Here is a 72,089-nt window from a genome sequence, read left to right on the forward strand (position 1 = left end):
CTCACTTATCTTCCAAGCTTTCCGCTGTTATCGTCACTAGATGGCCTTAAGCCATAGTTATTGTAGTAAGTTCTCTTTTGAGACACTCGATGTAATAAGTGTGTGATTGCTACTCTGCTATAAATCCTCCGAGTATTGTGTGGTGTCAGCATTACTGATCCAGGGATGACACCGGAGCACAGAGATCAGACTGTTTGAGGTCTGGTCGCTACAACCGAGATAAGTGAATCGGTCCAACCGAGTTTGCCTGACCAACTCTGTGTTTGTCTATTACCAAAATTGGTCCCACCGAGTTTGTGTAATCGGTCTCACCGAGATTACGTTATGCCCTAACCCTAACGAAATCGGTCTCACCGAGTTGACATGTCGGTCCCACCGAAAATCCTAACGATCACATTATGAACTAAATCGGTCTGACCGAGTTTCACGATTCGGTCCCACCGAGTTTGGTAAATTGTGTGTAACGGTTAGATTTTGTGTGGAGGCTATATATACCCCTCCACCCACTCTTCATTCGAGGAGAGAGCCATCAGAACATGCCTACACTTCCAACATACATTTTCTGAGAGAGAACCACCTACACTTGTGTTGAGGTCAAGATATTCCATTCCAACCACATAAATCTTGATCTCTAGCCTTCCCCAAGTTGCTTTCCACTCAAATCATCTTTCCACCAATTCCTATCCTATGAGAGAGAGTTGAGTGTTGGGGAGACTATCATTTGAAGCACAAGAGCAAGGAGTTCATCATCAACACACCATTTGTTACCTCTTGGAGAGTGGTGTCTCCTAGATTGGTTAGGTGTCACTTGGGATCCTCCGTCAAGATTGTGGAGTTGAACCAAGGAGTTTGTACGGGCAAGGAGATCGCCTACTTCATGAAGATCTACCCTAGTGAGGCAAGTCCTTCGTGGGCGATGGCCATGGTGGGATAGACAAGGTTGCTTCTTCGTGGACCCTTCGTGGGTGGAGCCCTCCGTGGACTCGCGCAACCGTTACCCTTCGTGGGTTGAAGTCTCTATCAACGTGGATGTACGATAGCACCACCTATCGGAACCACGCCAAAATCTCCATGTCTACATTGCGTTTGCTCCCTCCAAACTCCTCCCTTTACCTTCATATGCAATTGTTTTACTTTCTGTTGCTATACTCTTAGAATTGCATGTGTAGGTTGATTGCTTGACTTGTGCTAAGTTGCTAAAATCTGCCAAGAATTAAAATTGGGAAAAGGCTAGATTTTTATTTGGTCAAGTAGTCTAATCACCCCCCCCCCTCTAGGCATACTTTCGATCCTATAACTCGATGGCGCTAGATAGATCAAACCGGTGGGGCTGAGTTTGACTTTTGGTTTGGGACATATGTGGATATGAGAAAGTGGTTGAGGGCTTTTGGAGCATATCACTAAGCATTTTGAGCAAGCAAGCCATTAAGCAACACCTCATCCCCTTTTAATAGTATTGGCTTTCCTATAGACTCAATGTGATCTTGGATCACTAAAATGAAAATGTAGCGTCTTGAGCTTGAGCCAATGTTTGTCCTTAGCATCTTGAAGGGGTTCCACATCCTCTTGTCCAAGCCACTCCACTGTTGAGCTTATATGATATATTCTAGATAAAAGTATTAGTCCAACAAGAGATATGTTGACATTAATTACCAAAATCACCCAGGGAGCACTTGTGCTTTCAATCTCCCCCCTTTTGGTAATTGATGACAACATACATCAAAGCTTTAGATAAAGATATGAAGAATAACAAGTAAAGCTTTGGAAAGGACATGTAACATGCATAGGCTCCCCCTACATGTATGCAATCATGTAAATATGGAATATAAGAGCATGTGAATGCATGAGCATGGAAGAGCAAGCAATGAGTTACGTGTATCTTGGCTATATGCATCAGAGAAAATGACGTGGATACATGAAATATACCTTCATGTTCATGAGTCCTTCTTGTAAACAATATGTACATCAGCAAGAGATCACCATGCACATGAGTGTGATGCATATACTTACCTTGTGGTCTTGAGTGCCTTTGGAAGAGATGAACCTGAGTAAACAAGGTTAGATAACACAGAAACATTTACTAAACAGAGCAAGAACAGCAAACCACAAGAGTACCAAGATTGGGATGACATGTAGAGAGTGAGTCCTAGGTACTCTATTAGATATAGACATGTCCCCAAAGAATACATATATGCAATGAATTCGATGATTTCCTTCCGTTAGATGCCTTTCTTCCCCTGAATCTGATATTGGATAATGGGAGAAGATAGGGTAAAGGAAAAACAGAGCAAAACAAACATAACATATACATGTCTTTTCCCCTCTTAAAGACATCTGACTTCTCTCCTCTTTGAATACCAAGCATTTGGGGTCTCTCTCCCTTTGATGTGATTAAGTACTCTCCCCCTTTGATGTGACTAAGCTTTGATGTGATCTCTCTCCCCTTTTGACATCAATTTCCAAGAAGGGTCTTTTGGAATGTGAGTCGAAAAGGGTTTGGTCCTTGAGTCACAAAACAGAGCAACATGTAATATAAGATGCTGGTAGAGGACAAGAATCATCAGTGGAGCTGGAACAAATATGCAGGATACAAATGGCAAAGTGTCTCATCAGCATTGAAATTGGTAATACCGAGTTGCTCTCTTCGATGGCACCAAGGTAGTTCGGTTAGACCGAAAAAGACAAACTGGTGAGGCCGAGTTCAATACAGAGAGAAAACAGTTGTCATCTCAGCTCACTAGGCAAGTAAGATCTCACAAAGATTTGCAAGGAATTAACTAAAAAAATTGCAATGAATTGGATGCAGGTAATGCAGAACATAATAGAGAAAACGAAAAGAAATCTAGATGAAGTGAAAGGGAAACATGCTAGGCACAAATGCATGAACTCAAACAAACACTTAGAGAACTTCATCTAGAATTGGTTGGTGAAAAAGTCACCTATGTTAGAGTATATTGACTGAGGATTCAAGTGAGAACACTTGATCGTAGGTCATACTCATCGTTTAGGCTCAAAATGGGGTTGCCATTTTTAATTTAAGCATTTTGATGTATTCACATCTTGTTGATCTGCTTTGACCCATGACTGGGGTAAATCTTCTCTAAGATGGAATAACATACCTTGGGTGGTGGTGTTGATCTTGATCATGTAGTTGAACTTGTGTGGGATGCTCAGGGTTGATGTAGCTCATCAATGAGTTGGGAGCACCACTTGTAGTTTAAGTTCATCTACCTACATGGGTTAGCCTTGCAAGGAAGAGCACTTGTGTATCCAAAGTGACAATCATGAAATTTGATACCAAATGAGATTTGATATATAGAATTTGTCAAAGGATATGTTCAAGGATTTCATGCTTCCTTGTCTTCAACCACCACATTGTAGAGTCTTGGCGATGTAGAGATTGCTCAAGATGTGAGTGTTTTGCAATCTCATAGATTTATATTCATCCAAGTACCTACAAGGATTAGATAGCATGCAAGGGTGCAAGTATATCCAAGACATATGATCATCATTATAAGAGAAATATCAAGGATTAGTCATAGGCTCATGCCTTGCATGTATCCAAATGGAGTTTCTACTCCAAGTTTGAGGCATCAATGATGTTCAATTCACCTCTCAAATGGCAAAATACTTTCTCATCGAGCGGTTTGGTGAAAATATCCGCCAATTGCTTATCGGTACGAACATGCTTAAGATCAATATCTCCTTTAGCAATATGATCTCGAATGAAACAATGACGAACTTCAATATGCTTAATTTGAGAATGTTGCACGGGATTATGAGCAGTCTTAATAGCACTTTCATTGTCGCAAAGCAATGGAACATGTTCCACATAGATCCCATAATCTTTAAGAGTTTGGGTCATCCAAAGTAATTGAGCACAACATGAACCGGCGGCAATGTATTCCGCTTCAGCGGTGGATAAGGATACCGAGTTTTGTTTCTTGGAGGACCAAGACACAAGAGATCTACCAAGAAATTGACACGTACCCGAAGTGGACTTTCTATCAACCTTGTCTCCAGCATAGTCCGAGTCGGAATAGCCAACAAGATCAAAAGAAGACCTCTTAGGATACCAAATGCCAAAATTTGGTGTATGAATTAAGTATCTCACTATCCTTTTCACAGCCTTAAGATGACATTCTTTGGGGGGCACTTGATATCGTGCACACATGCACACACTTAGCATAATATCAGGACGGGAGGCACAGAGATATAACAATGAACCAATCATAGAGCGATAAACCTTTTGGTCAACCGGTTCGCCATCCTTAGTCAAGTCAAGATGTCCACTAGTAGGCATGGGTGTATTCATACCTTTGCATTCTTGCATATTGAACTTATTGAATAAGTCCTTGGTATACTTTGTTTGGGAAACAAAGGTACCTTCCTTAGTTTGCTTGATTTGCAAACCAAGAAAGAACTTGAGTTCACTCATCATAGACATCTCAAACTTCTCCGACACTAGCTTTCCAAACTTTTCACTAAAATGAGGGTTAGTTGAACCAAATATGATATCATCAACATAAATTTGGCACACAAACAATTCACCATTAACCCTTTTAGTAAAAAGAGTAGAATCTATCTTTCCAATCTCAAAGCCTTTTTCAATAAGGAACTTGGTCAAGCATTTGTACCACGCTCTAGGAGCTTGTTTAAGACCATAAAGAGCTTTGTGAAGTTTGTAAACATGGTCAGGTTTCTTAGGATTAACAAAGCCGGAGGTTGTTTAACATAAACTTCCTCCTCAATTTCACCATTTAGAAAAGCACTTTTAATGTCCATTTGGTACAGGGTGATATCATGGTGATTAGCATAGGCAAGTAAGATGCGGATGGACTCAAGTCTAGCAACAGGGGCATATGTCTCACCATAGTCCATACCTTCGACTTGAGTGTAGCCTTGGGCGACGAGATGTGCTTTGTTGCGAATGACTTGTCCATCTTCGTCTTGCTTGTTGAGAAACACCCATTTGGTACCGATGATGTTGTGGTTGTTGTCAGGCTTCTCGACCAATGTCCACACTTGGTTCCTCTCAAAGTTGTGTAGTTCTTCGTGCATGGCATTTATCCAATCCGGCTCTGCCAATGCTTCTTCAACCTTCATAGGTTCAATGCTAGAGATGAATGAATAATTTTCACAAAAAATTGCTAAACAAGTTTTAGAGCGAGTGATTCTCCCAGTTTGGATATGATTGAAGATTTGCTCGATGGGATGGTCTCTTGTGACTATTGCTCTAACTCATGAGAGCTTTTGTTTGGGTCGGGGTGGAACATCTTCTTCATCGTCTTGTTCTTCCTCTTGGCCTTCTTCATTGTTGACGTTGTCATTCTCTTGTCGAGGTGGAGAAGGGGGTTGACGAGGTTCATCTTGGTGTACTTCCTCGTTTTCTTCATCTTGGCGTGTCCCACTTGTGGATGCCTCCGTGTCAACTCTTGGTTCACCTTGTCGTGAGGTAGAAGCTTCCACTTGGACGGACGAGGTACTCTCCTTCACCTCCGTTGGACGAATCTTGCCAATAGACAAGTCTTGGATTGCTTCCTGTAACATCCCAAAATTCTAAATTTTGGAATGTTATATTAAATAAATATTTTTGATTGTCTGTTTGATTATGGTGTGGTTGCTTGTGTGAAACTGAGTGAAATTTGAAACTTTTTGAAAGTTGAATGCGAGGGAATGAAATGACTTTCCCAAACTTTCACTTTGCATTCTGACCTCCATGAATTCAAACTCATTTCATCACAAAACCCTAGAGTGAAGATGATATGACTTCTTCCATTTGAAATGAAAAGGGTTTGAAAAGATTTGAATTCCATCTGAAAATATTTCAAATTCGAAACTCTATACAACTCAATGATTTTCACGAGAGAAGATAAAATGACTTCTTTAATTATATGAAATATGAGTTGGAAGTTACAAAGAATCAAATTGAAAGTCATTTGGAAGTATTTTGAAACTCCCTTTCAATTTTGAATTATTTGGATTTTATTCAAATTATTTTTCTCCTAAAAATAAATAAATGGAAATAAGGGTAAAATGATTCCCTTCAATGGAAAATTAGGATAAAATGAATTTGAAATCATTTTGGTATTTTAAAAATGATTTTTGTTGGGTTTTAATGCAATAATAGCATTGTTTACTTTATTTATATTTTTTTGGATTTTATTTGAACTTTAAAAATAGTTCATGTTTTAGAAATGTTTTTCTAAACATTTTGATATATAATATGCCTATATATCATTTGCATTTAATTAGTTTTTTCTTTTGTTTTCCTGTCTGTCTTTATTTAATTTGAAAGTGTGGTAGACTTTCCTTAGTAGTTTTCTTTGTGGTTTTACTTGAAGTTTCTTTGGAGTTCATTTGAGTTTATTATTGCATTTTCTTTGTTGAATTAGTTGTTATTTTTTAGTGCTAGAACTGTTTGCTTATATGAATGCTATGTATGCTAATATAGATTTTCACCGGAGTGACGAATAATATCAAGTTATTTTTGAGAGCGCTATTATCTTCATCAACTTACTAGGCAAGTTCACTTTGACCATGTTATTCATACCTATGTTTTTTACTTGCATGTAGTGCCACCTTTTTATCATCCCCTCCAGTAGTGTTATTGAATCTTGTAGTTGAGTAGAATGCATGAGGTAGGAACCCATCTCCCTGTTACCAAGCCCGGGACGTTATATAGTTTTAATGCTACGTTGTAGTATACGGGGTTGGTATGAGTGCTCCGGAGTGGTGTGAGTATGAAGAACTCTACATCAATGACGACAACTCCATGATGGCATCTGCAAGGACTGTAACTTCAAGGCCAAGACTTCAAGACTCAAGACAAGAATTCAATATACCTCTGGGTGGAGAATGGTTAAGAAGGGTACATTGGTGCATCCAGTACTCGGTGATTCCGGAGAAGCGCCATGATATCATGCGAAAAGCTCCACCCAGGCTCAAAGAGAGGGAAGAATACTTAATGCCCGGAAGCTTATTTGTGCAACCGCAAGTCATTATGGGCTCTGGCTTGGTTGACCTTAGTTGTGACTTTGGCTGGGACGGTGCTAGAAGATGTAGAACTACGGTAGGATTGGATGAGCACCGGACAGTGGTCATAGGAACTCTTCGGAAGACCATGTTTCGATCGTCCTGTTCTCAAACATCATGAAGTGCGAGGACAAAAAGGGAGGGATCGAATCTTGCGGGTAAAGTGTACAAACCTCTGCAGAGGGTTTAAACCTAATCGATTAGCCGTGTCCCCGGTCATGGACAATTTGAGCCTTTGGACTTGGATCTATCTCGGAACTCTCAACACCAGACTGATAACTTAATTGTGGGAAACTTATGATGATTTGGGCTATGAGACATTGGTTGGCGGAACCATGTCATGATAGAAAACTCCGTAGTACAGACTCCGGTCATTTCCTTTGTTGTAGGGAAAATAAAACCAGCTTTTATGCAAAACAAAACTCAGACACAGAGCCACAAAGCCATATTGCATATAGTATAGTTTTATCATCTATTTTTCTTACAGTGATCTTGCCGGTACATTCAATGTACTGACCTACACGGCTACAACGTATCATGTTGCAGGATTTTTCTCCGACGAGTAAGAGTTACATCATAGGGTTACGGTCTACACTCAACCTGCCGATGGCGTTGATGGGACTCCACACCCGATTGATTGTTTCCGCTGAGACTTATGATGTATATATCAGTTTTACGTTATTTATACATGTGATTGCACTTTGATATATACATTGATGTACTGTGTGTGCCAGCATACCGATCCAGTGATGGCACAGATACACAGAGGCTTGACCATGTAAGGTCGGGTCGCTACACTTCCGAAGGATCTTTGTCTCCTACATCAATTGGCAATTGCTCTACTTGTGAGCCGTTAGATTCATCAAACTTCACATCTACCGTATCTTCAACCTCTCGGGTGAAATTGTTGTAGACACGATAAGTGTGAGAGTTTGAGCCATAACCAAGTAGGAAACCCTCATGAGATTTAGGAGCAAATTTAGAACGACGGTGCTTATCAAGAATGTAACACTTTGAGTCGAGTACTCGAAAGTATCCAACTTAGGGTTTGTTACCGGTGAGAAGCTCGTATGCTATCTTGCTGAGTAGCTTGTGAAGATATAGAAGATTTGTTGCATGACAAGCTGTCTCAACCGCTTCCGCCCAAAAGTGTTTTGGCGTCTTGTACTCATCAAGCATCATTCTTGCCATCTCAATAAGAGTTCGGTTCTTCCTCTCAATGAATCCATTTTGTTGAGGTGTGTACGTAGCAGAGAACTCATGTGAAATCCCTTCTTCGTCAAGAAAGGTATCCACATTTGCGTTCTTGAACTCCGTTCCATTGTCGCTGGGAACCTTCTTAATCTTCACTTCAAATTGATTTTGGGCCTTCCTAGCGAAGTTCTTGAAGATCTTTTGGACCTGCGATTTATCATAAAGAAAGAACACCCACATAAATCTTAAAAAATCGTCGACTATGACTAGACAAATGAGTTTCCACCGAGACTTCTATAGGCATTGGGACCAGAAAAATCCATATGAAGTAGCTCGAGCGGTCCTCTCATGGTCATGATGTTCTTCACGGGGTGACTTCCTCCAACTTGTTTTCCTACTTGACAAGCACTGCACAATCTATCCTTGTCAAATATAACATCTTTTACTCCAAGGATATGGTCACCTTTAATAAGCTTATCAAGATTTTGCATGCCCACATGACCTAACCTTCTATGCCACAAACAACCTTTAGAGGATTTAGCAATTAAGCAAGTTCTAGGTTGAGCCTTTTTAGTGAAATCAATAATGTATAGATCACCTCTATGTATACTGTTAAAGACCATTTTATGATTATCTCTATGAAACACTTGGCAATCTACTTTAGTATATAGGACATTGAAACCAAAGTCAGCAAGTCTAGATACGGAAAGTAGATTATAGCCAAGGGATTCAACAAGCATAACATTTTGTATGGAGCTATCATGTGAGATGGCCCCCTTACCAAGCACAACCACCTTACCCTTTGAGTTGTCACCAAAAGTGACATACTTTCGAGGGCCGTTGTTTTCAGCAAGCTCACAAAACATGTCCTTATCTCCGATCATGTGATCGGTACATCCACTATCAAGAACCCATTCCTTTCCTCCAACCATGTAGCCGCGAAGATTTGCCATAAGACCAAAATGTCTCATAGACTCATCGAGATCAAGGTCACTATCATCATCCTCATCATAGTATCCATGTTCAACATTGTCTTGTTATTGATCAATTCCTAGAGAGAGTGATTCATTAGATATGTGATCATCACAATGTTCATCTTTATGAATTCTAATGGCTTTGGAGATGATATTGCTAATGATTCCAACATCTCCTTTGGCACACATGAGGTATGTAAGCTCCAATAAGCAATCACCAAACTTAGGATCATTGAAATTCATCTTACTCAAAGCAATAGACTTGTGAAGAATCTCATCTAAGTTTTGCAAGGAATAATTTGGAAATCATTCCTCAAGAAATCTCCATATGGTGTAAGCACAATCAAGAGCGGGCAAGCTAGCAATCAAGTTTCTAGGTAACCCTCTAGTGATTAAATTGACGGTTCTAAGATTACGGATCATGTCAATAGACTCATCAAGGGTAGGACGCAAGGGGTCAACAGGGCGCGCACAAGGAGTAGTAATATACTTGTTCAAGTGATATTCATTGAAAATCTCAAGCATCTCAAATTTCCACTCATGAAAGAACTCTCCATCAAGTAAAGGCACTCTTCATCTAAGACTCCCCAACATAGACTCATCCATCTTCCTCCAATGGTGATTAAACCAAAGCAATAGAGACCAATGCTTTGATACCAATTGTAGGATCGAGAAGAGGTGTCTAGAGGGGGGTGATTAGACCCTCAACAAAGAAAAGTAGCACTTTTTAATTTCTTTAAGTTAAGGTGGAGTTTTAGCACAAGTTTAAACATTCACAATACATTTCAAGCAAGCATGGCAAGAGTATATGAGCAGCGGAAAGTAAAGCATGCAACTTGCAAGAAAGTAAGGGATATGATTGGAGTGTGCAAACGCAATTGGAGACACGGAGATTTTTGGCGTGGTTCTGATAGGTGGTGCTATCGTACATCCACATTGATGGAGACTTCAACCCACGAAGGGTAACGGTTGCGCGAGTCCGCGGAGGGCTCCACCCACGAAGGGTCCATGAAGAAGCAACTTTGTCTATCCCACCATGGCCATTGCCCATGAAGGACTTGCCTCACTTGGGTAGATCTTCATGAAGTAGGCGATCTCCTTGCCCTTACAAACTCCTTGGTTCAACTCCACAATCTTGACGGAGGCTCCCAAGTAACACCTAACCAATCTAGGAGACACCACTCTCCACAAGGTAATAGATGGTGTGTTGATGATGAACTCCTTGCTCTTGTGCTTCAAATGATAGTCTCCCCAACACTCAACTCTCTCTCACAGATTTGGATTTGGTGGAAACATGATTTGAGTGGAAATCAACTTGGGGAAGGCTAGAGATCAAGATTCTTGTGGTTGGAATGTAATATCTTGGTCTCAACACATGAGTAGGTGGTTCTCTCTCAGAAAATGAATGTTGGAAGTGTAGGCACGTTCTGATAGTTTCTCTAGGAATGAAGGATGGGTGGAGGGGTATATATAGCCTCCACACAAAATCTAGCCGTTACACACAATTTACCAAACTCGATGGGACCGAATCATGAAACTCGGTCAGACCGATTTAGTTCCAAATGTGAACGTTAGGAATTTCGGTGGGACCGATATGATCAACTCGGTGGGACCGATGTGCTAGGGTTAGGGTAAAACGTCAACTTGGTTTGACCGATTACACAAACTCGGTGAGACCGATTTTGGTAATAAGCAAAACAGGGAGTTGGTCAAGCAAACTCGGTGGGACCGATTTCATATCTCGGTGAGACCGAAATAGTTGCAATAGGCAACAGAGAGTTTGCAAGCCCATCTTGGTGAGACCGAGATCCCATCGGTGAGACCGAACTGATTAGGGTTTCTGGCAGTGGATATGTCAAGTGAACTCGGTGGCGCCGGATAGATCAAATCGGTGGGGCCAAGTTTGACTTTTGGTATGGGACATATATGGATATGAGAAAGTAGTTGAGGGCTTTTGAAGCATGTCGCTAAGCATTTTAAGCAAGCAAGCAAGCCATTAAGCAACACCCCGTCCCCTTTAAATAGTATTGGCTTTCCTATGGACTTAATGTGATCTTGGATCACTAAAATGAAAATGTAGAGTCTTGAGCTTGAGTCAATCTTTGTCCTTAGCATCTTGAAGGGGTTTCACATCCTCTTGTCCAAGCCACCCCACTGTTGAACTCATCTGAAATATTCTAGATAAAAGTATTAGTCCAACAAGAGATATGTTGACATGAATTACCAAAATCACCCAGGGAGCACTTGTGCTTTCATCGGGGCGTCACAACTCTCAACACACAAGTGAATGTATATTCTGCACCCGTAATTCATGCTTTCTTTGGAGCCATGTTTGAAATCAAGACAAACTTTGTTGCTTTTATTTCACTATTGTTCGTTATTTTGTATGGACACATTCAATGGTTTAAATCCTTTAATCTGCTTGTGCTAATTGAAAATAATTATTGAAAAGAGGTCTATGGACAGTACAATATTACATAGTCATGCAGAAGAAAATGGCCAATATGTTAAAATAGCACCATCATTGATCATCAATATGTTAAATTACATTTGGTCTGGCTATTTTTCCATTATTTGGGCGTCAACCGACCATGACACTTGAAGATATGGACGTGCCAAATCTGCGCCGACCTCCTCTACATGATATCTCTAACGTTGATCATCATTCCCAAATGTCTCTAGTGCCAAGTAACTGCACATGATTGCTTATGGTTTATAGCATGGGTCATACATATAGTTGACCTGATTTTTCCATGAAATCGACTACAAAAGTGGTGACCTTGGATGACTTAACGCCATTGTTGGATATGCAATTAGGGACGATGGCAGGCTTGAATTGGGCACGAGATGATATGGGTGAAGGAATAAGAAGACGAGTGATTTGACGAAAAAAATAGTCGACAACGATACTTAATGTGCATGCGAATGCTAAATGGATATTTTTCACAAGAGTAGTGTTGAACCATTAGAGTATTTATGCTCCTATTGCAATGTACATTGCAACTAATGATGTTTGATGTGCATGAGGATGCTAAATGCACATTTTTAACTACATGAGTGTTGAACCATTAGAATGCTTATACTCCATTACAACATACGAGCAATTAACTAGTAATATAAAATTGTCTCGAGGGTAGTTGGTCGACCTAGCAGTCCCTTCGCCCTGTACTCTCATGAAACACACGATTAGATTTGCCCGCCTCCTGCCGCTGCCGCCACAGGTCTACCTCATCTCCTGTGGCCTTAGACCATGGAGATGCGGTGGACCTCAGTCTTTGCCAGTGAGAGGGGTTTTGCTTAGTTTCTAGGTGTCTGCTTGTGTCTATTTTAGGGTTTGTGCCTTACTCAGAAAGACGAGACGACGATGGCTCCCTGAAGATAAAACAAAGGTTCTTCCCGCCCAGCTCCCGTCCCGGCAGTGTGTCTAGCATCGTCGGAAGGGTATGAGGGTGTGTGTTCCGGCGGATCCCACGGGATTCAGTTGGCATTTGTATTCGGTGGATCTACTTGGATCCACTTCTCGTTCTTCTACGTTGGTATGTCGACAGGTTGGATAAATTCGATCTACGCTTCTCTTCATTGACGATGGTTGTTGTTCTGGCACGCTGGTCCTTTGGGTCTTAGCACGATGACTTTTCGACGGTCTACTAAAAAGTTTTGTCTGACTTCATTAAGGGAGGAGCAATGATAGCGGCGTGCCTACGGCTCGCTCCAGTGTTTATAATCGTCGATAGATGGTATATGGACCTAGATGTATCTTTTATTACTTCTTGTGCTTTTTGTATTGTCGTGATAATTGATGAGTACATCGAAAGTTTTTGAAAAAACAGTAATATAAAAACATAGTCCCAAAAATCAGACCGAAAGAAAGAAGACAAAATGCAGCGGGTGAAGGGTGGAACGGCTCAACGCCCAACCGTGATCCCGAGCCCAAACCCATCCAAAACAGCGGCCCACCGCGAGAAAGCATCATCTATATCATCAATATAATAATAATAAATATAAAAAGACCCAAAGAGGCAAATCCAAACCATCTTAACCGTCAAATCATGTTATCTAGCGGTTCAAATCGCTCCAATGTTGAGCACCAAACACGTTTAACGCTCTAATTACCCACTACTGTCATTGATTATAAACACGTTTTGACTCAACGCTATCCCCTAAAATTTGCCATGTAATTGATATCCTATCATTCCCGTAAAAAAGTAATTGATATTTTACCAAACACCAACGTATAACAGATATATCTTATATAATATAACGCGCAACTAATATTCTACCTAATATAAACGTGAATTGCACCTACATTATTACTAGTCCATCAAAGAGAAGAGCCGCTTTCGGATTGGACTCCGTATCGGTTTTCTACACTCTCGTCGCCCCTCGCAAAACCCGTCAATAAATACAAGCAACAGGTTTTTCTGCGAATCAACCACCAGAAAGGGCGACCGAAAGAAAAGAAAAGAGCGAGACGCACACCCGAGAGCTAATTCCCAAATCTGCGAGCTCCAGGTCGCTGCTCGGCTGTCCCGTCGATCCCATCCTCCGCTTCGATCTGCGTGTTGGGGATTGCTTGGTGGCGGCCGCGCCATGATGGATCCGGAGATGATGCGGCTGGCGCAGGAGCAGATGCGACGCATGTCCCCCGACGACCTCGCCAGGATGCAACAGCAGGTCTCCGCACCCGATCCATATACCTACGTTCGGCCATGCCGGTTTGATCTCAATTGATTCCCTGCCCGGTTGTGGTCTCGCTAGCGGTAGATCGAGAGGAGATCACGCTCAATTTGGCAACCGTTTTTTGCTGCTGCCGTTGTTGATGCTGCTGCTGCTGCTGCTGTGGTTGCTTAGATCGAATCGTGTTGTTGTTGACCTATTGCGTACGAGTTGAATTGGTCCCAAGTTAACTCCTCAAGTCAATTGGTAAACAATTGGTAAAGAAAATTGTAGTGTGTGTAGCTGTGGGCTCGAGGTACGTTTGAGTTTGATTTGGACAGGTGACGCCAATGGGATGCTGGTTTCTGCTGTTATAAACAACAACCACGTGCTAGTGTTTAAACGAGGCTGTTGCTGGGTCTTTTCGCACAATACTCTGCATCTATTGCCTAAACTAAATGCAATAGGATTCTGCTGGTAGATATCTGTGTGTGCACTTATGTCTGTTTTTTTCAGCACTGTTTCATACCTCAGTTCCTGCTTTTGTTATTTGCAGTGTCCAGCATCATTGCTTATTAATGTTATTTTTTATGCCCTGAGGAAGCACGAGTATCATGCGATTGACCATGTGCCTGTTGCAATTTTGATAATTGCAGCTCATGTCCAATCCTGACTTGATAAAGCTAGCATCCAAGAGTATGAAAAATATGAGAACTGAGGACTTCAAAAGAGCTGCTCAACAGCTCAATCAAACAAGGCCAGAGGAAATGCTTGATATGACTGAAAAAATTGCCAACGCTAAGCCTGAAGAATTTGCTGCCATGAAGGCCCAAGCTGATGCTCAAATATCATATGCGCTATCTGGTGCCAAGATGTTGAAGCAGCAGGTCTGTACAAAATCCAGCACGACCTTTCGTTTAGCATAGAATGACCTTTTCCTACTCTTGGTTGGCGAGTTGGACAAATAGTCAAATACACTTGATCATTTTTTTATTAAGCTCCAAAATTCTTTGTATAAAATATGCTAATCGGCTCACTTGATCAGAATTTTAGATCACTCTGAATGAATTAATTACAAACTGGAAAAGCGACAGCTTCACATGGCTGTCACTACAAAATATTTTGCAAGAAAAATTCATGGAGAGAATGCTCATATAGTCCAGTCGTGCATGGTTTTCATAATTTGGATACATAATTTCATTTTCTATTCATCTTCCTGTTATCTCTTGTCTAAGAAATTATGTATCTCGTCATCTATTTAATGTATTGGGTGTCGGACTCCATTTTTTTATCCATGTTACGAGTTTCCATAATACCGTTTTCTCTTGTTCCAGGGAAATGAACTTCATAGCCATGGGAAGTATACTGATGCTGCTGCCAAGTACAAGCTTGTGCGTTTCAAATCCCATGCCTTCCATGTTTAAAGAAGTGACATGACTGCCAATTTAATTTATATGCTCTTTTGTTGACCAGGCCAAGGAAAACATGAAGAGCGTACCATCGGCAGCTGGGCGAACTCTGCAGTTGCAGTGCACCCTTAATTTAATGTCGTGTTACCTGAAATCAGGGATGCTTGAGGAATGTGTAAATGAAGGTTCAGAGGTTTGTTTGAGGCTTTCTACCCATTATACCAATATTATATGCGGGCATGGTTACACATCACAGTGCTATCATTATCTTAAATGCGATCTACTTTTGTTGTTTCTGTTTGCCACCTTTGCTGTTAGTAGTATTTATGAGCTGTCTAAATGGAAGTCCATAACTCTGTCAATTCCAGTTTGCTGAACTTTTGTTGTTAGTTTAGTCGTCTTAACGATGGCAGCTCTGCATTTACCTGTTATGCTGATCCAACGATCAACCGTGCCACAGGTTCTAACTTATGATTCGAGCAATGTGAAAGCATACTACCGAAGAGGTCAAGCTTACAAAGAACTAGGAAACCTTCAGGCTGCTGTTGCTGACTTACGTAAAGCCCATGAAATTTCTCCGGAGGATGAAACTATTGCTGAGGTTCTGAGGTATGGTTTGCCTTTTTTTCCTGCACAAACATATGAAATTCTGCTGATCTTGTTGCTGACATGGACAAAAGTGGTTAGTAATTTTAGTTTTCGCCGTGGTCCTACTGATAGATTACATTCATTATGCAGGGACACAGATGCAAAACTTGCAACTGAAGGAGGAGGAACAAACCTGCCAAAAGGTAGCTTCATTGATATTCTTTTTAGAATTTAATTATGCTGCTCTTTTTCATCGCCTGCTATTTTTTAATCTAAACCCATCTTACTGTAGCTCAAGTGCTTCTGGATAAGATCTTTGTGGTTAAATCACTCCATCCTAAGAGTATTTATGATGAATATATTTGTGTGCATATATTTGTGATGAATATTTGGCCAAAATCAACTTAATGGTAGAAGGATATATAAAATAATAGTTAATAAGTAGATGGGCCTTTGACTTGATCCAGCCAAACTATGATATAAGAGTAGAACTGATGTTGTAGTGGAATATATTATTTCTGTATACTGGTTTGATGCTATTTCGACAGTGTTTGTTATAATTCAGTTCGACTCATCAAACTACTCATCTTGGTGTTCTTTTGTTTCTAAGGAGTTGTTATTGAAGAAATTGTGGAAGAAGATAGTTCAGAGCTGTTAAGTACTCAAAGGAGTTCTTCTACTGAGTATACTGTTTCACAACCACATGAAGGAGCAGGAAACTCAAGACAATCTGACTCTTCAGAAAGCCTAATGAATGATCCTGCTACTATCAGGTAACAGTCTCTTTGCTTCTGGTCTATGTTTCTTACATCTTATTAGGCCCATATTCAGAGTTGCCGCACTCTGTTTTGATATGTTTCGATTGTTGCTACTTCAGATACCTTTTTATTCGTCCACTAGCCAACCATTATTTGGCATGCATTAACATGCAATGTTCTTACTGTATCAATTATCTTGTATACAAAAATGATATTTGTTCTTAGCTGCGTTTTTTTTTAATTCTCTTCTCATTCTTGTGATGTGTATCCTGTCTTGTGGTGGATCTGTCTATCTGGCATATTGTTATAGAAATATGATTATATCTTGTTGTGATATCTGACTTGATCATGTTAGGTTCACATTATGCAGGAATTTTATATCTGATTGCAAAAACTTCCAAGTGTTATGTACATTTTACTTGGATTTGATGTTTTGCTTTATTTACTAGTAACATTAGTAAAATGTCTTCACTTCACCTACAGTCTTCTCATTGCGCTTTTTACAAAATATGCATAACGTTCTTGGTGTCCTGGTCAACTGTCAGGTCATTTCAAAATTATGTCTCTAATAGTGATGCTGATGGGTTATCAAAGTTGGGAATGCAAGGAATGTCACCGGAGCTAGTTAAAACTGCCAGCGAAATGATTGGCACCATGAAACCAGAAGAACTACAAAAGATGTTTCAGGCTGCTTCTTCATTAACCGGCACAAACCCTGTTGGTTCAAATCTTGGACCCAATGTGCCCGAAATGTCACCTGACATGGTTAATATGGCATCTGAAATGATTGGGAAGATGTCCCCTGCTGAACTGCAAAATATGATGGATTTTGCTTCTAAAATGGGTGGACCTGGTAGTGCGCCTGTGAGACCAGGGACTGGGAGTAATATCCGACCTTCATCAAGAGCAGAAACGAGTAGCAATAACTTCCAACCTTCATCTTCACAAACTGTTGTGGAGAACCCTGATGAAATAGTAAACAACCAAAGTATGGACCATTCATCATCCAGTTCCCCAGTTTCTACAGCTGATATGCAAGAAACCATGAGAAATTCTATGAAAGACCCTGCTATGCGGCAGGTAAAAATCTTTTAGCCCAAGGAATTTGTTTTTTGTGAAGATTTTTCATCAGGGAAGAAGCTGAGGTTATGGATTTTAACATCTCTTAAAACTTTTCTAAATTAACAGATGTTTGCATCCCTGATGAAGAACATGAGTCCTGATGTGATGGCAAACATGAGTGAGCAGTTTGGCATGAAGCTGTCGAAGGAGGATGCCGCCAAAGCTCAACAAACTATGTCTTCATTATCTCCAGAAGATTTAGACAGAATGGTAAGAAGCTAATTAAAAAAAAAAACCTCCTCTGAGCTGTGTGCAGACAATGGGCATATATTTTACTTCAGATTAGCTGTCAGAGTTCAGTTAAGACTTCTTAGATTATTAACCTCTGCTTGCTTTGCATTCAGATGAAATGGATGGACAGAGCACAGCAGGGAGTAGAAGTAGCAAAGAAGACGAAGAACTGGCTCCTAGGCAGGAAAGGCCTGGTCCTTGCTATTGTCATGCTGATCTTGGCCTTCATCCTACAGCGGCTTGGATTCATCGGTAGGTAGGTGATGGCCTAAACATTCCATATGATGCCCTGTCGAGCAGTGCATCCGGCAACAAATAACTATTCGGCAGTTACATTATGCTCGTTTTCCCTGGCTAGAAGTGATGGTGGGCGGATGACAATGTGGAAGCACCGTGGGAAGAGTCAAGAACTTTCTGTACCATTGTTTATTCTTTCGGCATATGTGTTTATAAATTGTAACAGATTATTAGAAGTAAATGACCCAGTATTGCCATCTGGACAGTAGGCTGACTTGTAATGTTACAAATGTCCTATGTTATTTTGCATCAAAGAATTTCGTGTCCATATTCTATCCAGGCCAGAAGTTGTTAGACGTGGACGCCATTTTGGGGGGCAATTTTAAAAATCGTGTCTCGCACGTTTGCAAAGGTATAACTTTTGACCAAATACATGTCTACCTGTAAGGAGGTTGGTTTTGTATAAGTTCTTTTTTGACCCTAAACCCTATCTATATTTTGGAAATGGGGTGTAGTTCTATTTGCAAATGTTTAACTTTGACCAAATATGTGTCAACCTGTAAGGAGGTTAGTTCATTTTACAAGTTATTTTGACCCTAATATCTATATTTTGCAAATGCTGTGTAGCTCTATTCGAAAATAAAAATGGGATCAGCATTAAAAAATTAATAGGATCGGATTTTATTGTTCTCTACTCTATATCCGGATAAAAAAATAGGGGGATCGACCTGTAAGGAGGTTAGTTCATTTTACAAGTTATTTTGACCCTAATATCTTTATTTTGCAAATGCTGTGTAGTTCTATTCGAAAATAAAAATAGGATCAGCATTAAAAAAAAATAGGATCGGATTTTATTGTTCTCTACTCTATCCGGATTAAAAAAAAGGGAACGACATGATCATGATACGTTTAATAGGATCGGATTTTATTGTTCTCTACTCTATATCCGGATAAAAAAATAGGGGGATCGACCTGTAAGGAGGTTAGTTCATTTTACAAGTTATTTTGACCCTAATATCTTTATTTTGCAAATGCTGTGTAGTTCTATTCGAAAATAAAAATAGGATCAGCATTAAAAAAAAATAGGATCGGATTTTATTGTTCTCTACTCTATCCGGATTAAAAAAAAGGGAACGACATGATCATGATACGTTTGATAACACACGACAGTGATGATAATTGAAAAACAAATAGGGCCCACAACCGGGTTCGAACCGGTGGCCTATTGATCTGCAGTCAATTGCTCTACCACTGAGCTATGGACCCATTGTTGAAATGAAAATTCATAAATTATTAATATTCAGGTATGGCTGAACTTCACGAGTGGTGGCAAATGTCTCATTTATTTAAAGAGTTGGACTGTGCTATAATCCGGTGGACTGGACCCTAGCAACAGATCCGAACGCATCATCCCGTGATCCACTTCTCCCGTCCCGTCGCTATCTTCGATTTTTCTGCCACGCATCGATCCAACTACTACTTCTCCCTCTTTTCTTTTTATACTTTTTGGTGTCGTAAAAAAACGTGGTAAAAATAATACAAATAGGAGTCGAACTCACTACCTCCTGGACCTTCATCACTTGTCCTATCCACCTACCCCTGATTCAAGTTATGGTTATTATTAAAGAATGATTTGATCGAAGTGTCTTATTCCATTAATGATCACACATTTATACAAGGGGAATCGGCGCTTATGAGAAGATGCGCCTGTTCGAGGGGATGCGAGGAGCGGATGCGACGGTTGCCTGGAGAGGTTCCCGCATGAACAAGGCGGCGGTTGCCTCGAGAGGATCCCGTGCATGCTGTTATTTACAACAAGGATTATCTCTAATAATTAAATCCTAACACTCCCCCTAATCCTTGCTTGTCCTTGTGACTGATCATCCTTTGGAATCATTTCCTCCAAAAACCCTGCGGGAAAAATTGAGGAGAAATATACAATATGCCATGAAAAACTCCTTCTAAAACCCAGTGGGAAAATAAGGAGAAAATGACATATATGTCCATGCTTGCATTGATATTGCCTCATTAAAAACCTTACATGAGAAACCATTTGGAAAAACTCATAAAGGAAAAGAGTGCAATATTAATGATCTTATGATCTTAACAGGTTACATCTTAGGAGATTTCTCCCCGTGAATTTTGCAAGTCTCGAAGTCATCGCATACCAATTCCAGTTACATGTTTATGAAACAGAGAACTTGGTAAGGACTTAGTAAACAGATCAGCGAGATTGTCGCATGACTTCGTTTGCAAAATACTTATCTCCCCCTTTTCTTGCTGATCATGGGGATAAAATAATTTAGGAGAAATATGCTTCGTAATATTGCTCTTAATATAACCTGTTTGCATTTGTGCAATACAAGCAGCATTATCTTCATAGATAATGGTGGGTGATTTTAACGAACCAATCCCACTTGAACTTTGGACAAAGTTTATCATTCTGCGAAGCCATACACATTCTCGTGTTGCTTCGAACAAAGCAATTATCTCAGAATGATTGGTGGACGTTGCCACTAAGGTTTGCTTTGTTGACTTCCAAGAGAAGGCCGTACCTCCATGTAAGAAGACAAAACCAGTCTGCGATTTGGCATCATGGGGATCTGATAAGTATCCAGCATCGCAATACCCCACCATGGTTCTCTCTTGATTTTTTTGATAGAATAAACCAAGATCTTTGGTGCCTTGAAGATATCTGAAAATATTCTTCACACCAACCCAATGCCGTTTTGTTGGTGATGCGCTGTATCTAGCCAGTAAATTAACTGCAAATGCTATGTCAGGCCTGGTGCAGTTCACTAGATACATTAGTGCTCCAATAGCACTGAGGTAAGGAAACTCAGGTCCTAATACCTCTTCATCATCACCCTTAGGTCTGAATGGGTCTTTATCTCTTTCAAGAGATCTGACGACCATAGGTGTTTTTGACGGGTATGCTTTATCCATATTAAACTTTTCCAATATCTTTTGGATATAAGCAGACTGATGAACAAGTATTGCTGAAGAAAAATGTTCAAGTTGCAAACTAAGACAAAATTTGGTTTTACCCAAATCTTTCATCTCGAATTCCGTCTTCAAATGATTACACGCCTCATGTATTTCTCGTGTAGTCCCAATGATGTTCAAGTCATCAACATACACGGAAATTATGCAAAATCCATCAGTGGATTTCTTGATAAACACACATGGACAATCATTGTTGTTTGAGTAACCCTTCTTCAGAAGGAACTCACCTAGTCGGTTATACCACATTCTGCCCGACTGTCTCAAGCCGTATAACGACTTCAGTAGCTTTACGCAATACATGTTGCGATTAGCTTTTGGATCCGGAATCTTCAGTCCCTCAGGAACTTTCATATAGATATCCGTCTTAAGTGACCCATATAAGTATGTAGTCACCACATCCATCAATTGGATATACAAATTCATTTGCACTGCCAGTGATATCAAGTATCGGTACATGATTCCACTCATCACAGGAGAATATGTTTCATCATAATCAATGTCGGGTCTCTGTGTAAACCCTTGTGCTACAAGCCTCGCTTTATATCTCACCACCTCATTGTTTTCGTTCCTTTTACGAACAAAAACCCATTTTGCCCCCACGGGGAAAACATTAGGAGGAGTAGGTATTGCTGCAGTAAATACCCCTCTCTTGGCAAGCGAGCGCAATTCGTCCTCTATTGCAACCTTCCAGTTGGACCAGTCTGAGCGTTTCATACACTCTGCCATGGACTTAGGTTCATGATCCAATGCCAGGTCATCTGCAATCTTTGAGGCGAAAAATATGTCGACAATTGTAGTCTTTCTATTGAATGATTCTCCTGATTCAACATAGTTGATGGAAATCTCATCAATACCTTCTGACTCATCGTGATTTCCCACAACAATCGAGTCAAGGTGTACCGATGTCCCATCACCAATATTTGTGTGCACAGTTGTGCTGGGTTCTGGATGCATAAGATCCTTCAGGTGTCTTTCAACACTAGGTTGAATATCAACTCACGGTTGACCTGCATTTACTATTTGAGGGATCCTCATTTCCCGCGGACGCTTCTGAGAAGCATTGTCCTTTTTGTCCAGTTTTCTCCCCCTCTTGGGCGGTTGAGTGGTCTTATGAGATATCTCAACTCTCTCTGGAACATTCATAGCAGGAACATGGGATTTAGTGACACCTTTATAATCAGTAAATGCATCTGGCAGATTATTTGCAATATTTTGCAAATTAATAATCTTCTGAACTTCCAGTTCAGATTCATTTGTACGTGGATCTAACGACTGAATGCCTTTGACATTCCAATCTATTTCCCGGCATTCTTCGTGGTTCTTTTCTCCCCCTAATGCCGGAAAATTGTCCTCATCGAAGATACAATCAGCGTACCGAGCTGTAAATAGATCCCCTGTTAGAGGTTCCAGGTACTTTATAATCGACGGAGAATTGTACCCCACATAGATCCCCATTTTTCTATGTGGACCCATCGATGTACGCTGAGGTGGTGATATCGATACGTACACAATGCAACCGAATCTTCGAAGATGGGAAATACTTGGTTGATTTCCACGTACTAACTGCAACGGGGAGGCCGTATGATATGCAGTTGGTCGAATTTGTATCAACTCTGCGGCATGCAATACCGCATGTCCCCAACAAGATGTTGGAAGATTACAGTTCTGTAGGAGTGGTCTTGCTATCAACTTGATCCTCTTGATAAGTGATTCCGCAAGACCATTTTGTGTGTGTACATATGGTACAGAATGCTCCACAATTATGCCCAAAGCTAGGCAGTAATCATTGAATGCTCGTGAACTAAATTCAGCAGCATTATCCATTCTGATGGATTTTATCCTGTGTTCAGGATGATTTGCCCTCAGTTTAATGATTTGAGCGATCAGCTTTGCAAAAGCATGGTTCCTTGTTGATAATAGACACACATTGGACCATCTTGTTGATGCATCAATGAGCACCATAAAATATCTGAATGGTCCCGATAACGGGTGAATTGGACCACATATATCTCCTTGAATGCGTTCAAGAAAATTAAGTGGTTCATTCTTGATCTTCAGATATGAAGGTCTTGTGATTAATTTCCCAGTTGCACATGCACTACATACGAAATCCGAGGATTTGGGGAAATTAGCAACCGTTATGTTGTGTCCAGTTGAACCATCAATAATTTTTCTCATCATCCCCACACCAGGATGACCCAGGCGATCATGCCATATCTTGAACTTGTCAAGATTCTGAAAAATTATTTTGTATGCCAAATGTTGCTCTGGCTTGATGTATGTGTAATATAGTCCAGAAGATAGAGCAGGCAGTCTCTCAAGGATTTCCTTGTCGGATCCCTTCTGTTGAGTTATGGGTAGGCTTTCAACCGCATTGTCTTCATGAGTTTCAATGTGGTAGCCATTCATGCGGATATCCTTAAGACTCAACAGGGTACGAGTCGAATCCGGATACAATAAAGCCTCCTGGATTTCAAGTTTTGTACCATTCGGGAGTGTAAATGTGGCTTGACCAGAACCAACAATTATTGTGTCATGACCACCAATTGTCATAACACTTCCCTTACTCTTTTTGAGACTTCGGAAGTATTTAACTTCTCGTAGAATTGTGTTAGAGGCACCACTGTCCACTAAACAAATTTCCTCCTCCATTGGATTGTTTCTCAAAGTTTTCTATAGAGTAAAAGAATAAAATTCATTATTTATTCAATCTCATATAGAAATAACACATACATTACACACTATGTATGTCTGCTACATATTATAATACATTATGTTTAAGGACATAATTATTACAATACCATATGTCCGAGGACATAATTATTTTACAACACATAATATAACTAAGGACATATCACAATACTTATGACATTATTGGAAGATCAAAGCATATCCCCATATATGTCATTAGTAGAAGTGAAATCCACCATGTCTTCAACAGTAAGTGGTGGTCCTTCCTTTTGCTGAGCCTGATCTTGGTTCTCCATGTTCTCATGAACTTCGTTCTGATGAACGCCTTGAGAACTTTCAATCATTGGACCAGTGAAGTGAGCTTCGTACTGGTTCCCTTGAGCCTTCTTGCTCTTGCCAATTGATTGCTGATATAGCGTCACCAAATGCTTAGAAGTTGCACACTTCCTTGCATGATGAGTAGTACAACCACATCTGTAGCAAGCTTGAGAGCTGCTACCCTTATCATTTTTCTTAAAATGATTCTTGCCCTTTTGTACTCCATTGCTATTCTGATTTTAATTGCGTCTCCACTTTCCTTTAAACTTCCTATGGTTCCTTTTGGGACCACGAGACTTCTGAGTATTCTGAGAATTGAAATGTGCTTCAGGCAGCGGCGGTGTTCCTGTTGGACGGGACATATTATTCTTATCGAGAATTTCACTGTGCTTTTCTGCCTGAAGAAGTGCATATATCAACTCAGAATGCTTCTTGTATTTCTGCTGACGATGTTGTTCAGCAAGAATCCTCATATTAGGATGGAAAGTAGAAAGTGTCTTTTCAATGAGATCCGCATCAGAAACTGCACTGTTGCAGAATCTCAACTTTGAGTTGATTTGATGCACGGCAGAATTGTATGCTGCAACGGACTTAAAATCCTGGAAACGGATAAGTGCCCATTCTCTTTGCGCTTCAGGCAACATCACCGACCTTTGTTGATCATAACGCTCCTTTAAGGAGTTCCACAATGATAGAGGACTTTCCTCCATCATGTACTCTTCTTTCAGAGCAGGATCAAGGTGGTGTCGAATGAAATGCAAAGAAGCATACTTTGCCGTATCTGCTATAGCAGGAGCACCTTGAGTAGGTGTGATTATAGTGTTGATCAGATTCTTGGCCGCCAAGTTGATCTTGACATCCATGGCCCAGGTCAAATAGTTTCTGCCATCAATGGCAAGCTCAGCAAATTTCTTCTTGGATATGTCAGCCATATCCTGCATGAAAATATCATGCCCATTAATTTACACTTATGTAAATTAATTGTGTGTAAAATAAAATGCTTGAATCAAATATAAAGGTCTAGGAAAAGCCTAAATGCCCCAAAATATGACTTTCTACAAAAGATAATCACCATAAAATGGCGTAGATCTTTGTTTTGTAGAACACATAGAGGTAGTCACCATGAAGTGGCATAGACACTCGTATGGCAATTTTCATGCCATAATATGTGTGCTTTCATTTTTGCTTTGAGGTAATCACTACTAAGTAGCGTAGACCTTATTCTTATGGTACTTTGTACAACCTTGTGTTACTTAAAACACTTTGAAGGTAATCACCAGATGGTGTAGACCTCACAGTTGTGAACAAAGCTATATGTATTGCCATAAGTGCAATCCATAAGATATGCGCAAAAATTGAAAGTAGTCATATAATTTTCAAGCACAATCAACATGTAGCAATTAAAGATTGCATCCATAAACATGTTGACATTACATAAGCAGACATTACATAGTACTATGTTAGAAAATACTAACAAACACATATGTACAAAAACTGAAAAAGCTAGAAGCTAATCAGAAAAGAAAACGAAAAATAATGGTAATAGGCCAAAACAGAACAGCCTACTACCGTGGCAAAGCCACCTTCTTTCTTTTCGTTTTTTATTCTTTTTTTTCTCTGCTGCTCGTACAACATGGATTAGTGACTAGTGTGCTGGCTGTCCAACAGCCATACACACGCACGAGTGGATAAGGGGAGGCGACGGGATACTTCGTTCCCATCGACAAATCATCCCCAATCCAACTCGAGCGGTGGCTGTCTGCACCACTACCACCAATCTCCGCCTCCAGCGACTGCCTCACCGGCAGGAGGTCGACGGCCCCGGCGCAGCATCTTCCTCCTCTGAAGAAGATCCACCAGGAAGCTGCGTCCCAGGTGCGACGCCGTTGGAGTGGCCGTTGGCCATTCCAAGAACCACCGCGCGGCTGCGTTGCAGCTCGGCCCGCGGCACTATGTGCCAGCGGCGGGGCGCCGATGGGCCAGTGGAGCTGCTCGCCCAGTTGTCGAAGACGTCCCCGAGTGCAGCAGCCCGCGCGGGGAGGCGCAGCCCGAGGCTAGCGCTCGACGAAGAAGCCCCAGCGCCGGCCGCCTCGTGCGTCGGCGTCAGAGATGGAAGACGCGGGGAGTTCGGCTGCGCGGGCTCCGCGGGCGGCACAGGCGACGCAGGTTCGGCCTCCTCCTGGACCTCGTAATCTTGTGGCGGGGGTGGTTGCAGGACCATCCAAGGCCCCCAACCATGCACCAGGCACGGGCGTGGTGGTGGAGGAGCCGCAAGTTCCGGCTCAACGTCGACGTCCACTGCGTCGTCTGCGGGCTCTAGTACCTCGTCCGCATACAGGTTTGGAGCGGCCAGTCCGGCAAGAATCCAGGCCGGGAGCGGCGCCGCCGCCGGCATGGCCGGTTCGGGCGGAGCATTAGAAGGCCCAGCACCATCGCGACCTCGGCCGCCATGTCCAAGACGTGGTCCGCGGCGACGGAAACCGTTCCGGTGGCCTCTGAACCGGCGCAGATCACGGGCGTGGCGGTTGTGGCGGCGAAGTCCACCAACACCATGGCGACGACGACGGCCCTGTCAGCGTCTACCGCCGCTACGAACAAGGTGCAGGAAGAAGGACAGGAGACCACGAGGCATCCTCTCACCTTTTCCTTTTTTCCCTTCTGGCTCTCTTTTTCGGCGACTGTCGCCGGCGTGATTTGCCTATGCGTGCTCTGGGCAGAGACAAGTGCTGATAACGTATTAAAGAATGATTTGATGGAAGTGTCTTATTCCATTGATGATCACACATTTATAAAAGGGGAATCAGCGCTTATGAGAAGATGCGCCTGTTCGAGGGGATGCGAGGAGCGGATGCGACGGTTGCCTGGAGAGGTTCCCGCACGAACGAGGCGGCAGTTGCCTCGAGAGGATCCCGTGCATGCTGTTATTTACAACAAGGATTATCTCTAATAATTAAATCCTAACAGTTATAAAGAAATTCGGTAAGTATTTATACTGCTACACACGCAATCAGAAATATTCCTTTTTACCAGTTTCTTCCCTTTGTGTACACGGTAATTCGTCGAGCACAGATCTGATAACTCAAACACCGTTGTAAAAAAAATATTGGTGTAACACATCCCGATAACTTATTTGTAAAAACAACATGGTAATTATATGACATGTAACTCACTCAGAAACATCATGGTAACTTTCGACCAAAAGAAAAAATGTTGTTGTAACACATTCCGACAACTTATTTGTAGAAAAGAGCATGGTAATTTATATGCCATGAATATGATAACTCACACATACACACCGCGGTAACTTTTTTGACCACATGAAAAAAAAGTTGTTATAACACCCCAAATAACATCTCTATAAAAACATGGTAATATATACGCCACAAACCTGGTAACCCACTCACAAATACTGCGGTAACTTTCGGTGCAAAGAAGAAAAGTTGTTGTAACACACACTAATAACTTCTCTACAAAAGGGCATCATAATTTATATGCCACGAATCTGATAACTCACGCACAACAATGTTATTCACACAAAATTTACCAAGGGATATTTCGACAACCCCTACCCCTCCCCCTACCAAAGCTATGAGGAACAGAGTACATAAGTTATCAGGTCTGTGATGTGTGAGTTATCATGTTGTTCATATAAAAATTACCAGGGGGATATTCCATCAACCCCACCCCTCGGGGTACATAAGTTATCAGGGCCGGGGTACATAAGTTATCAGGTCTACAACGTGTGAGTTACCATGCTATTCAGTATTCACACAAAAGTTACCGGAGTACATAGGTTGTATAATTTTCATCAATGGTATTTGTACGTGAGTTATCAGGTCCGATATGAGTGTACAACCATGTTATTTACACCAAAGTTACCCGGGTATACTTTTGAACAACTTTTATCTTCGGGGTGAAAAAGTGTCTGTGGTGTTTGTACATGAGTTATCATCGGTGATGTGCATATATTATCATGCTATTTACAATGAAGTAATCGGGGGGGTATGTTTTTCAACAACTTTTATCTCGGAGTCGAACTTTACCGCGGTGTTTGTACGTGAGTTATCAACTTTTATCCCCTGCCATTTTCCAACCAAAAAAAATCATGGGTCAAAGTTATCGTGTTATTTGTACCTAAGTTTTGAGGCCGGGAAGTCTATATTATCATGCTATTTACATAAAAATTATTGGGGATATATTTTCCCCTCATATCAGAGTTACCGCGGTGTTTGGTGTTTAAATGTCAGTTATTAGGCCACGATGCATGGGCTAGTAGTTACTCCCTCCGTTCAAAAATAGATGACCCAACTTTGTATTAAATGTATACTAAAGTTAATATAAAGTTGGGTCATCTATTTTAAAATGGAGGGAGTAGACTTTTAATAGAGCAAATGTTCGTCAATGTCTAGGTGTTAGTACAAAACAACAGATTAAAACAAGTTTTCACTTTAACTCACAACAAGAAGTAATAGTATCTGGACTGGTTAGCTTGCTAAACTCACGAGTAGATGGTCATAGTTCGATTATTGGCACAAGTACTTTTTGACACTATTTTCTACTTAAAAAGTCAACCTGAAATCACACTAAAAACCTTCCTAAAATGCTCATGGGATCATGATCCGGAAATCACGCCACCTATTTCCTTTCCTACTAATAAAACACTCTAAAATCGAGCCCCAAAAATACTTTCTAAAATTACTGCCGCAATAAGATTCGACAATTACGTCAAACAAATCGCACCAGAGATCGTGATCGAGAAAAATGCGCCCGCACGATCAATCCGGTCCAAAAAACCGCCCTGAAATCACGGCCGCAAGATCTGAAATGAACGACATCCGACGTGTGCAGATCTGTTGCAAAATTACTGCCGTTTGGTAAATAGCTTTTCCGTAAAGAGTTTCATTTATAAAATCAGATCAGGTAATTCTAGCGATATAAGTTTACATTCTCCTTAGTTCGAGAATGCAATCATACTGCCGTTCTTGGACCTTGTGCTAGCCAATGGTATTGCTATGTGGGATTTGCTGGGGCGGGTAAAATTTCTTGGTTCTGGACCTTGGTTTATGGTGGGTGATTTTCATAAGAAATTTCCTAAGCTCATGAATAAATTTTGTGCGGTACTTGCTAATTGGAACTTGTTTGATTTGGGTTTTGTGGGTGTTGCTTGGATGTACAATAATAAACAAAATGAAAGGAGGAATATGAAGGTTTGACTGGATCGTGATGTAGCGTGTCCTATTTGGTTTTCCCACTTCCAAACTGTCAGGTCTCGCACATTATCAGTTTGAGGTTGGACCAACCCGTTATTGATCCAGTTGTTATGTAATCCTCATTTCGAGCATACTGTTAAAAATTTGATATGTGGCTCTTATTGGGAGAGGGAAGGTACGATGTTGGACCGTAAGATTAAAAATTGTTAAACCAATGGTGTGGTTTGTTAGACCAATGGAGTGGTTATTGGTGACTTGGGTGATTTGGTGATGTGGTTATAAATCTTATTAGTATTGATGATGACCTCTCTCCTTTGCCGGAGCCACATGCATATTGGTTTTGTTGCACAAAAATTAAATTAGGCCAGGAAGAGAGTGAATGCCTTATATAAAAGGAAAGCTCAGTCAGTCAACAAAGGAATAAAAGTTTGGGTGAAATGGATGAGTTGATCTTTTTTTACGAGGAAAACTTTCAGTCCATTCATCAACTCAGAGAGTCATGCTAGTGAGTAATTATGGATTGGTAGAAATACTTGTGTTAAAGTTTGTGATTCCCGTAGCATGCACGTATGGTGAACCGTTATGTGATGAAGCTGGATCATGATTTATTCTTTGATTGTCTTTCTTATGAGTGGCGGTTGGGGACGAGCGATGGTCTTTTCCTATCAATCTATCCCCCCTAGGAGCATGCACGTAGTACTTTGTTTCTATGGCTAATAAATTTTTGCAATAAGTATGTGAGTTATTTATGACTAATATTGAGTCCATGGATTATACGCACTCTCACCCTTCCACCATTGCTAACCTCTCTAGTATCACGCAACTTTCGCCGGTGTATTAAACCCACCATATACCTTCCTCAAAACAACCACCATACCTACCTATTATGACATTTCCATAGCCATTCCGAGATATATTGCCATGCAACTTCCACCGTTCCGTTTTATTATGACACATACCATCATTGTCATATTGCCTTGCATGATCATATAGTTGGCATAGTATTTGTGGCAATGCCACCGTTCATATTTTTTATACATATAACTCTTGATCATTGCACATCCCGGTACACCGCCGTAGGCATTCATATAGAGTCATATTTTGTTCAAGTATCGAGTTGTAATTCTTGAGTTGTAAGTAAATAAAAGTGTGATGACCATCATTATTAGAGCATTGTCCCATGTGAGAAAAGGATGATAGAAGCTATGATTCTCTCACAAGTTGGGATGAGTCTACGGACTTTATTAAAAATAAAAGAGGCCAAAGAAGCCCAAACAAAAAAATGAGAGAATTTGAGAGAAGGGACAATGTTACTATCCTTTTCCACAATTGTGCTTCAAAATAGCACCATGTTCTTCATGATAGAGAGTCTCCTATTTTGTCACTTTCATATACTAGTGGGAATTTTTCATTATAGAACTTGGCTTGTATATTCCAATGATGGGCTTCCTCAAATTGCCCTAGGTCTGCATGAGCAAGCAAGTTGGATGCACACCCACTTAGTTTCTTTTTGAGCTTTCATACACTTATAGTTGTAGTGCATCTGTTGCATGGCAATCCCTACTCACTCACATTGATATCTATTGATGGGCATCTCCATAGCCCGTTAATATGTCTAGTTGATGTGAGACTTTCTCCTTCCTTTTGTCTTCTCCACAACCATCATATTCTATTCCATCTATAGTGCTATATCCATGCATGACTCACGCTCATGTATTGCGTGAAAATTGAAAAATTCCGAGAACACCAAAAGTATGAAACAATTGCTTGGCTTGTCATCGGGGTTGTGCATGATAAAATACTTTGTGTGATGAAGATGGAGCATAGCCAGACTATAAGATTTTGTAGGGGTAACTTGCTTTTGCCATGTTATTTTGAGAAGACATGATTGCTTTATTAGTATGCTTGAAGTATTATTATTTTTATGTCAATATTAAACTTTTATTTTGAATCTTATGGATCTGAATATTCATGCCACAATAAAGAAGATTACATGGATAAATATGTTAGATAGCATTCCACATCAAAAATATTGTTTTTATCATTTACCTACTCGAGGACGAGCAGGAATTAAGCTCGGGGATGCTTGATACGTCTCCAACTTATCTATAATTTTTGATTGTTCCATGCTATTATATTATTTGTTTTGAATGTTTTATATGCATTAATATGCCATTCTGTATTATTTTTGGGACTAACCTATTAACCTTGAGCCCAGTGGCAGTTTCTGTTTTTCCTTGTTTTTGAGTTTTGTAGAAAAGGAATATCAAACGGAGTCCAAACGAAATAAAACTTCCGAGATGATTTTTCTTGGACCAGAAGACACCCAGAAGACTTGGGGAGGGGGTGATGCGGAGCACCCTAAGATCATCCCCATGGACGCACCTACACCTCCAACGACACCACTTGGACCAATGACACGAGCCCGAGCCAAAGCTATCGAAGATAAGGTGAACTCACTCCTCTCCGAACTTCCACTTTCTATGCATGAGACATGGCTACTACCTAAGTCCGAGGTGTTGTGCATGATTAGGCACCAAGAGGGCCCTCCCGAAGATGCGCATGAAGATGTACAAGCCCCCAAGTCCACGGATGAGGAGAGCCAACGGAAGGAGCCAAGAGCATCTCCCAGGCCCCGGACATCCGGCCCTTGGAGTGTCTTCCACTACAACAGCACAGCCGCTGGAAGCTAAAGGCCCCGGACATCCGACCCCGGCAGCCCGGACATCCGGCCACCGGCCCGGAAATCCGGCCCCTCCGAACCCGAGAGCAGCAAATGCCACCACTCCAGCCCGAACATCCGCCCCCCAGCCCGGACATCCGGCGTCGCCTGAAAGCCCGGACATCCGGCCCGACCAGCCCGGACATCCGGCCTCCCCTGTCTGCGCACAGTGAAGGGCCGAGGCCCGTGTATCCCTTCTCCCCCTAGACTATGTATACTCCACCCCGTACAACTTTTTAGGGTTAGCAAAGGTTTAGCTCATGTTTGTGTGAGAGCTTTGCTCATCCACTTGGTTACCTTCTCCACGGAGATTCGAGCCTCCACCAGAGAAGATCCCCCCAAGCGGATTCAAGATCCCTTTTTAGGGAAGAACTCAAGACCTCCTCACGGAGAAGACCGGCTACACTTGTATCGTCCTTAGTTGTCCGTGGATCGTGTATCTTCTCTTATGTATTCGAGGATCTAGCACTTGTGTGACTTGTTCTTGTTAGTTTGAGTGTTCCTCTTGTGTCTCCCCTTGTGATTTCCCTCGTTTCCCTCTTTGTGTTCCTCATGTTCTTCACGGGATCCGCTCCTTTCGTGAAAGATCGACCGATTAGGGTTCTACCCTACATCATCTTGGTATCAAGAGCCACGTTGATCACGATTTCGGAGCCTCCCCGTTGTGTTTCTAGCCTTGTTTTGTTGTTTTTTGTCCTTATTCGAAAATTCCCCACCAAAAATAGCCCCAAATTTTTTTTGTGATTTGTTGGTGTGTTGAGATTTTGTTGGTTTGGATCCGTGGATTTGCTTTGTTTTGAGTGGATCTAGCTTCCCATCCTTTTCCCCCAATTTCCATCCACAAATTCCTCCGAATTTCGCCCGGATTTAATCTCTCCACGCGGTGTTCATCCCGTTCGTCCCCGGATCCAGAGCCCGGACATCCGGCCCGTCAAGCCCGGACATCCGGCCTTCCACCCGGACATCCGACCCCTGGCAGCAACATCTCCATCCACCGCCCCGATTTCCGCCCAATTTCCACCAAATTTTGTTTTGGTGCCCACCATATACCATATATACTTCCGCATACCTCCACCACTTCCGCATAACCCAACCATTTTTGGACCGTTTCGCTCTCCGACACATTTGCTACTTCAAGGTTTGAGAATTTGAGTGCGGTACCGTATCCTTTTGTGTTTCGGCTATCTAGGTACGGTTCGACATCGACATCACCGCCGCTCATCTTTGCCACGGGCGTGTCCTACATCATCACCGCCGTCCTACATCGTCATCAACAACGACCACCTCGACTACATCTTGGTATTCGTACCACCATTTTGACACCATACCAGAAGCAAGACCGGTAACCTCATTTTGGTATTGGACATATCACTTTTGCCATTACATTGATAGCCATCATAGCCTTACTCCTTTGCGTTGCTTACCCATCGAGACTAGCCATTGAGTATTGCCGGCAAAGAGACTTGTGCACATTAGTGATCATACTTCCCATAGCATACATACATCATTGTTGCATATATTGGTATCATCTCTTGTGTCACAAAGTTGTCATCCCATACTCATTTGCTATCTTGGTTCGTCAAGCATTGCATGAGAAAAGAGCTCAAACATCAAGGAGCCAAACAAGCTTTTAAGCAAAGAGAAAAGATAAGCAAAGAGCTTTTAAGCAAGAACCATCGCATCTTACAACATTAAGATTGTCATACTCGATCATCTTGGATCATATCATAGCAACACCTTGCATAAAGAAATATTTGGAATAGAAGTCGTTGCATTTTTGCTAAGTAGGTTATGCACAAGTTCTTGTATCCGCCTATTGTGCAATCGTGCTAGCGTCTCTCTAGTGTTGTGCAACAATAGCATTTTTGTGGATTCCACATTTTGGCTCACCCTTGGTTGCACAACCCCACTTATCTTTTTGCGTGTGTGTTTCCGTGTACCTTATATGCTTGGTCTACTTGTTACATTGCATCTTGCGAATCTTTTCCAACATTATTGAAGCTCACTTACAATTGCATCAAATTTTGTGCCACCATCCTAACCAAGCTCCACCAAAAGCTTTTACTTGTGTAGGTGTGAGAAACCGACAAGAACTAGTACCAATTGTGTTATTTCCTTGTCCTACATTGGAGTGATCCTCGATCCACTTTCAACTTTGGTCAAGGTACATTTGGTACTCGTTCTTCTCTTTCTACCACTCACATTTGTCTTGGAATGATGGATAGGCCAAGTACTTCTACCAACCCACTCTTCATGGAGCAAGACGACGACATGAACTCCTTCATCACCAAGAGTCACCTCTTTGGTGCACAACGTGCTTTGCATCAAGAGCAACAAGCTATGAGTGAACGCATCGACAACCTCGCCGCCGACTTGCGACTTTCCGAGCAACATACAAGGGACTACTTCGACCACAAGCTCGACGATTACAAGCAAGAGAATGACGCAAGGATGGACGAAATTCGTGCTTTGTTGCTCAACCGCTCGTCTTCCACTTCAAGAAGGAGCCGTTCCAGCCGCCACTCCGACTTCACCCTCTCCGGCTCAAGTACACCGACATCGAACACCCTTCACCGAGCCGCGCGCACCGACCGTCAAGCAAGCCTCAATCCCCTACGAGACACCGACTCTCAAGAGCGCCGACAACGTCAAACTCAAGAGGCCTTTGCGCTAGAACTAGAATGGCAACGACAACGCCAACATGAAGAGGAAGAGCGAGCGCGTCTACACCAAAATGCTCAAGATGCCGAGGCACAACGTCAAGAACAACAACTCCGTGACGCTCAAGCACTTGCGACACAACAAGCTCTACGCGATTCGAGTCGAGCCGTAGCCGACCGAAGCCGACAAGCCCGTGAACAAGAGGAAGCACTTCGCGAAGAAATTCAAGAACGAAGATTTCAAGCTCGCGTGCATCGTCAAGTTCCTCCTCGAGCTCGACGAGCTCCTCCACAAGCTCGCCAGTCAATCCAGAGCATGAAGACAATGGAGATCCTCCACGGCAAGAACAACATGACGATAACAACTCTGCGCGCCAAGAGCACCACGAGTTGATCAATCATCAACAACATGGGCGTCATCATCCTCGACCCCAACACAATGAAGAGCAACGTTATGGCAAACTCAAGTTCACCATGCCCAAGTTCAACAGAAGCAACGATCCCGAAGAGTACCTTTCATGGGCATTGAAGGTTGACAAGATCTTCCGTTTGCACAATTATGAAGAAGAGAAGAAGATCGTGATGGCATCCCTTGAGTTCCAAGACTATGTCCTCATTTGGTGGGAACAAATCATAGAGCGCCGAGAGGCAATAGGTGAACCACCCATCACTACTTGGGCGCAAATGAAGGATGTCATGAGAGCACGATTCGTACCTACCTACTACAACCGCGACCTCTTCAAGAAACTCCAACAACTCAAGCAAGGAACAAAGAGCGTTGAAGAATATTACAAGGAGATGGAGATTGCAATGATAAGAGCCAATGTCACGGAAGATGATGAGAAAACAATGGCACGTTTCTTGAATGGACTCAATCATCCTATCAAGAAGATCGCTGACTTCCAACCACACTCAAATCTCATCGAGCTAGTGCACCAAGCTACCAAAGCGGAACACCAAGTGCAAGATGATTTCAAGTATGCCAAGTTCTCATACAAGTCCTACGACTTCTCCAACAACCAAGCTTCAACGATTCCGGCACCGACTACAAGACCTTCTACTTCCAACATCGACAAGTCGACTTCCAAGAAAGCTTCGTCAACTACAAGCCATCCTCCTACGAGCAACTTCAAGCCAGGAGATTCATCATCATCAACCCCAACAGATGAGACCGTCAAGACGAGTTCCTTAAAGTGTTTCACTTGCGGAGGCCGAGGCTACAAGTCCTATGAGTGCACCAACAAGCGAACTATGGTCTTCAACGATGATGGCACTTATGACTCCATGAGCGAAGGTGAAATGGAAGCCCTCGAGCACGTCGCCATGCACCGCCAAGTGAAAAATGAAGAAGAACAAGTCTTTTGTGATGAAGAATCAAGTCCCACACTTGTTGTCTCCAAAGTCTTGACTCTCCAACATCACCAATAAGAAGACCAACGATGCCACATATTCCACACCAAGGCCGGCATCAATGGACGATCCGTCAAGGTCATCATCGATGGAGGGAGTTGTCATAATCTCGCAAGTGAAGAACTTTGCTCCAAGCTCCAATTGCCCAAGACGAAGCATCCACATCCATACAAAGTGCAATGGCTTAGTGACTCCGGCACCATCCAAGTCGAGCACCGAGTACAAGTCTCCTTCAAAATCGGCGCCTACGAAGACACCTTGGAGTGCGACGTCGTTCCAATGACCGTTTGTCATCTTCTCCTTGGACGGCCATGGCAATTCGATAGATGAGTCGTCCACAACGGCCGAACGAACCACTACATCTTCAAGATGAAGGGCAAGGAATACGTCCTCCGTCCAATATCGCCAAGTCAAGTGATCACCGACAAGCAAGCCACCCATCGTGGAGATCATAGTGAGAGAGCGAGCCACCAAAAAGAGAGTGAGCGCCACAAGCCAAAATCGAGTGCCTCCATGATGAGCGAAAACAAAAACCTAGTTCTATTTGCCACCAAACGTGAGATAAGAGAAGTGTGTGAGAACCCATCTAGTGTCCTACACTACGTCCTCGTGTGCAAGGACAATGCACCACAAACTAACACTTCTCACACTCTTCCTCTAGTGTTGTCTTCTCTTTTGCAGGAATTTCAAGATGTTTTCCCGATGAGCTACCTCCGGGTCTACCTCCTCTACGAGGCATTGAGCACCGAATCGACCTCATCCCTGGAGCACCTCTTCCGAACAAAGCTCCATACCGTGTCAACCCCGACGAAACAAAAGAAATACAAAGGCAAGTAAAACATCTTATCGACCATGGACATGTGCATGAGAGTTTGAGCCCTTGTGCCGTCCCGGTCATTCTTGTGCCAAAACGTGACGGTATATTTCGCATGTGCTCCGATTGTAGACCTATCAATGCTATCACCGTTCGCTATAGGTACCCCATTCCACGCCTAGATGATATGCTTGATGAGCTTAGTGGTGCCACTATATTTTCCAAAATTGATCTTAAGAGTGGTTACTATCAAATCCGCATACAAGAGGGTGATGAATGGAAAACCACCTTCAAAACCAAGTTTGGTTTGTATGAGTGGTTAGTCATGCCTATGGGTCTTTCGGAAGCACCGGTCACTTTTATGCGCCTTATGAATCCTGTATTTCGCCCTTACATTGGTATATTTGTCGTGGTTTACTTCGATGACATTCTTGTGTTTAGTAAATCTATCAAAGAGCATGTCACCCATGTTCGCACCGTTTTGCAAACTCTTAGAAAAGAGCGCCTCTATGCTAATATGGAGAAATGCCTTTTTGGTGTTGATAAGCTCGTTTTCTTGGGTTTTGTTGTTTCTTCTAAGGGTGTTCATGTTGATGAGTCCAAGATCGATGCTATTAAGACTTGGCCACAACCAACCAACTTGCATCAAGTACGTAGTTTTCTTGGCCTTGCGGGTTTCTATCGTCGCTTTGTGAAGGATTTTAGCACCATTTCTTCGTCTTTGCATGCTTTGAGCAAGAAGAATGCGCCTTTTGTTTGGGGACCATCCCAAGATACCGCTTTCAATGAGCTTAAGAACTTGCTTACTCATGCTCCCGTGCTTGCCTTACCCAACTTTGACAAACCTTTTGAGATTCATTGCGATTCTAGTGGTAATGGCATAGGGGGTGTGTTAACGCAAGAGAAGCGCCCCATAGCTTACTTTAGTGAGAAACTTTCTGGAGTGCAACTCAATTACCCCATCTATGACAAAGAGCTATATGCTTGAGTCCGCGTTTTGCATGAATGGGAACATTACCTTCGTCCCCATGAGTTTATCATTCATACCGATCATGAGACCCTCAAGTATCTTAAGGGTCAAACCAAGTTGAACAAGTGTCATGCTAAATGGAGTGAATTTATTGAGTCTTTTCCTTATGTCTTCAAGTACATCCAGGGTAAAGAAAACATAGTAGCGGATTCTCTTTCCCGCATATGCATGCTTGTCACGCAACTTGAGTTAGATGTCATTGGCTTCGAGCATATCAAAGACTTGTATGAGCATGATGCAACTTTTGCTACTCCTTATGCCAAGTGTTTGTCGAATACATCTTGGGAACGCTATTGCATCAAATATGGCTATCTTATGAGAGCTAACAAACTTTGCATCCCCGAGTCATCTCTTCGTTTGTTGCTTTTGCAGGAATCGCATGGAGGAGGCTTAATGGGACATTTCGGACGCGACAAGACGTTCGCCACGCTCTCGAAGAACTAATTTTGGCCCAAGATGTTTCGGGACGTCAATCGTTTCACCAAACGATGTTCTACATGTCACAAAGCTAAGTCCAAAGCTCAATCTCATGGCCTCTATATGCCTCTACCAATTCCTTACCAACCATGGGAAGACATTAGCATGGACTTTGTACTCGGTTTTCCTAGGACTCGAAATGGGAAAGATTCCATATTTGTCGTTGTGGAACGTTTCTCAAAAATGGCACATTTTATTCCTTGCAACAAGATAGACGATGCTTCACATGTTGCTAATCTCTTTTGTAGGGAAATATTGCGTCTCCATGGTGTGCCAAAGACCATCGTATCGGACCGCGACGTCAAGTTCCTTAGCTACTTTTGGAAGACCCTATGTGCCAAGCTCGGAATCAAGCTACTCTTCTCCTCGGCGTACCATCCTCAAACCGACGGCCAAACGGAGGTGACAAACCGCACACTCTCTGCTCTACTTCGAGTACTCATCAAGAAGAACATCAAGGAGTGGGAGGAGCGTTTACCCATCGCCGAGTTCTCCTACAACCGAGCAAGACACTCAACATCCGGCAAGTCCCCTTTCGAGGTCGTCTACGGATTCAACCCTTTGTCACCATTGGATATTCTCCCTCTACCACTCCAAGAGCGCATCAATTTGGAAGCAAGTGCACGAGCGACCCATCTCAAGAAGGTGCATGAAGATACAAGAAACACCATCGAGCGCCAAGTACAACGCCTTGCGACCAAGCTCAATGTCAACAAGCACCCTATGATATTCAACATTGGAGACCTCATGTGGCTACACCTTTGAAAGGACCGCTTTCCCCAAGAACGCAAGTCCAAACTTCGACCACGCGCAGATGGACCATTCAAGGTGCTTGCATGTTACAACAACAACACATACAAGATCAACATCCCTCGTGATAAGTACTCCGTGAGAGACATCTTCAACATCAAATATCTCTCGCCCTACCATGGTGATGAGGATTTCAATCCGAGGACGGATCTTCCCCAAGGGAGGGGAGATGATGCGGAGCATCCCAAGATCATCCCGATGGACGCACCTACACCTCCAACGACACCACTTGGACCAATGACACGAGCCCGAGCCAAAGCTATCGAAGATAAGGTGAACTCACTCCTCTCCGAACTTCCACTTTATATGCATGAGACATGGCTACTACCTAAGTCCGAGGTGTTGTGCATGATTAGGCACCAAGAGGGCCCTCCCGAAGATGCGCATGAAGATGTACAAGTCCCCAAGTCCACGGATGAGGAGAGCCAACGGAAGGAGCCAAGAGCATCTCCCAGGACCCGGACATCCGGCCACTGGAGCGTCTTCCACTACAGCAGCACAGCCGCCGGAAGCTACAGGCCCCGGACATCCGGCCCCGGCAGCCCGGACATCCGGCCTCTCCCGAGCCCCCGGACATCCGGCCACCGGCCCAGAAATCCGGCCCCTTCGAACCCGAGAGCAGCAAATGCCACCACTCCAGCCCGGACATCCGGTCCCCCAGCCCGGACATCCGGCGTCGCCTGAAAGCACGGACATCCGGCCCGACCAGCCCGGACATCCGGCCTCCCCTGTCTGCGCACAGCGAAGGGCCGAGGCCCGTGTATCCTTTCTAGGGTTAGCAAAGGTTTAGCTCATGTTTGTGTGAGAGCTTTGCTCATCCACTTGGTTACCTTCTCCACGGAGATTCGAGCCTCCACCGGAGAAGACCCCCCCAAGCGGATTCAAGACCCCTCTTTAGGGAAGAACTCAAGACCTCCTCACGGAGAAGACCGGCTACCCTTGTATCGTCCTTAGTTGTCCGTGGATTGTGTATCTTCTCTTATGTATTCGAGGATCTAGCACTTGTGTGACTTGTTCTTGTTAGTTTGAGTGTTCCTCTTGTGTCTCCCCTTGTGATTTCCCTCGTTTCCCTCTTTGTGTTCCTCGTGTTCTTCACGGGATCTACTCCTTTCGTGAAAGATCGACCGATTAGGGTTCTACCCTACATCAGGGGGTCAGAAGACTCATGAGGAGCCCACAATCCCTCAGGGCGCACCCTGGGGGGCCTGGCTTGTGGACCCCTCGGGAGTCCCCCAACCCTAATCTTTGCACTATAAATTCCAAAATATTCCCGCAACATCAGAGGCATCCAATAAAATACTTTTCTGCCGCCGCAAGCCTCTATTCCCGTGAGATACCATCTTGGGGCCTTTTCCAGCAGCCTAGCGGAGGGGGATTCGACCATGGAGGGCCTCTACATCAACCTTGACGCCCTTCCGATGAAGTGTGAGTAGTTTACCACAGACCTACGGGTCCATAGCTAGTAGCTAGATGGCTTCTTCTCTCTCTTTGATCTTCAATACAATGTTCTCCTCGATGTTCTTGGAGTTTTATCCAATGTAATAGTCTTTTGCGGTGTGTTTGTCGAGATCCGATGAATTGTGGATTTATGATTAGATTATCTATGAATATTATTTGAGTCTTCTCTAAACTCTTTTATGCATGATTAAATATCTTTGTATTTCTCTTTGAATTATCCATTTGGTTTGGCCAACTAGATTGGTTTTTCTTGCAATGGGAGAGGTGCTTAGTTTTGCAGTCAATCTTGCGGTGTCCTCATCCAATGACATAGTAGGGCTAGCGAGGCACGTATTGTATTGTTTCCATCAAGGATAAAAAGATGGGGTTTTCATCATATTGCCTGAGTTTACATCATGTCATCTTACTTAAGGCGTTACTCTGTTCTTATGAAGTTAATACTCTAGATGCATGATGGATAGCGGTTGATGTGCGGAGTAATAGTAGTAGATGCAGAATAGTTTTGGTCTACTTGTCACGGACCTGATGCCTATATTCATGATCATTGCCTCAGATATCGTCATATCTATGTACTTTTCTATCAATTGCTCGACAGTAATTTGTTTACCTATGTATGTTTTCTTTCGAGAGATAAGCCTCTAGTGAAACCTATGGCCCCCGGGTCTATTTTCCCTCATATATTTTCAGATCTATTAACCAAAAAACCCCAAAATACCTTGCTGCAATTTATTTATATTTACTTTAGTTTGCTCTTTTATTTATCTTCTATACCTATCTCTATTAGATCTCACTCTTGTTCATGACCCTGAAGGGATTGACAACCCCCTTTTCGCGTTGTGTGCAAGTTTTGTTAGTTTGTGCAGGTGCATAGACTGGAGACTTGCTTGTGCCTCCTACTGGATTGATACCATGGTTCTTAACTAAGGGAAATACTTATCTCTACTTTGCTGCATCACCCTTTCCTCTTCAAGGGAAAAAATCAACGCAAGCTCAAGAAGTAGCAGTATGCCCTTTTGTTCATAACATCGAACAACTATTGTTCTGTCATGGACAACCTCCTTCATAACATCGAACAACTATTGTTCTGTCATGAAGAACCTCCTTGCAACTTCTATGCAATGGGATAGAGTTTATAAAATCTCTAAAATGAATCATGATAATAATTACAAAGGAAATACACTGATTGAAATACTGTAACCATTTACAATCCATCAAAATATTTTAACCTCATTATTTGTTGGTCATTTAGGCCGTTCAAAGTTTCTTGCAACGATTTGCAATAATATGTAATCGAGTCGATATCCTTGCGATTAACCTTTTAACCACAATACTGAAGAATCAGTGATCAACAAATTGATCAATTTTTCCCAAGAACTACACTGTACTTGACCAACCACCTTTGCATCTCATAACTTGTATGACATTCATACATGAGCTGGACATTCCAGTCTTCTTTTCTTTCTGCCTTTTACTTCTTATAGTTTTACTTCAATATTTCTCTTACTCTTAGAAGAAACAACAACTTAATAGAGTGGCGTCAGCCCCGAACTTCCCTAGGTGTTTAATTCTCATTACATCCTTTGGTTTTGTTCTTTCTCTACAAGTTTTCACCGTAAACACATGACTGGCTTTCTTCCGAATCTTACGCATTTCAGTCTTAAACATAGTTGAACACTTCACTAGAATTTGCAAACAAAACACTTCTTTAGATATCGCATATCTTTTAGCCTTTGTTTATTTATGAAAACAATTTTCAGTTCCAAGAATATCACATAACTATCCCAAACATTTTGAAGTTCGGGTTTCTTGGAAGCAAGCATACCGTAATGCTATTCTAGCTTTTGGATCGAAGGACATGAGTCTCCTCATCCATAGCATCAGCAAGAGAGTATTGTAAACATGCAGTAGGACAAAATCCTTCTTGGTAGTTTTAGAGGACGATCCTCTCAAACATAAAGTTTCAACCAGATAAATAATAATCAATCAATTTCAACAATAAAGGTGGAACTGTGACCCATAATTCTACAACTATAATGCAAACTACACATAGACATTGTTCATACTTAATTTGCACTAGTTATTAAACTTAATTAATACATAATTGTGCTCCCACTCAAATAAAGATCTCTCATAATTGACAGTGAGCGATTCAAGATCAAAATCTAGTTCTCAGCCATTGATGTGGACATCACCGATGATGAGACTTTTGACGGGTGGGCAAACTTTTCCCGATCATATCTCCATATGACTCTTGTTCATCTTTTGATGCTTCGTGCTCTGAGCTCAGAAAGATTTTGCTAGAACTTCAAGACAACCGAGTGCTATCTGCAAGCATGGTCTGACCATCCCTGTCTTACACCTCACATCCCGTTTGTGCTCATGTGGACATGACCCACTCCGGAACGCTACGTGTTATAGACGGTTGCAACACTAGTGAGACCACCTTTTAACTTGTTATTTACTATGAGAGATCACCCTAATAATTGACTACAACACAATCAAAGGGTGCAAACGACAAAGCGATAAACATCTTAGGCAATTCATAATAGCATGATATGGTATAGCCCTGGGCGCTGGGAGTTCTCTGTGATCATATTCAATCTCCAGTTGAAGCGACGTGACGACCAATATTTAATTGCTATGGCAACCGTTCCAAAAACGTTGTCGTGGTGACCATTTCAGAAAACGTTGCCATGGCACCAAAATCTGAAATTCCGCCGTGGCACGAAATTATAGCTCCTTGTCCTGCGCCTTGGTACACATTCTCCTCGTCGGGGTCCTCCGTGTATAACTTGCCACCATCACCTATAACCTATCTCTACAACATTTACATTAAGGTGGCAATCTCGTGGGTCCAGCCATCATGTCATGACATGCAAGAAACTTAACATTACAACATATAACCATCTCATACATAAACTCATTATCATGACGAAGGCTATACCACATCATATGAAAACCCTACAAAACCAAGTTAGACGTCCTCTAAGGTTTGGCAAATTTTAATTACGTGGTTTCTAGGGTTTCAAATAAACCTAGAAACCTACATGCACACCATAAAGTGATAATCCTTATTGCTAGATTAACTTTCGGGATGTGTAAAAGAAGAGACTAAATTAAAAATCTTGTTCTCCCACACTAAACTTCGTCTAATACGCGTGACCCCTAGAATATCATCCATCTTCATTGCCCCTTGCGTATGCGATGGTTCACTATTCTTAACTATGGTGAAGCCCAAGGAACTGTTAGCAGATCGTCGACAACCAGAGCCGATCGATTATCAGAACCTTGTGAAAAGCGACACCATGCCATCAATGAACTGAACCGAAGCAACACTCGAGGGAAGCATAGAAAGAACATCACCCTCACACCCACATGTGATCTAGATCGCAACCTGCATCTACTCATAGAACCGCTCCGATACCACTTTTGGGAAACATAGTAGAAAACAAAAAATTGCCCTACGATCGCCCAGGAACAATGTGAAGATGCATAATGGGTTGTGATCAACAATCGTTACCGACTCTCAGAGTGCAGCGGAAGTAGATGAGTCGGTGTAGATCGTACTTGAAGTCCCTCGAACGTTCATGATGATCCCACAAAATGAAGCAAATATGCCCTAGAGGCAATAATAAAGTTGTTATTTATATTTCCTTATATCATGATAAATGTTTATTATTCATTCTAGAATTGTATTAACCGGAAACTTAGCACATGTGTGAATACATAGACAAACAAAGTGTCACTAGTTTGCCTCTACTTGACTAGCTTGTTGAATGAATGATGGTTATGTTTCCTAACCATAGACAAGAGTTGTCATTTGATTAACGGGATCACATCATTAGAGAATGATGTGATTGACTTGACCCATCCGTTAGCTTAGCACGTTGATCGTTTAGTTTGTTGCTATTACTTTCTCCATAACATATACATGTTCCTATGACTATGAGATCATGCAACTCCCGAATACCGGAGGAACACTTTGTGTGCTACCAAACGTCACAATGTAACTGGGTGATTATAAAGGTGCTATACAGGTGTCTCCGATGGTGTTTGTTGAGTTGGCATAGATCGAGATTAGGATTTGTCACTCCGATTGCCGAAGAGGTATCTCTGGGCCCTCTCGGTAATATACATCACTATAAGCCTTGCAAGCAATGTAGCTAATGAGTTAGTTATGGGATGTAGCATTACGGAACAAGTAAAGAGACTTGCCGGTAACGAGATTGAACTAGGTATTGAGATACCGACGATGAAATCTCGGGCAACTAACATACCGATGACAAAAGGAACAACGTATATCGTTATGCGATTTGACCGATAAAGATCTTCGTAGAATATGTAGGAACCAATATGAGCATCCAGGTTCCGCTATTGGTTATTGACCGGAGACGTGTCTCGGTCATGTCTACATAGTTCTCGAACCCGTAGGGTCCGCACGCTTAACGTTCGGTGACAATCGTATTATGAGTTCATGTGTTTTGATGTACCAAAGGTAGTTTGGAGTCCCGGATATGATCACGTACATGATGAGGAGTCTCGAAATAGTCGAGACATAAAGATCGATATATTGGACGACTATATTTGGACATCGGAATGGTTCCGTGTGAGATCGGGCATTTACCGATGTACTGGGAGGTTACTGGAACCCCCCGGGAGGTATATGGGCCTTATTGGGCCATAGTGGGAGAGAGGAGAAGGGAGCAAAGGAGGGGGAGCGCCCCCCCAAGCCCAATCCGAATTGGGAGGGGGGGCGACCCCCCCTTTGCTTCCTCCTTCCTTCCCCTTCCTTCTCTCCTAATCCAACTAGGGAAGGGGGATCCTACTCCCGGTGGGAGTAGGACTCCCCTTGGGGCGCGCCTAGGAGGCCGGCCCCTCCCCTTCCTACACTCCTTTATATACGGGGGAGGGGGGCACCCCATAGACACATAAGTTGAGCATTGATATCTTAGCCGTGTGCGGTGCCCCCCTCCACCATAATCCACCTCGGTCATATCGTAGCGGTGCTTAGGCGAAGCCCTGTTTCGGTAGCATCATCATCACCGTCATCACGCCGTCATGCTGACGAAGCTCTCCCTCGACACTCTACTCGATCGTGAGTTTGTGGGACGTCACCGAGCCGAACATGTGCAGATCGCGGAGGTGCTGTACCTTCGGTGCTAAGGTCGGTCGATTGTGAAGATGTACGACTACATCAACCGCGTTGTCATAACTCTTCCGCTTACTATCTAGACTCTTCCCTCTTGTTGCTATGCATCACCATGATCTTGCGTGTGCGTAGGATTTTTTTTGAAATTACTACGTCCCCAATAGTGGCATCCGAGCCAGGTTTATGCGTAGATGTTATATTCATGAGTAGAACACAAAGGAGTTGTGGGCGTGGGTATATACATATTGCTTGCCGTCACTATTTGATTCTTGATTCAACGACATTGTTGGATGACGCGGCCCAGACCGACATTACGCGTATGCTTACGCGAGACTGGTTCTACCGACGTGCTTTGCACACAGGTGGTTAGTGGGTGTCATGGTTTTGTCACGACAGATGTCCTCGTGAAAGGACTTAGTCGTGGAGCCATCGCTACGGGTTATCTTAAAGGGGTTTAAAGCGGACAAAGGATGCGAGAGTTTATACTGGTTCGACCCCTTACGATGAAGGTAAAAGCCTACTCCAGTTGTGATGGAATTGCTAGGGTTTCGATGACCAGGGAGCGAATCCGCTTTGCCTGGCTCTCGAGTTGTTGTGTGTTGTCCCTAAACTGCCGCCGGGTCGTCCCTTTATATACATAGGTCGACGCCCGCCGGTTTACAGAGTCCCGAGGCCAGATCATAAACGTCTCCGGCTCGGTCTCTACTCCTAACTTACCATACAAGTATACATCAATATCAGTTTATGTCTACAAGCCTTAACCCGCCTTTGGGCCTTGGGCCTTCATGAAGCGCCATCATTCATGTCTTCATGGGCTTCAAATAAGATAATCATCATGAGGATAACCCGGCCTCCCCTGGCCGGTTTATGTCCAGTAGTAATATCCCCAACATTATGCCCCAGATTGATTTGAACTTGTTCATGTCAATCTTCAACACTTAGAAGAATCCTCCCTTTGCACCTTCACATAGATCTTGTAAACCGCCGTGACATCATCCTCCAGATTTGTAGTAAACCGCCATGACGCCATCTGTTCATTTAAAGCCGAAGATACCCTTTCATTTATGAGCATCCAACAATCGAAACGACAACCTCGTTATATATCCATTTATTTGGGCTCCTCGATTCCCGCGCCTGTCGCTTATCTCTTTACCCTTATAAATAGGGCTGAGGACCCCTTTCACTTTCTTTCCGTTGCCTCTCCATCTCTTCTTCCTCCTTGCGACGCTCCTGCACCCGAGCGCCACCGCCGTCGTCGAGCTTCACCTCTGCCTCACCATTGGCCGCTGCATCGACCTGATCACACCAGAGAGACGCGGCACACCTCCGCTACTTCAAAAACCGCTGTAAGTCTCTCCCTTCTCTCCTCTGTAGATCCACTTAGGGTTCGTACGGGTTCATGGTGCTCTCTTCGTGTTCTCCGCCAGTCCATAGATAGCAGACCTCAGGCTTGATGCGTTCCGTGCAGTAACTATGATATTCCTTATCTCCGCCATCAAACCAAACTTTAAACACATAAAAACTTAGTTTGGACCTTTTGTGAACTCCTTCAGGACCAAACTTTTTTAGGTCTAGACATTTTCTCTTTTCCTGACTTACGGTAGATCCAAAATTCCAATGCAAACTTGTGAAACCTGTTTTTCCTCACTTAGTCATTCCTGCCTTAGATCTATGTCTTCCTTATCTGCGTAGGTGGTTTATCCTTGTAGAAAGTAATCTGTCATATGCCATTAGTCCCATTGTAAACCGCTCATCGCTTTACAATTTATAAACACTCTGTCGTAGGCGGTTTATAACTTCCTCCGGTTTATCAATTTTACATGCTTGAATTCTTTTTTCCTCAACCTGTTGAACTTTATGCATTGTCATTATGAATCATAAACTGGCAGTAATATTTTCCAGCTCTTCACTTGCAATGGCCAAACAATTCTATTCCTGTAACTGGGTCCCTTCCCGGGTTACTGAGGAGCAACTGAATGGATGTGCCAAAATTGGCACCTTACCGAAGAAGAATGAAATCCAGTGGCGAGTTCCCGGTCCGGAAAATCCTCCTACCCCCAGAGATGGTGAAGTAGTAGTGTTTGCTGATCATATGGGCCGTGGTTTTAAACCGCCTGGATCCAAGTTTTTTCGGGATGTACTTGCCAGCTTTCAGATCCACCCTCAAGACATTGGACCCAACTCTGTATCCAATATCTACAACTTTCAGGTGTTTTGTGAAGCCTACCTACAAGAAGAGCCGACTATCGAGCTGTTCCGGGATTTCTTCCACTTAAACCATCGCACTGAATTCATAGACGGGCCCAATACTGAACTTGGTGGCGTCTCCATTCAGAAAAGGAAGGATGTTAGCTTTCCTCATGCCAAACTTCACAGTCACCCAAAATATTGGAATCAGACTTGGTTCTATTGCAAGGACACTTCTCCTGAAGATGAAAACCCTCTGCCGGGTTACCGTGCTCACTGGCTTACCAACACTCATCTGCTTCCTCAATGACTAACTGCCAAGGAACGGGCCTCGTATGCACCATAACTCGCCAAGCTTAGAGCTTTCATGGCCAACGGTCTGACAGGTGTGGACTTTGTTCGTTGCTGGCTATCCTGGAGTATCTTGCCGTTAAGTCGCCGCTCCGGTTTAATGTGCGGGTATACCGGCGACGTAAAAGACTCCCAACGTCATATTGACATTCAGCTAACAGATGATGAAGTTACTAAGTCTGTCACGAAAATGCTGAATGAACCGGAAGCTGTCTGTAGCAAGACCGGGTTAAGTCCCTTTTACACACAGAACAAACCACCCTCTGTAAGAATTATTTTGCTTCTACTTTATACATGATATTTTTGAACTGTGCAACTTTTAATACCCTCTGCCCATATTTTAAATAGGGCAATGACCCGTTCTGGAAAAAGAAACCTCAGGAGAAAACGGTTAAGGCTCGTCGTGAAAAAACGAAGGCTGTTAAGAAATCTTCCAAGAGGAAGGCAACTGAACCAATAAGTTTAGAACTTGATGACGACCCTGATGAACCGGACGCAGAGGTAGAACTCGATTCCCTTGGTTCACTTTTCATACACCTCATTGACAATGATATTTATCAGGATGACGCCGAGGGCAGCCAAGCTGATGACGCAGAGGTAATTATCCTTTCCTCCGGTTCAGACCCTCTGCCAACACAAAAAATCCGTCAAGCAACCTGGAAAGTAAGATTTTCTCACCCCCTAGCTTACTTGGACCCAAACTTTCTTTTGAAGAAGCAGCAACATGAAGCACGCCGCACAACCCATCATAGCGGCCAAGTAATTACTTCAACCGGTCTGCCAAATACTCCGGTTCTAAAGCGCCAATCTGAGGTCTCAAATACTTCCAATACTTCTTAACCCAAGGCGGGTTATTTCCGACAACCTCTTAATCCATCTGATATCAAGGAACGCCACTTTCATCATCCGGCGAGTCAACTGCCACACAACTTCCACCCCTCAAGACCGTCCCTGGGTAAATGCCTTAAGCTGTCTCTTTTTGACGCTTTACACTTATATGCTTATACTGATATGTATATCTTTTTATTTCAGGGCCAAGGCTAGACCCAGTAAGAAGGTTCGTGTAGACAAACCGTCTAATGACCATGTGACAGTTGAACCGGCGACAATTTCAGAACCGGAGAGAGAAACTGCTGACGCCACGCTTGATGACCTGTCACCCCCAGATCATGTTTCTACTAAACAAGTAGAAGTTGATACCACAGTGCAAGCTGATAAACCGGCAAGTCTAGTCCGTACTGATGATGGACCGTCTAGTTCGGTTAAGGCTACTAATATTCCACCAACTCCAGTAAAGGCTGCTGGCGACAAGGAAGATGAGGTTATCATTACTGGCGTTGGCCACACCTCCCCTGGCCATCCTGTTGTATTAGCAAAACATAGCATCAAAGAAGAACATGATGCCATGGAGAAAGGCAAATGGAGCACCGATTTATCAAGATATGCCCACCTTAATGCCCAGGAGCTCCATTCTGGTTTTCTAAACCATCTGTACACAAACCGTGACTACGAAGCCGGTTCAGTGAATTTGATGAAGGAACATTACGAAGTAAGTACAAATCCTTTTCTCTCTTAAGTCCAATCGTAAGTAGCAATTCCAGTAGCTCCCAAGGGCCAATTTATGATAGTAATAAAAAACTGAGACTTCATAATACCACGACTCTGCATAGTTATCCTCCAAGGGTCGGTTGATCCTTTTAAAAATGAACCGATGCTTTAGCATTGTAATCTTGTAACTTTCGCCTGTGTAGTCCCCAAGGGCCGGTTTATCTTTCCAAGGTGAATCGGGACTTTAAGCACTGTTACTTTGAGCAGATGTACATTGGCCCCCAAGTGCCAAGAATGATGCTTGCATTATACTTGGGACTTGAAATAATTTTCTAGAACGAAGCGAGTAAGCATTAGCCCCCAAGTGCAAAGTGCATAACTTGTTATACGCTTCGTACTTCAAATATATACATCCTGTTGATGACATGTCTGTTCTTTATAGGCTGAGCTGAGCAAAAAGGACGCCCAAACCGCTGATCTTCAAGAGAACATCAAATCTCAGCAAGCGGAGGCTTCTAAAGCCAAAGAGGAACTGACCAATGCCTTAACAACCATGGAGAAGCTGAAGGAAAACTTCAAGAAGGAACGTGTAGATTGGGACACGGAGAAGGCCGCTTTAGTAAAGAAGGCCGAAGACGCAGAGGCAGCCCTTAAACCGGTGGTCGAAGAACTGACCGGTTTAAAGCGGCAAATAAACACTATGACCTCTGCTGTATTTGGTAAGAATCCTCATCTGATGTTTTTCAAGTCATTTTACCGTATCAATTACCGGTTTACTGATGCTTGCAATGTCACAGGGACCCGCATTACCCATCTGGGCTCTGACATGCGGATGAAGCTGAAGGCTACCTATACTTTGATAGAGTAGTTGTATTCCGGATCCCAACGGGCTATTTGCACTGCTGCTTATAACAGGCCTCCTCCAACACTGATAAAAGAAACCATCGAGAAGCTGTCAATGTTGCCTTCCTGGTTGGATGAACTTAAAAGATCAGCTGCAAGGTCAGGCGCGCTAATTGCGCTAATCCGGGCCAAGGCATGGATTCCAGATCTTGAACCGGCAGATATTGGCCAAGGCTATCCCGGCATAAAGGAAGACGGTTCAGAATTCCATAATGATGATCTCCGAAGGCTGACAAGGGAACTGCAACCCATAGCGAGCAAATTGGCGGATGAAACGGATCTGTCTCATTACCAACTGGTTTATGACGTTGATCAGAAAAGATATCCTGCGCCAACACATGATGTAGAAGATCTTGTTCCGCCAATTAGTAAGCAGACTTATGCCCTCGACATTGATCCTTCCACCCTTATAAGTGAAGAAGCCGTGTTCCAAGCTTTAACTGGAATCTATTGGACAATAATTGATTTCCAGCCACTCGGTAGAGAGGAGGAGGATGCACCGACTCAAGATGACCCTCAATCTTCAAGTCATCCTGGTGATGAATCTTGAACCGGAGGCCGGTTTAGTCTGTCGCAGCCTACCATTATGTACTGAAACAATTATCTAGTGTGGGCATTAAAACGCCTTGTAATAGGCTAGTTCAAACACTTGTCTGTTATGCCATCGAGCATACTTGTTTTGCTTGATACTGATAACTCGCCATGCTTTTGGGATCTTTATTATATGCATAATTTGCAGTGGCTGTATTTTAACATGTTCCTGCAGACAAGAGATTGAAGGGGTCCTGGTGGTTTACCGCTGGATGGGTCATGATGCCCAAATATATAGGCTAGGTGTAAAGCCCAGGCTGTTTAAAAACAACCAGATATAAAATAAAGAATACATATTACCTCATTGTTTGACCAATGACTATTATAAAAGGGTGATGACACCAAGCTGGAGTATATATGACTCCTTCCTGGTTGTCGGTTTACGGTACAATCGTACCGGGTTATGATAAACACCGGTTTTATCCATATAATACTGGTGACTTGTAGTCAAAACTAGACCGGAACAATAAAGGCCGGATGATAACTGATCATGTACTAACAATTTAGCATTGTAAGCCATGCCGGGTTGTAATAAACACTGGTTTATCAGAAAACACTTATGAAATTTATCAAAAGAGAAGGAACACTTTGCAAAAAATACAAGAAGAATATGCGAGGCTTTTCATGTGCTGCCAGGCCCTAAATCGAGGCTTTTCATGGGCTGCCAGGCCACTGAGTTAAACCATTTTACAAAGCCTTTTAAGATGGACCTCAATCTTTAACCAATCATCGTTTTAACTTTGACAAGTTCAGGGTCTATGAGATTGACTTGTCAAACATTCGATGGGTCATACCAGGTTTACCTGGACGGAGTGGCTTACTTAAAGAGGCAGGATAACCCAAGGTTTTAGGTGAATACACCTGGCTTCCAAGCCTGGCTTGATAGCCTATTACAAGGGTGCAGACTCTTTGTTCTTTGAGAAGCAAAGAGCCCCCAAGCAATATTTGAGCTGTGCTCGGTGGGTGCCTATGTTTGAGCTGTGCTGGTGCAACACTCTCTTTGGCCCCACATAATGTCCTTTTGGCCTTAAGCCTACCAAGAGGTGTAGCTATGGTGTGAATACAACCAAGCCCCCTAGTGATTTCCCTTTGGCCCTAAGCCGATCAAGAGGTGTAGCTAAGGTTTAGATATGACCAATCCCCCTAGTGATTTCCTTTTATATGTGTGGATTTACAAGCCGGATCAATAGAATTCCGCTTTGTAAATAGAAGCCTCCATGAAAACACATATGATGTAAAAACAACAGAGACCCCGCTTTAGCTGAGGCTCCGGTGTATTATATTGATTATAATATATACATTGTCATAATTATGTACATAAAAAAGAGCCTATGGCTCAAGTATAGTAAGGCCGCAGATGAGCTATATTCCACGGCCGCTGGGTCTCCTCCTCCGATTTACGCGAGTCTTTGTGCTCTCGAACATCGATAAGGTAGTATGATCCATTGTGCACATTTTTGCTAACCACAAAAGGCCCTTCCCAAGGTGGGGATACCTTGTGCATATCAGTCTGATCCTGGATGAGCCGGAGCACCAAATCACCTTCTTGAAAAGTTCTGGTTTTAACCCCGCGGCTATGATAACGTCGCAGATCTTGTTGATAAATCGCCGAACATGCCGCCGCAAGATCACGCTCCTCATCTAACAGGTTCAATGAGTCCTGACACGCTTTTTCATTATCAACTTCAACATAAGCCGCCACACGGGCGAATCATGACGTATGTCACTTGGGAGAACTGCCTCTGCTCCATAAACCATGAAGAAAGGTGTGTAACCCATAGATCTGTTTCGTGTGGTGTTGATGCTCCATAACACGGAAGGTAACTCCTCCACCCAACAACCCGACGTCTGCTTTAAAGGAACCATAAGCCGGGGTTTGATACCTCGCAAAATTTCTTGATTGGCCCTTTCTGCTTGACCATTAGATTGGGGGTGAGCCACTGATGACATGTCAAGCCAGATGTGCTCTCGTTGACAAAATTCTTCCATAGCTCCCTTCGACAGATTAGTACCATTATCAGTGATAATGCTGTGTGGAAAACCAAACCGGAATATCACCTTTTTGATGAATTGAATCGCTGTGGCCGCATCACACTTACTGACTGGCTCTGCCTCGACCCACTTGGTAAACTTATCAACCGCCACCAGCAGGTGGGTCTTCTTGTCCTTGGACCTCTTAAAAGGTCCAACCATATCGAGCCCCCATGTTGCAAACGGCCAAGTTATTGGAATCATTCGTAATTCTTGAGCCAGAACATGAGCGTGGCGTGCGAACTTTTGACAACCATCACACCTCTTTACCAAATCCTCAGCATCAGCATGAGCCGTCAACCAATATAAGCCGTGATGAAAGGCCTTAGCCACCAAGGATTTTGAACCGGCATGGTGACCACAATCTCCCTCGTGGATCTCACGCAAAATCTCACAATCTTCTTGAGGAGAAACACAACGCTGAAATGCTCCTGTGACGCTACAATGATGTAGATCCCCATTGACAATGGTCATTGACTTGGATTGTCGGATTATCTGCCGATCCAAGGATTCGTCGTCTGTTAACTCGCCCCGGTTCATGTATGCCAGGTACGGGACCGTCCAATCCGGAATAACATGAAGAGCCGCCACCAATTGAGCCTCCGGGTCAGGTACAGCCAAATCCTCCTCCGTAGGTATCTTCACTGACGGATTATTGCTACCTCTTGAGCTCTGTGTTGGTTTTCCCGAAGAGGAAGGGATGATGGAGCAAAGTAGCGTAAGTATTTCCCTCAGTTTTTGAGAACCAAGGTATCAATCCAGTAGGAGGCTACGCGCAAGTCCCTCGTACCTGCACAAAATAAATAAATCCTCGCAACCAACGCAAATAGGGGTTGTCAATCCCTATAAGGCCACTTACGAGAGTGAGATCTGATAAGATAATATTTTTGGTATTTTTATGATAAAAGATGCAAAGTAAAATAAAGGCAAAGTAAATAGCAAAGGAAATAACTAAGTAGTAGGAGATCAATATGATAAAGATAGACCCGGGGGCCATAGGTTTCACTAGTGGCTTCTCTCAAGAGCATAAGTATTCTACTGTGGGTAAACAAATTACTGTTGAGCAACTGACATAATTGAGCATAGTTATGAGAATATCTAGGTATGATCATGTATATAGGCATCACGTCCGAGACAAGTAGACCGACTCCTGCCTGCATCTACTACTATTACTCCACTCATCGACCGCTATCCAGCATGCATCTAGAGTATTAAGTTAAAAACAGAGTAACGCCTTAAGCAAGATGACATGATGTAGAGGGATAGACTCATGCAATATGAAGAAAACCCCATCTTGTTATCCTCGATGGCAACAATACAATACGTGCCTTGCTGCCCTTACTGTCACCGGGAAAGGACACCGCAAGATTGAACCCAAAGCTAAGCACTTCTCCCATTGCAAGAAAGATCAATCTAGTAGGCCAAACCAAACTGATAATTCGAAGAGACTTGCAAAGATAACCAATCATACATAAAAGAATTCAGAGAAGATTCAAATATTATTCATAGATAGACTTGATCATAAACCCACAATTCATCAGTCTCAACAAACACACCGCAAAAAGAAGATTACATCGAATAGTTCTCCGCAAGAGAGGGGGAGAACGTTGTATTGAGATCCAAAAAAAGAGAGAACAAGCCATCTAGCTACTAACTATGGACTCGTAGGTCTGAGGTAAACTACTCACACTTCATCGGAGGGGCTATGGTGTTGATGTAGAAGCCCTCCGTGATCGATGCCCCCTCTGGCGGAGCTCCGGAACTGGCCCCAAGATGGGAACTCGTGGATATAGAAAGTTAAGGCGGTGGAATTAGGGTTTTGGCTCCGTATCTGATCGTTTGGGGTACGTGGATATATATAGGAGGAAGGAGTACGTCGGTGGAGCAACAAGGGGCCCACGACGGTGGAGGGCGCGCCTGGTGGGGCTGGGTGTGCCCCCCTACCTCGTGGCCTCCTGTTTCTTTATTGACATATGGTCCAAGTCTCTCTGGTCTTATTTGTTGAGAAAATCACGTTCCCGAAGGTTTCATTCCGTTTGGACTCCGTTTGATATTCCTTTTCTTCAAAACCCTAAAACAGGCAAAAAGCAACAATTCTGGGCCGGGCCTCCTGTTAATAGGTTAGCCCCAAAAATAATATAAAAGTGGATAATAAAGCCGAATAATGTCCAAAACAGTAGATAATATAGCATGGAGCAATCAAAAATTATAGATACGTTGGAGACGTATCAAGCATCCCCAAGCTTAATTCCTGCTCGTCCTCGAGTAGTTAAATGGTAAAAACAGAATTTTTGATGCGGAGTGCTACTTGGCATAATTTTAATGTAATTCTTCTTAATTGTTGTATGAATATTCAGATCCGAAAGATTCAAGACAAAAGTTCATATTGACATAAAAATAATAATACTTCAAACATACTAACAAAGCAATTATGTCTTCTCAAAATAATATGGCTAAAGAAAGTTATCCCTACAAAATCATATAGTCTGGCTATGCTCTATCTTCACCACACAAAATATTTAAATCACGCACAACCCTGATGACAAGCCAGGCAATTGTTTCATACTTTTGACATTCTCAAAACTTTTTCAATTTTCACGCAATACATGAGCGTGAGACATGGATATAGCACTATAGGTGGAATAGAGTAGTGGTTGTGGAGAAGACAAAAAGGGAGAAGATAGTCTCACATCAACTAGGCGTATCAACGGGCTATGGAGATGCCCATCAATAGATATTAATGTGAGTGAGTAGGGATTGCCATGCAACGGATGCACTAGAGCTATAAGTATATGAAAGCTCAAAAAGAAACTAAGTGGGTGTGCATCCAACTTGCTTGCTCATGAAGACCCAGGGAAATTTGAGGAAGCCCATCATTGGAATATACAAGCCAAGTTCTATAATGAAAGATTCCCACTAGTATATGAAAGTGATAACATGAGAGACTCTCTACTATGAAGATCGTGGTGCTATTTTGAAGCACAAGTGTGGTAAAAGGATAGTAACATTGTCCCTTCTCTCTTTTTCTCTCTTTTTTCCTTTTTCTTTTTTTATTTGGGCCTTTTCTCTTCTTTTTTATGGCCTCTTTTCTTTCTCTCTTTTTTTTCGTCCGAAGTCTCATCCCGACTTGTGGGGCAATCATAGTCTCCATCATCCTTTCCTCACTGGGACAATTCTCTAATAATGATGAGCATCACACTTTTATTTTTCTTACAACTCAACAATTACAACTCGATACTTAGAACAAAATATGACTCTATATGAATGCCTCCGGCGGTGTACCGGGATATGCAATGAATCAAGAGTGACATGTATGAAAGAATTATCAACGGTGGATTTGCCACAAATACGATGTCAACCACATGATCATGCTAGCAATATGACAATGATGGAGCGTGTCATAATGAACGGAACGGTGGAAAGTTGCATGGCAATATATCTCGGAATGGCTATGGAAATGCCATTATAGGTAGGTATGGTGGCTGTTTTGAGGAAGGTATTTGGTGGGTGTATGATACCGGCGAAAAGTGCATGGTATTAGAGAGGCTAGCAATGGTGGAAGGGAGGAAAGTGCGTATAATCCATGGACTCAACATTAGTCATAAAGAACTCATATACTTATTGCAAAAATCTAGAAGTTATCAAAGCAAAGTATTACGCGCATGCTCCTAGGGGGATATATTGGTAGGAAAAGACCATCGCTCGTCCCCGACCGCCACTCATAAGGAAGACAATCAATAAATAAATCATGCTCCGACTTCATCACATAACGGTTCACCATACGTGCATGCTACGGGAATCACAAACTTTAACACAAGCATTTCTCAAATTCACAACTACTCAACTAGTACAACTTTTATATCACCATCTTTATATCTCAAAACAATTATCAAGTATCAAACTTATCATAGTATTCAACACACTCATAAGAAAGTTTTTATTATTAATCTTGTATACCAAACATATTAGGATTTTAAGCAAATTACCATGCTATTTAAGACTCTCAAAATAATCTAAGTGAAGCATGAGAGATCAATATTTTGTATAAAACAAATCCACCACCGTGCTCTAAAAGATATAAGTGAAGTACTAGAGCAAAACTATATAACTCAAAAGATATAAGCGAAGCACATAGAGTATTCTAACAAATCCGAAATCATGTATGGCTCTCTCAAAAGGTGTGTACAGCAAGGATGATTGTGGTAAACTAACAAGCAAAGACTCTAATAATACAAGACGCTCCAAGCAAAACACATATCATGTGGCGAATAAAAATATAGCTCCAAGTAAAGTTACCGATAGAAGTAGATGAAAGAGGGGATGCCTTCCGGGGCATCCCCAAGCTTTGGCTTTTAGGTGTCCTTAGATTATCTTGGGGGTGACATGGGCATCCCCAAGCTTAGGCTCTTGCCACTCATTGTTCCATAATCCATCAAATCTTTACCAAAAACTTGAAAACTTCACAACACAAAACTTAAAGTAGAAAATCTCGTGAGCTCCATTAGCGAAAGAAAACAAAAGACCACTTCAAGGTACTGTAATGAACTCATTCTTTATTTATATTGGTGTTATACCTACTGAATTCCAACTTCTCTATGGTTTATAAACTATTTTACTAGCCATAGATTCATCAAAATAAGCAAACAACACACGAAAAACAGAATCTGTCAAAAACAGAACAGTCTTTAGTTATCTGTAGCTAGCGCAAGATCTGGAACCCCAAAAATTCTAAAATAAATCGCTGCACATGAGGAATTTATATATTAATAATCTTCAAAAAGAATTAACGAAATAGAACTTTCCAAATAAAAATGACCGTAGTTCTCGCTAAAGTTTCTGTTTTTTACAGCAAGTTCAACAAGACTTCCCCAAGTCTTCCCAACGGTTCTACTTGGCACAAACACTAATTAAACACAAAAAACACAACCAAAACAGAGGCTAGATAAATTATTTATTACTAAACAGGAGCAAAAAGCAAGGAATAAAAATAAAATTGGGTTGCCTCCCAACAAGCGCTATCCTTTAACGCCCCTAGCTAGGCATAACAAGCAAGAATAGATCTAGGTATTGCCATCTTTGGTAGGCAATCCATAAGTGGCTCTCATAATGGATTCATAAGGTAATTTAATTTTCTTTCTAGGAAAGTGTTCCATGCCTTTCCTTAATGGAATTTGGAATCTAATATTTCCTTCCTTCATATCAATAATTGCACCAATCGTTCTAAGGAAAGGTCTACCAAGAATAATAGGACATGAAGGATTGCAATCTATGTCAAGAACAATAAAATCTATGGGCACACAATTACTATTTGCAACAATAAGAACATCATTAATTCTTCCCATAGGTTTCTTAATAGTGGAATCCGCAAGACTACTAGTTCGGTGAAGGATAGAACTACCCATAGAAGGTAAAGCACCGACACAAGTAAAGAAATCTTGAATAAGTCCTTTTCCAATAATATTACCAGTACCAACACGGAATCTTTTTATATGTGAGATAGTGGGTTCTTTAGTAGGAGCATCAGAATTATTATCAACAATAGTTTCCCTAATTTCAGACATAGAGGCAGAAGGTAAAGGACTAGCCATAACGACAAGCAAACAAACTAACACACAAGCAAACAGAAAGCAAGCGGGCAAAAAGAGGCAAATAGAGAGGGAGGAAGGAGAGAGAGAGGGCGAATAAAACGACAAGGGTGAAGTGGGGGGGAGAGGAAAATGAGAGGCAAATGGCAAATAATGTAATGCGGGAGATAAGGGTATGTGATGGGTACTTGGTATGTTGACTTTTGCGTAGACCTCCCCAGCAACGGCGTCAGAAATCCTTCTTGCTACCTCTTGAGCACTGCGTTGGTTTACCCCGAAGAGGAAGGGATGATGCAGCAAAGTAGCGTAAGTATTTCCCTCAGTTTTTGAGAACCAAGGTATCAATCCAGTAGGAGGCTACGCGCAAGTCCCTCGTACCTGCACAAAACAAATAAATCCTCGCAACCAACACAAATAGGGGTTGTCAATCCCTATGAGGCCACTTATTAGAGTGAGATATGATAAGATAATATTTTTGGTATTTTTATGATAAAAGATGCAAAGTAAAATAAAGCCAAAGTAAATAGCAAAGGAAATAACTAAGTAGTAGGAGATCAATATGATAAAGATAGACCCGGGGGCCATAGGTTTCACTAGTGGCTTCTCTCGAGAGCATAAGTATTCTACTGTGGGTAAACAAATTACTGTTGAGCAACTGACAGAATTGAGCATAGTTATGAGAATATCTAGGTATGATCATGTATATAGGCATCACGTCCGAGACAAGTAGACCGACTCCTGCCTGCATCTACTACTATTACTCCACTCATCGACCGCTATCCAGCATGCATCTAGAGTATTAAGTTAAAAACAGAGTAACGCCTTAAGCAAGATGACATGATGTAGAGGGATAGACTCATGCAATATGAAGAAAACCCCATCTTGTTATCCTCGATGGCAACAATACAATACGTGCCTTGCTGCCCTTACTGTCACCGGGAAAGGACACCGCAAGATTGAACCCAAAGCTAAGCACTTCTCCCATTGCAAGAAAGATCAATCTAGTAGGCCAAACCAAACTGATAATTCTAAGAGACTTGCAAAGATAACCAATCATACATAAAAGAATTCGGAGAAGATTCAAATATTATTCATAGATAGACTTGATCATAAACCCAAAATTCATCGGTCTCAACAAACACACCGCAAAAAGAAGATTACATCGAGTAGTTCTCCACAAGAGAGGGGGAGAACATTGTATTGAGATCCAAAAAGAGAGAAGAAGCCATCTAGCTACTAACTATGGATCCATAGGTCTGAGGTAAACTACTCACACTTCATCGGAGGGGCTATGGTGTTGATGTAGAAGCCTTCCGTGATCGATGCCCCCTCCGGCGGAGCTCCGGAACAGGCCCCACGATGGGATCTCATGGATACAGAAAGTTACGGCGGTGTAATTAGGGTTTTGGCTCCGTATCTGATCGTTTGGGTGTACGTGGATATATATAGGAGGAAGGAGTACGTCGGTGGAGCAACAGGGGGCTCACGAGGGTGGAGGGTGCGCCTGGTGGGGGTGGGCGCGCCCCCTACCTCGTGGCCTCCTGTTTCTTTTCTTGACGTAGGGTCCAAGTCTCTCTGGTCTTATTTGTTGAGAAAATCACGTTCCCAAAGGTTTCATTCCGTTTGGACTCCGTTTGATATTCCTTTTCTTCAAAACCCTAAAACAGGCAAAAAAACAACAATTCTGGGCTGGGCCTCCGGTTAATAGGTTAGTCCCAATAATAATATAAAAGTGGATAATAAAGCCCAATAATGTCCAAAACAGTAGATAATATAGCATGGAGCAATCAAAAATTATAGATACGTTGGAGACGTATCAATTATGCAGTACATCGAGAAAGGTATTGGGTGGCACCAGTTTACATTGAGAGCCTAAGCGACTTAAAGCGTCTGCTGCTTCATTCTTCCACCGGTCTATATGGTCCACTTGATAACCCTTGAAATGGCCAACCACTGCATCCACCTCTCGTCTATATGCTGGCATGAGTGGATCCTTGGAATCCCAAGTGCGAGATACCTGCTGAGCCACCAGGTCCGAGTCACCAAAGCACTTAACCCGGCTTAAGTTCATTTCCTTAGCCATCCGAAGACCATGAAGCAAGGCCTCATACTCAGCTGCATTGTTAGTACAAGGGAACATTAAACGGAGAACATAACAAAACTTATCACCTCATGGGGAAGTTAATATGACTCCAGGCCCCGAGCCCTCCAATTGCCTGGACCCATCAAAATGAATAGTCCAATAAGTGTTGTCTGGCTTTTCCTCCGGTGCTTGCGACTCTGTCCAATCATTGATGAAGTCCACAAGTGCTTGCGATTTGATTGCTTTGCGAGGTGTATACTTTAGCCCGTGAGATCCAAGCTCAATAACCCACTTAGCAATCCGACCAGTTGCTTCTCTGTTTTGGATGATATCTCCCAAGGGGGCTGAACTGACCACTGTGATAGGATGACCCTGAAAATAATGCTTGAGCTTCCGGCTTGCCATAAAAACCCCATACACCAGCTTCTGCCAATGTGGGTATCTCTGTTTGGACTCGATAAGCACCTCACTGATGTATGGAAAGGGGTCAGCTGGACAGGCTTTGTTTAAGTCTGTGTAATCCACACACATACGCCAAGTGTCGTTTTTCTTAAGTACCAGCACCGGATTAGCTAGCCACTCAGGGTGAAAGACCTCCACAATAAACCCTGCTGCCAAAAGCCGGGCTACCTCCTCACCAATAGCTTTACGCCTTTCTTCGTTAAAGCGGCGAAGAAATTGCTTGACTGGTTTAAACTTAGGATCTATATTAAGGGTGTGCTCAGCGAGTTCCCTCGGTACACCTGGCATGTCAGAAGGCTTCCATGCAAAGATGTCTCGGTTCTCACGGATGAACTCGATGAGCGCGCTTTCCTATTTCGGATCCAGGTTAGCGCTGATGCTGAACTGCTTGGATGAATCGCCAGGAACAAAGTCAACTAGCTTAGTCTCCTCAGCTGATTTAAATTTCAGTGCCGGATCATGCTCAGTAGTTGGCTTTTTCAGAGAAGTCATATCTGCCGGATCAACATTGTCCTTATAAAAATTCAGCTCCTCAGTGGCACAAACTGACTCAGCGTAAGCCGCATCACCCTATTCACATTCCAAAGCAATCTTCCGGCTCCCATGCACCGTGATGGTCCCCTTATGACCCGGCATCTTAAGCTGCCGATAAACATAAGAGGGCCTTGCCATGAACTTAGCATAAGCCGGCCGTCCGAACAGGGCATGATATGGACTCTTGATTTTCACCACTTCAAAAGTTAACACCTCTGATATTGAATCATGATCGTCTCCAAACGCAACTTCCAGAGCTATCTTGCCAACTGGGTATGCCAATTTACCAGGCACTACCCCATGAAACACGGTGTTCGATAGTTTAAGATTCTTATCTGTTAACCCCATGCGATGAAAGGTTTCATAGTAAAGGATATTGATACTGCTTCCTCCATCCATAAGCACCTTAGTAAATTTATACCCCCCAACCTGAGGTGCCACCACTAAATCCAGATGACCCGGATTGTCAACCCGGGGTGGATGATCCTCTCGACTCCACAGGATGGGCTGTTTAGACCAGCGCAAATAACGAGGTACCGCCGGTTCAACGGAGTTCACGGCTCTCTTATGAAGCTTCTGATCGCGCTTACATAAGCTAGTGGTGAAAACATGATACTGCCCACTATTCAACTGCTTTGGATTGCTTTGATAACCTGATTGCTGCTGCTGTTGATTCCCCTGATGGTTGTAACCTCCCTGGTTGCCCTGGTTGCTCTGATTGCCATGTCCGGTCTGGTTGCCTTGGAATCCTGAACCGGAACTGCCGCCACCATAACCCGGCCCATGGAAACCGCCTCCTGAACCGCCAGGCAGTCCATTGTCATATTGAAATAGATTTGAATTTTTGAATTCCCGCATGATGAAGCAATCCTTCCAAAGATGCATAGTTGGCCTCTCCTTCGATCCGTGCTTTGGGCAAGGCTGGTTTAATAGGCTCTCCAGATTGGGGCCTGATCCTCCACCCCGCTGGGGCGGTTTGCCTTTGCGCCGTTGACCATTATCCTCGATGTTGGTGTTAGCCACAAAGTCCAAGCTATTATCTGCCTTGCGTTTACCATTGTTCCCATGACCCGCCGGGTTATGCTACTGCCCCTTGGTGCTACCGCTCTTCTTTCCCTTCCCTGTCTTGTCATCATCAGACTCGGAGTCCTTGGTACTATCAGAGTCAGCATATTTTACCAGAGCTGCCATAAGTATTCCCATGTCATTACAATGGCGTTTGAGCCGCCCCAACTTCAGCTTCAAAGGTGCAAACCAGCAATTGCCTTCCAACGTTAAAACGACTGTGTCAGCATTAATGCGGTCTGATGAATGCAAAATCTCTGAAACCCGGCGCACCCAGCGGGTTGTTGATTCTCCTTCCTCCTGGACACATGCAACGAAATCCACGATGGACATGGGCTGCTTGCACGTATCTTTGAAGTTCTGGCTAAACCGGGCCCTTAACTCGGCCCATGATCCAATAGAGTTGGCTGGCAGATTTTTCAACCATGTGCGAGCTGTTCCCTCCAACATCATGGTAAAGTATTTGGCACACACCGCTTCGTCCACATCCAGCATCTCCATCGCCATCTAATAGCTCTCTACCCATGGCTCAGGGGATAAATCGGCAGTGTAATTTGGCACCTTACACGGGCCTTTGAAATCCTTGGGTAACCGTATGTTGCGCAGTGCTGGGACAAGACATGGCACTCCCAAAGAACTGGAGGTAACCCCTGGTTACACCGATGTTGTTGGATGAACCGGAGTGAACTGACGAACCGGCGTGAGTTGACGAACCGGAGCTTCGTGTTGTGCCGCTAACTCGGCTTCCTGACATGCCCTAGCGTGATCCACTATGTCCTGGGCATTGCCACCACCACCCGCCGGGTTATTGCCACGGGGCGGATTACGATTCCTCGCACTGCTTGATACGGCCGGTTCATCGATGTGCCTGCTGTAGCTCTGGCTTGGGCGGGGAGTAGAATGAATCCTTTCACAGCTATATGAATAGGCCTGCTGCTGAGTCAAAGCCGTCTGAAGGAGCTCCCTAGCCCGTCGTGTCTCAACTACTACTGAGGACTCGCCATCAATCGGGAGAGCTGCCAATCGTGAAGCGGCGGCAACGATGTTATCCAATGGGTTAGAGTAATGACTCGGAGGTGTTGAGATGTGTCATGATGTGGTTCGTTCTGACGAGGCAGAGGCGGCGGATCCATCGCACGAGGCTGAACCGGTGCCTCGGTCCCAGGTGCCTCCGCCCGGTTTACCACGGGCTGGTTGCTGGTGCCCGCTCCTGGCGTATTAAAGAGACTCCTTGCCTCAAAGACCGACGGAAGGTGCGACCGGTATCTTCTCCTCATGACGTCATCTGATGCACTCTGATCCATCATGAGCCGGTAAGCCTGAGCCTCCAACCCGGCCCGCTCTGTAGCCATCTTGGTGTTTTCTGCTGCCAGGTCTGCTTTAGCTTGAGTTATCTGATCCTTCACCTTTGCAATCTTTGCATTGTGCTGATCCTGGTTTGCCGCGTCCACCTCTGCTGCCAGCAATGCTGCTAAAGCGCCGAACAAATCGGACAAGACCTGAGCTGGAGGCGGCGCTGAGCCCCCTGCTCCTGCTGGTGTTGCTGTTGCTGAACCGGAGATCATTGCTGTGGCGGTAGAAGAGTGCTGCACTGATTGTGTACCGGCCATGAAGACCGCGACCCGACTTGGCAGATCAAGGGGGTCCGGAATACTGTTACCCTCGGAACGTCCACTAATCCGGCCATCCTGCAGCTGGTATAGCGACTCGGTCTCTCCAGATGAAGACTCGTCATCAGAGCAGGCAACGGTTTCGCCACCAGATGCCGATCTATCCTCATATTCCGCTCCATGGATGACGACTACGAAGACACGCTTTACGGTGGGCTAAACCTGGGCAGAGCTTGCATGCTGAGCCGTCTCGATGATGTCGGTGCAGATGTCCGGCTCAAGGCCCGGTTCGCCGATCTTGCCGATGAAGACGTGAATTCCGCCAAAGGGGACCCGGTACCCGTACTCGACGGAACCGGCCTCGGGACCCCATCCTGCATTGTCGATGTAGAGCTTGCCGCGATGACTTTTAGTCATCCGGCCCACATCGTATCCCTTGAGTCCCTCGAAGCTGCCCTTCAAGAACTCGAAACCATCGTGCGATAGACCCACGGTGGGCGCCAACTGTCGTGGTTTTGTCACGGAAGATGTCCTCATGAAAGGACTTAGTCGTGGATCCATCGCTACGGGTTAGCTTAAAGGGGTTTAAAGCGGACAAAGGACGCGAGAGTTCATAGTGGTTCGACCCCTTACGATGAAGGTAAAAGCCTACTCCAGTTGTGATGGAATTGCTAGGGTTTCGATGACCAGGGAGTGAATCCGCTTTGCCTAGCTCTCGAGTTGTTGTGTGTTGTCCCTAAACTGCCGCTGGGTCGTCCCTTTATATACATAGGTCGACACCCGCCAGTTTACAGAGTCCCGAGGCCGGATCATAAACGTCTCCGGCTCGGTATTTACTCCTAACTTATCATACAAGTATACATCAATATCGGTTTATGTCTACAAGACTTAACCCGCCTTTGGGCCTTGGGCCTTCATGAAGCGCCATCATTCATGTCTTCATGGGCTTCAAATAAGATAATCATCATGAGGATAACCTGGCCTCCCCTGGCCGGTTTATGTCCAGTAGTAATATCCCCAATAGTGGGTGTCTGTTTCTCCAGATTTAGTTGAATCGGATTCAATGAGCAAGGTTCTTTCTGAAGATAAAAAAGCAACCACTATACCGTGTTGTGGTTTTTGATGCGTAGGTAAGAACGGTTCTTGCTCAGCCCATAGCAGCCACGTAAAACATGCAACAACAAAGTAGAGGATGTCTAACTTGTTTTTGCAGGGCATGTTGTGATGTGATATGGTCAAGACATGATGCTAAATTTTATTGTATGAGATGATCATGTTTTGTAACACAGTTATCGGCAACTGGTAGGAGCCATATGGTTGTCGCTTTATTGTATGAAATGCAATCGCCATGTAATTGCTTTACTTTATCACTAAGCGGTAGCGATAGTCGTAGAAGCAATAGTTGGCGAGACGACAACGATGCTTCGATGGAGATCAAGGTGTCAAGCCGGTGACGATGGTGATCATGACAGTGCTTTGGAGATGGAGATCAAAGTCACAAGATGATGATGGCCATATCATATCACTTATATTGATTGCATGTGATGTTTATCCATTATGCATCTTATTTTTCTTAGTTCGACGGTAGCATTATAAGATGATCTCTCACTAAATTTCAAGGTATAAGTGTTCTCCCTGAGTATGCACCGTTGCTACAGTTCGTCGTGCCGAGATACCACGTGATGATTGGGGTGTGATAAGCTCTACGTTCACATACAATGTGCGCAAGCCAGTTTTGCACATGCAGAATACTCGGGTTAAACTTGACGAGCCTAGCATATGCAGATATGGCCTCGGAACACTGAGACCGAAAGGTCGAGGGTGAATCATATAGTAGATATGACCAACATAGTGATGTTCACCATTGAAAACTACTCCATCTCACGTGATGATCGGACATGGTTTAGTTGTTGTGGATCACGTGATCACTTAGATGATTAGAGAGATGTCTATCTAAGTGGGAGTTCTTAAGTAATTTGATTAATTGAACTTTAATTTATCATGAACTTAGTACCTGATAGTATTTTGCATGTCTATGTTGTTATAGATAGATGGCCCGTGCTGTTGTTCCGTTGAATTTTAATGCGTTCCTAGAGAAAGCTAAGTTGAAAGATGATGGTAACAACTACACGGACTGGGTCCGTAACTTGAGGATTATCCTCATTGCTCCACAGAAGAATTACGTCCTGGAAGCACTGCTAGGTGACCAACCCGCTGTAGGAGAAACGCCAAATGTTGTGAACACCTGGCAGAGCAAAGCTGATGACTACTCGATAGTTCAGTGTGCCATGCTTTACGGCTTAGAACCGGGACTTCAACGATGTTTTGAACGTCATGGAGCATATGAAATGTTCCAGGAGTTGAAGTTAATATTTCAAGCAAATGCCCGGATTGAGAGATATGAAGTCTCCAATAAGTTCTACAGTTGCACGATGGAGGAGAATAGTTCTGTCAGTGAACATATACTCAGAATGTCTGGGTACCACAACCACTTGACTCAACTGGGAGTTAATCTTCCTAATGATAGTGTCATTGACAGAGTTCTTCAATCACTGCCACCAAGCTACAAGAGCTTCATGATGAACTATAATATGCAAGGGATGGATAAGATGATTCCCGAGCTCTTCGCAATGCTAAAGGCTGCAGAGGTAGAAATCAAGAAGGAGCATCAAGTGTTGATGGTCAACAAGACCACCAGTTTCAAGAAAAAGGGTAAAGGGAAGAAGGGGAACTTCAAGAAGAACAGCAAGCCAGTTGCAGCTCAAGTGAAGAAACCCAAGTCTGGACCTAAGCCTGAGACTGAGTGCTTCTACTGCAAAGGAACTGATCACTGAAAGCGGAAATGCCCCAAGTATTTGGCAGAGAATAAGGATGGCAATGTGAAAGGTATATTTGATATACATGTTATTGATGTGTACCTTACTAATGCTCGCAGTAGTGCCTGGGTATTTGATACTGGTTCAGTTGCTAACATTTGCAACTCGAACCAGGGGCTACGGATCAAGCGAAGATTGGCTAAGGGTGAGGTGATGATGCGCGTGGAAAATGGTTCCAAATTTGATGTGATCGCCGTCGGCATGCTACCTTTACATCTACCTTCGGGATTAGTTTTTGACCTAAATAATTGTTATTTGGTGCCAGCGTTGAGCATGAACATTATATCTAGATGTTGTTTGATGCGAGATAGTTATTCATTTAAATCAGAGAATAATGGTTGTTCTATTTATATGAGTAATATCTTTTATGGTCACGCACCCTTGATGAGTGGTCTATTTTTACTAAATCTTGATAGTATTGAAGCCAAAAGATGCAGAGTTGATAATGATAGTGCAACTTATTTGTGACATTGCCGTTTAGGTCATATTGGTGTAAAGCACATGAAGAAACTCCATTCTGATGGACTTCTGGAATCACTTGGTACTTGCGAACCATGCCTCACGGGCAAGATGACTAAAACTCCGTTCTCCGGAACAATGGAGCGAGCAACATAGTTATTGGAAATCATACATACTGATGTATGTGGTCCAATGAACATTGAAGCTCGCGGCGTATATCGTTGTTTTCTCACCTTCACAGATGATTTGAGCAGATATGGGTATATCTACTTAATGAAACATAAGTCTGAAACATTTGAAAAGTTCAAAGAATTTCAGAGTGAAGTGGAAAATCATCGTAACAAGAAAATCAAGTTTCTACGATCCGATCATGGAGGTGAATATTTGAGTTATGAGTTTGGACTTCATTTGAAACAATGCGAAATAGTTTCGCAACTCACACCACCTGGAACACCACAACGTAATGGTGTGTCCAAACATCTTAACCACACTTTATTAGATATGGTGCGATCTATGATGTCTCTCACTGATTTACCACTATCGTTTTGGGGTTATGCTTTAGAGACGGCTGCATTCACGTTAAATAGGGCACCATCTAAATCCGTTGAGATGACACCTTATGAACTATGGTTTGGCAAGAAACCCAAGTTGTCGTTTCTTAAAGTTTGGGGCTGCAATGCTTATGTGAAAAAGCTTCAACCCGATAAGCTCAAACCCAAATCAGAGAAATGTGTCTTCATAGGATACCCAAAGGAGACCGTTGGGTACACCTTCTATCACAGATCCGAAGGCAAGATATTAATTGCTAAGAATGGATCCTTTATAGAGAAGGAGTTTCTCTCGAAAGGTGAGTGGGAGGAAAGTAGAACTTGACGAGGTAATTATACCTTCTCCCTTATTGGAAATTAGTTCATCACTGAAATCAGTTCCAGTGATTCCTACACCAGTAAGTGAGGAAGCTAATGATGATGATCATGAAACTTCTGATCAAGTTACTACCGAACCTTGTTGGTCAACCAGAGTAAGATCCGCACCCGAGTGGTACGGTAATCCTGTTCTAGAAGTCATGTTACTTGACCATGACGAACCTACGAACTATGAGGAAGTGATGATGAGACCAGATTCTGCAAAATGGCTTGAGGCCATGAAATCTGAGATGGGATCCATGTATGAGAACAAAGTATGGACTTTGGTTAACTTACCAGATGATCGGCACACCATAGAGAATAAATGGATCTTCAAGAAGAAGACTGACGCTGACGGTAATATTACTGTCTACAAAGCTCGACTTGTTGCAAAAGGTTTTTGACAAGTTGAAGGAGTTGACTACGATGAGACCTTCTCACCCGTAGCGATGCTTAAGTTCGTCCGAATCATGTTTGCAATTGCCGCATTTTATGATTATGAAATTTGGCAAATGGATGTCAAAACTGCATTCCTTAATGGATATCTTAAAGAAGAGTTGTATATGATGCAACCAGAAGGTTTTGTCGATCCAAAAGGTGCTAACAAAGTGTGCAAGCTCCAGCGATCCATTTATGGATGGGTGCAAGCCTCTCGGAGTTGGAATATACGCTTTGATAGTGTGATCAAAGCTATGGTTTTATACATACTTTTGGAGAAGCATGCATTTACAAGAAAGTGAGTGGGAGCTCTGTAGAATTTCTGATATTATATGTAGATGATATATTGTTGATCGGAAATGATACTGAATTTCTAAATAGCATAAAAGGATACTTGAATAAGAATTTTTCAACGAAAGACCTCGGTGAAGCTGCTTATATATTGGGCATCAAGATCTATAGAGATAGATCAAGACGCTTAATTGGACTTTAACAAAGCACATACCTTGATAAAGTTTTGAAGAAGTTCAAAATGGATCAGGCAAAGAAAGGGTTCTTACCTGTATTACATGGTGTGAAGTTGAGTTAGACTCAATGCCCAACCACTACAGAAGATAGAGAGAAAATGAAAGGTGTTCCCTATGCTTCAGCCATAGGCTCTATCATGTATGCAATGCTATGTACCAGACCTGATGTGTGCCTTACTATTAGTTTAGTAGGGAGGTACAAAAGTAATCCAGGAGTGGATCACTGAACAGCGGTCAAGAATATCTCGAAATACCTGAAAAGGACTAAGGATATGTTTCTCGTATATGGAGGTGACAAAGAGCTTGTCATAAACGGTTACGTTGATGCAAGCTTTGACACTAATCCGGATGACTCTAAGTCACAAACCGGATACATGTTTTTATTAAATGGTGGAGCTATCAGTTGGTGCAGTTCCAAGCAGAGCGTCGTGGCGGGATCTACGTGTGAAGCGAAATACATAGCTGCTTCGGAAGCAGCAAATGAAGGAGTCTAGATGAAGGAGTTCATATCCGATCTAGGTGTCATACCTAGTGCATTGGGTCCAATGAATATCTTTTGTGACAATACTGGTGCAATTGCCTTGGCAAAGGAATCCAGATTTCACAAGAGAACCAAGCACATCAAGAGATGCTTCAATTCCATCCGCGATCAAGTCAAGGAGGGAGACATAGAGATTTGCAAGACACATACGGATCTGAATGTTGCAGACCCATTGACTAAGCCTCTCTCACGAGCAAAACATGATCAACACCAAGACTCCATGGGTGTTAGAATCATTACAATGTAATCTAGATTATTGACTCTAGTGCAAGTGGGAGACTGAAGGAAATATGTCCTAGAGGCAATAATAAAGTTGTTATTTATATTTCCTTATATCATGATAAATGTTTATTATTCATGCTAGAATTGTATTAACGGGAAACTTAGTACATGTGTGAATACATATACAAACAAAGTGTCACTAGTTTGCCTCTACTTGACTAGCTCATTGAATCAATGATGGTTATGTTTCCTAACCATAGACATGAGTTGTCATTTGATTAACGTGATCACATCATTAGAGAATGATGTGATTGACTTGACCCATCCATTAGCTTAGCACGTTGATCGTTTAGTTTGTTGCTATTGCTTTCTCCATAACTTATACATGTTCCTATGACTATGAGATCATGCAACTCCCGAATACCGGAGGAACACTTTGTGTGCTACCAAACGTCACAACGTAACTGGGTGATTATAAAGGTGCTCTACAGGTGTCTCTGATGGTTTTTGTTGAGTTGGCATTGATCGAGATTAGGATTTGTCACTCCGATTGTCGGAGAGGTATCTCTGGGCCCTCTCGGTAATATACATCACTATAAGCCTTGCAAGTAATGTAGCTAATGAGTTAGTTACGGGATGTAGCATTACGGAATGAGTAAAGAGACTTGCTGGTAACGAGATTGAACTAGGTATTGAGATACCGACGATCAAATCTCGGGCAAGTAACATACCAATGACAAAAGGAACAACGTATATTGTTATGCGGTTTGATCAATAAAGATCTTAGTAGAATATGTAGGAACCAATATGAGCATCCAGGTTCTGCTATTGGTTATTGACCAGAGACGTGTCTCTGTCATGTCTACATAGTTCTCGAACCTGTAGGGTCCACACACTTAACGTTCTGTGATGATTGTATTATGAGTTTATGTGTTTTGATGTACAAAGGTAGTTCGGAGTCCCGGATATGATCACGGGCATGACGAGGAGTCTCGAAATAGTCGAGACATAAATATCGTTATATTGGGCAACTATATTTGGACATCGGAATGGTTCCGGGTGAGATCGGGCATTTTCCGATGTACCGGGAGGTTACCGGACCCCCCCGGGAGGTATATGGTCCTTATTGGGCCATAGTGGGAGAGAGGAGAAGGGAGCAAAGGAGGGGGCGCTCCCCTAAGCCCAATCCGAATTGGGAGGGGCCCCCCTTTC

At 42.9% G+C, this 72,089-nt stretch overlaps 2 protein-coding genes, 1 non-coding gene and 1 pseudogene across 3 annotated transcripts; 3 read left to right on the forward strand and 1 right to left on the reverse strand.

Moving 5' to 3' along the window:
• Positions 1-13,604: 13,604 nt before the first annotated feature.
• TPR7 (Tetratricopeptide repeat (TPR)-like superfamily protein) lies at positions 13,605-18,537 on the forward strand. Its single transcript, XM_048700275.2, has 10 exons — positions 13,605-13,877; positions 14,516-14,746; positions 15,194-15,250; positions 15,333-15,461; positions 15,729-15,877; positions 16,007-16,059; positions 16,467-16,629; positions 17,160-17,694; positions 17,803-17,946; positions 18,081-18,537. The coding sequence occupies exons 1-10, from the start codon at positions 13,794-13,796 to the stop codon at positions 18,225-18,227; spliced, it is 1,692 nt and encodes a 563-aa protein (XP_048556232.2). The 5' UTR covers positions 13,605-13,793; the 3' UTR covers positions 18,228-18,537.
• An 859-nt stretch (positions 18,538-19,396) lies between these two features.
• TRNAC-GCA (transfer RNA cysteine (anticodon GCA)) lies at positions 19,397-19,470 on the reverse strand. The gene has a single exon. It is a non-coding gene; the product is annotated as a tRNA-Cys (tRNA).
• A 6,418-nt stretch (positions 19,471-25,888) lies between these two features.
• LOC125536986 (uncharacterized) lies at positions 25,889-26,990 on the forward strand. The gene has a single exon (XM_048700276.2). It carries the CDS (start codon positions 26,172-26,174, stop codon positions 26,409-26,411), a length of 240 nt encoding a protein of 79 aa, XP_048556233.1. The 5' UTR covers positions 25,889-26,171; the 3' UTR covers positions 26,412-26,990.
• Positions 26,456-27,245, forward strand: LOC125536985 (uncharacterized; annotated as a pseudogene).
• The last annotated feature ends 44,844 nt before the right edge of the window (positions 27,246-72,089 follow it).

The sequence above is a fragment of the Triticum urartu genome, chromosome 2A, assembly GCF_056163025.1.
Source record: "Triticum urartu cultivar PI428250 chromosome 2A, HENAU_Tu73, whole genome shotgun sequence".
In the NCBI taxonomy this organism is placed as follows: Eukaryota; Viridiplantae; Streptophyta; class Magnoliopsida; order Poales; family Poaceae; genus Triticum; species Triticum urartu.

Excerpts from the sequence above, each read along its gene's own strand:
- LOC125536986 (XM_048700276.2), top strand. The coding sequence starts at position 26,172 with ATGTGCCAGCGGCGGGGCGCCGATGGGCCAGTGGAGCTGCTCGCCCAG.
- TPR7 (XM_048700275.2), top strand. The coding sequence starts at position 13,794 with ATGATGGATCCGGAGATGATGCGGCTGGCGCAGGAGCAGATGCGACGC. Across the intron at positions 15,462-15,728 it reads GTGTAAATGAAGGTTCAGAG|GTTCTAACTTATGATTCGAG; the intron begins GTTTGTTTGAGG and ends ACCGTGCCACAG. Across the intron at positions 16,630-17,159 it reads AATGATCCTGCTACTATCAG|GTCATTTCAAAATTATGTCT; the intron begins GTAACAGTCTCT and ends GTCAACTGTCAG.